Source organism: Gadus macrocephalus, chromosome 6 (genome assembly GCF_031168955.1).
Source record: "Gadus macrocephalus chromosome 6, ASM3116895v1".
In the NCBI taxonomy this organism is placed as follows: domain Eukaryota; kingdom Metazoa; phylum Chordata; class Actinopteri; order Gadiformes; family Gadidae; genus Gadus; species Gadus macrocephalus.
The window spans coordinates 6795354-6860209 of record NC_082387.1 but is presented as its reverse complement, the minus strand read 5'-3'; the positions used below and the strand labels follow the sequence as shown (position 1 = coordinate 6860209).

The 64856-nt window shown below is 46.0% G+C and overlaps 4 protein-coding genes and 2 long non-coding RNA genes across 15 annotated transcripts in view; 2 read left to right on the top strand and 4 right to left on the bottom strand.

The window, feature by feature from the left end:
• Nucleotides 1-11392: 11392 nt before the first annotated feature.
• On the top strand, nt 11393-12649 carry LOC132459308 (uncharacterized). Its single transcript, XR_009526193.1, has 2 exons — nt 11393-12388; nt 12423-12649. It is a non-coding gene; the product is annotated as an uncharacterized LOC132459308 (long non-coding RNA).
• On the bottom strand, nt 11717-21187 carry pbxip1b (pre-B-cell leukemia homeobox interacting protein 1b). Its single transcript, XM_060053723.1, has 11 exons — nt 20813-21187; nt 18705-18772; nt 18046-18103; nt 17545-17606; nt 17043-17451; nt 16602-16844; nt 16441-16464; nt 15749-15801; nt 15346-15456; nt 14984-15095; nt 11717-14714 (listed from the first exon to the last, which is right to left on the bottom strand). The coding sequence occupies exons 2-11, from the start codon at nt 18750-18752 to the stop codon at nt 13009-13011; spliced, it is 2826 nt and encodes a 941-aa protein (XP_059909706.1). The 5' UTR covers nt 18753-18772; nt 20813-21187; the 3' UTR covers nt 11717-13008.
• Nucleotides 21188-21330: 143 nt separating this feature from the next.
• lenep (lens epithelial protein) lies at nt 21331-22401 on the bottom strand. 2 transcript variants are annotated; one of them, XM_060053731.1, is made up of 3 exons: nt 22227-22401; nt 21638-22098; nt 21331-21528 (listed from the first exon to the last, which is right to left on the bottom strand). In XM_060053731.1, the coding sequence occupies exon 2, from the start codon at nt 21990-21992 to the stop codon at nt 21801-21803; it is 192 nt and encodes a 63-aa protein (XP_059909714.1). In that variant the 5' UTR covers nt 21993-22098; nt 22227-22401; the 3' UTR covers nt 21331-21528; nt 21638-21800. The 2 variants fall into 2 exon arrangements, with proteins under 2 accessions (XP_059909714.1, XP_059909715.1); XM_060053732.1 differs by having other exon boundaries at nt 21638-22034.
• Nucleotides 22402-22511: 110 nt separating this feature from the next.
• On the bottom strand, nt 22512-45609 carry shc1 (SHC (Src homology 2 domain containing) transforming protein 1). 6 transcript variants are annotated; one of them, XM_060053726.1, is made up of 14 exons: nt 45391-45609; nt 41975-42025; nt 34864-35028; nt 34199-34269; nt 33641-33704; nt 32252-32371; nt 31263-31316; nt 30595-30646; nt 30238-30364; nt 29755-29902; nt 28400-28457; nt 27798-27917; nt 27462-27712; nt 22512-25379 (listed from the first exon to the last, which is right to left on the bottom strand). In XM_060053726.1, the coding sequence occupies exons 2-14, from the start codon at nt 41984-41986 to the stop codon at nt 25251-25253; spliced, it is 1371 nt and encodes a 456-aa protein (XP_059909709.1). In that variant the 5' UTR covers nt 41987-42025; nt 45391-45609; the 3' UTR covers nt 22512-25250. The 6 variants fall into 6 exon arrangements, with proteins under 6 accessions (XP_059909709.1, XP_059909710.1, XP_059909712.1 ...); XM_060053727.1 differs by having other exon boundaries at nt 28400-28445; XM_060053729.1 differs by having other exon boundaries at nt 27798-27914; nt 28400-28445.
• A 1486-nt stretch (nt 45610-47095) lies between these two features.
• flad1 (flavin adenine dinucleotide synthetase 1) lies at nt 47096-58211 on the top strand. 4 transcript variants are annotated; one of them, XM_060053720.1, is made up of 10 exons: nt 47096-47239; nt 48037-48216; nt 49317-49694; nt 50013-50126; nt 53618-53885; nt 55437-55584; nt 56959-57057; nt 57213-57402; nt 57624-57697; nt 57815-58211. In XM_060053720.1, exons 2-10 carry the CDS (start codon nt 48037-48039, stop codon nt 57948-57950), a joined length of 1587 nt encoding a protein of 528 aa, XP_059909703.1. In that variant the 5' UTR covers nt 47096-47239; the 3' UTR covers nt 57951-58211. The 4 variants fall into 4 exon arrangements, with proteins under 4 accessions (XP_059909703.1, XP_059909705.1, XP_059909702.1 ...); XM_060053719.1 differs by having other exon boundaries at nt 47151-47261; XM_060053721.1 differs by lacking the exon at nt 47096-47239 and adding an exon at nt 47914-47938.
• A 3397-nt stretch (nt 58212-61608) lies between these two features.
• The window catches only part of LOC132459301 (uncharacterized), a 5742-nt gene continuing 2494 nt past the window's right edge, over nt 61609-64856 (bottom strand). The window contains exons 1-2 of the long non-coding RNA XR_009526191.1: nt 63660-64856; nt 61609-63486 (exon numbers count right to left, since the gene is read on the bottom strand). The exon at nt 63660-64856 is cut by the window's right edge and continues 2494 nt beyond it. This is a non-coding gene — a long non-coding RNA (uncharacterized LOC132459301). The remainder of the gene's footprint in view (nt 63487-63659) is intronic.

Genomic DNA, 64856 nt, shown 5'->3' with positions numbered 1-64856 from the left:
GTAAGCCTGGGGGAATGAGCCCAGAGCAGAACCCTGGACCGTACGGCGTCCGGAACGAACAAGCGATTCGGAGGACCGGTACCGGGGTCTGGCTGCTGACTCTGTGCCCGGCGCACCGCGGACTCAATCTCCCAGGTAAGTGTAGCGATCAGACAAGCGGGGGGTAGGATGTTCTCGGGGTCAGAATAGCGATCTTCGGGGGAGTGCAGGCGGGACAGGGCATCCGGCTTCCCATTCTGGGAACCGGGACGGTAGGTGAGGGAGAAATTGAATCGCCCAAAGAACAAGGCCCACCTGGCCTGCCGGGAATTCAGTCTCTTGGCCGACTGAATGTAAGCCAAGTTGTGGTGGTCGGTCCAAACAATAAAGGGCTGGTCTGCGCCCTCCAGCCAATGCCGCCACTCCTCCAACGCGAGCTTGACGGCCAGAAGCTCGCGGTTACCGACGTCATAGTTCCTCTCTGACGGAGACAGCCGGCGGGAGAAGAAGGCGCAGGGGTGGAGCTTGTGGTCAGAGGTAGAACGCTGGGAGAGGACCGCGCCCACTCCGGTGTCAGAAGCGTCGGCCTCCAGCACAAACTGAAGAGCGGGATCAGGCTGCACCAGGATGGGCGCAGAAACGAAGCGGTGCTTGAGGCTCCGAAATGCGGTCTCAGCTTCCGGAGACCACGAAAAGGGGATCTTTATGGAGGTCAAGGCCGTGAGTGGTGCCGCGACTTGACTATAGCCTCGTATGAACCGCCGATAAAAGTTGGCGAATCCCAAGAACTGCTGCAGTCTCTTGCGGGTTGGGGGGAGGGCCACTCGGCCACCGCAGAGACCTTGGAGGGGTCCATGCTGATTTGGCCCTGACCGATTATATATCCCAGGAAGGAGACGGATGGCACGTGGAAGACGCACTTCTCCGCCTTGACATACAGACGATTCTCCAGCAATCGCTGTAGGACCTGCCGGACGTGAACCCGGTGCTCCTCCACAGATCTCGAGAAAATCAAGATGTCGTCGATGTACACAAACACGGAGCGGTTCAGCATGTCCCGGAGGACATCGTTGACTAGGGACTGAAAAACAGCGGGGCCGTTGGAGAGACCGAAGGGCATGACCAGGTACTCGAAGTGACCCAAAGGAGTGTTGAACGCGGTCTTCCACTCATCTCCTTCCCGGATGCGAACCAAATGGTAAGCGTTGCGAAGGTCTAGCTTGGTGAAGACCACGGCTCCGTGGAGGGGGACGAAGGCGGAACTAATGAGGGGCAAGGGATACTTGTTCTTCACCGTGATGTTATTCAACCCCCGGTAGTCGATGCAGGGACGAAGTGTGCCATCCTTCTTCCCCACAAAGAAGAACCCTGCTCCAACCGGTGACGAGGATGGGCGGATGATCCCAGCAGAAAGAGATTCCCCAGTGTACTTCTCCATCGACTCACGCTCGGGCCGAGAGAGATTGAACAGACGACTCCCTGGGAGGGGAGCCCCGGAAAGGAGGTAGATCGAGCAGTCATAAGGGCGGTGGGGGGGGCAGGGACAAGGCGTGGGACTTGCTAAACACCTCCCCAAGGTCGTGGTATTCCTCCGGAACAGGGAATAGGTTAAGAGGCGTGGGGGCCGGCTCGAGCTCTGGTGCTTGAGGTGACTGAGCGGACCGTAAACATTGGGACAGGCAGTGGGTACTCCAGGACATCACGCGACCGGTTCCCCAATCGATCCGGGGGTTGTGAGTCTTCAGCCAGGGGTAACCCAAAACGACCGGGGAGAAGGGGCTGGTAATCACCAGAAAGGAAATGGACTCGTGGTGATTCCCGGAAACGAGTAGGTCTACCGGAACGGTACGGTGCTCCACCCGCGTGAGTGTCCTCCCGTCTAGCGCCTGGGTCTCGATGGGGGAATCAAGCGGGACCGTGTCGATCTTCCATCGCAGGACCAACTCCCGATCAATGAAACTCTCGTCAGCCCCGGAGTCCAGGAGGATAGAGAGCGGGAGGGCCTGATCCTGCCACAGGAGGACAGCTTCCAGGAGGGGACGGGAGACCGAGGGGTTACGGGAGCGGCTCGCCAGGATTCCTCGGCTTAATGGCAAGCCCGATCTTTTCCCGAAAGCGAGGGACAGCCAGACCGGAGGTGGCCCGAAAGACCACAGTAGAGGCAGGAACCAGAGCGCATACGGCGTTCCCTCTCCGCGGGGGAGAGATTTGTGCGTCCGATCTGCATGGGCTCGGGGGAGTGTCCCCGCTCGCGGCGGGGTGGAGCGGAGAACGAAGCGGATGGCCGAGATGTTGCAGGCGGCTCGGACCAGTGCGAGACCAGGCGTGACCCTCTCTCCCTGCGGCGTTCGCGCAACCGATTGTCGAACCGAATGGAGAGGGCGATCAGCTCATCCAGATCCGCGGATTCCTCCCGGGAAGTCAGCTGGTCCTTGATGTCGTCAGATAGAGCGTTTAGAAAAAACCCCTGCAGGGCCTCCCCGTTCCAGCCGCTCTCAGCCGCCAGGGTGCGGAACTCGACAGCGAAGGAGGCGACGCTGCGGGATCCCTGGCGGAGATGCAGAAGGCGCTGAGACGCCTCCTTTCCCCGGACCGGGTGATCGAAAACCATCCGCATCGCCGCTGTAAAGGCGGAATAGTCGCTGCAAACCGCGGAACCACTTTCCCACACGGCCGTAGCCCAAGCGAGCGCCTCGCCTCGCAGGGAACCGATGAGGTAGGCGACCCGTGACTTGCCGGTGGGGTAGGTCAGAGGCTGCAGTTCGAAGACCAACGAACACTGGAGAAGGAAGGACCGGCAGGATCCCAGGTCCCCCTCGTAGCGTTCTGGGGCAGGAATGTACGGCTCCCGGGACGAAGCCGATGGACCCGGAACAGCGACGGATGGATCAGGCGAGACGGTGCACTGTGCGTGTACAGCCCCGGCCAGCTCACGAAGGTTGGAGGTAATCTCCTGCAGGACTTGGTCGTGCTGACCCAGGAGAGTTCCTTGACGGGAGATCATCTGGCGGAGTGACTCTGCGTCCGCTGGGTCCATGTTTAGGCCAGTTCGTACTGTTAGGGGGTACGGAACGTGGAGACCCAAGCACAGACACAGGCAGAGACGAGGTAAAAGGGAACGGGGTTTATTGGAATGTAGAAGCGTCAGACAGGCGGGGAGTCAGGAACCAGAAGGAGCGTCAGAACAGGCGGGGAGTCAGGAACCAGAAGGAGCGTCAGAACAGGCGGGGAATCAGGAACCAGAAGGAGCGTCAGAACAGGCGGGGGATCAGGAACCAGGAGAGTCCGACAGGCAGGGGTTCGATAACGGGCAAGCAGGGCGAAGGCAGGCGGGTAGTCAGGCAGGCAGGGGTTCGGTAATGGGCAAGCAGGGCGATGGCAGGCGAGTAGTCAGGCAAGCAGGAGTTCGGCGACCGGAGAGTATGTGCAGGAGTAACGACGAACTGGCGCAGACTGGCAGGAGATCTCCGACTGAAGTAGGAACTGGTGATGAGCTGACAGCACACAGGTGTGGAAGGAGAAGAACCACCGGCGTCAAGTGGCCACTAGGTGGAGGTAGTGGACCGCGTAGCAGGACGCTGCGTGACACAGACAGGTTTCGGACATCCATCACAAGTACAGCTTTCAAGAGATAAAATTAGTTTTGATTAAATTGTGGCTTGGCATAAAAAAAAGACAAGAAACAAACACCAAAGTAAGAGTAACTTATTGCTATTGTTAAGTTCCCCCGTACACTCTACCCCTTCATGCTCCTCCCCTTCTCTTCAACATTTCTAAGACGCGTGTGAAAACAGTAATTACTTGGCATGTCAATACATGAAGTGCTCTCGAGGGGAATTTAAAGCATACCAAGGCACGGAGATTAATAAAACGCTTTAAATAGATGGAGAAAGCATGTGGCTCTAAGTGGTCCATGGTCCATATAAAATGTTCCCTTTATGATTACCCCTTGTTTAATATTCCCTTCCAAACCATTCCAACTTGCCGTTCTATCAACGACTCACCAGTCCAGTCTTCAGCCACGACCCCTTGCGTTCTCCTTCTTGGACTTCCCTGTCATACGCTGTGAGGTCTTCACTGAAGACCGCTCCACTGCAAACCACTTCATCACTTCTTTCCCAAACATCTCCATCTCATCCTCCAGGTCGCTGTCGCCCTCTTCCTGGTCCTCCTCGCTATCGTCTCCGTCCACCATATCTTCCAGAATATCAGCCAGGTCCTCCAGGTAATCTCTGAAGCTCATCTGGTCGTGCACAAACACCCCGTCCTTGAAGAACTCTGCGGCCAGAGTGCGGATCTCCTCTCCGGCTGAGGTGTCCACTCCAGCCCCCTGCTCTGCCTTGGCGAGGTACCCCTCCAGGAGGGCCTCAAACTCAGTCAGCTGGACCGGGAGGGTGCCGTCGAACCGGCCACAGTCCTCCACGCTGGCACAGTGGCGCGATGGGAGCCTGTTCTGCCGGAGCCGTTGCCTCTGGTGCACCCAGTAGTCCCAACCCGGTCTCACGAAAAGAAGTGACACTGTCACGTTATTTAATCTATTGAAACGTGTTCAGGATCACGTATTTTCAAATTTTTCGTGTTTACAAGCACAAATTCCAAACCCATGTATTTCAATTGGAAGTATTTGTCGTGTCACCAGCACGACTTCCAAACTAAGGTTCTGTGCGGGAGCGTTCTCCCTAATGTCCCTTAAGGAGTACATTTATTGTTAAAAATTGTGAACGATATGACAGCTTTAGGCCACCCGTTTCTACTTTCACCTTTGATTCTGAGAAATTGTGACAATTCACAGATATAGGCTATTAAATGCAGGTGCGCTGCTCAGGCAAACCGCGAAAGAAAAAAGGGTAGCTGCTTAATCTGATCTTTTTAGAATTGTATGTCTTGATGTTTTGATCTAACCATAGATCTATTGTCTTGTTTTTGGCTATGTGAATGGAAGTCCGCGTCGATGCCTCGCAAGTCCAGTGTCGCGAGCGGACGTGACATCTAGAAGTCATACCGTATAATAATGGGTTATCACTATCCTCGGGCCGGGCCTTTGATCGAGCGTTTTTACTTTTATTTTATCATTATCATAAATTAGCCTAATCTGAGGAGAAATCTATGCCATAAACAGAAATATTATGGGTCTTTATTACACGGGTCTTCTCAATGCCTTGGAACGCTCCGTTCACTTGCATGGGTCCGGGGATATCTCGGGATTGGTTTCTTTATTAATCGAATGAGAAATGCAATAGGCCTATTTTAGGACCGAATCACCGTTGAACTTGTTTCTAATAACATTTCTAGCGAGAAATATACTTTTTACTTGCATAATCTTTAGTCAGTGATTAGTATGATCTTTAGTTTTATAGTTATTAGGAAGATTTTATCGGCTCGCTCGCATGTTTCGATGACGTCAGGTTGCTAAGGACGCTGCTTTCGCTAAACTAGCACACACACACACACACACACACACACACACACACACACACACACACACACACACACACACACACACACACACACACACACACACACACACACACACACACACACACATACACATACACATACACACACACACACACACAATGCATTTCGCTGCAGATATTCCCTCAATTATTATTACTTTCAAAACGTTGGCCAAGGTTGAATATCCTTTTTATTTGGGCTGCTTCTAGGACATTTTGGGTGGATTTTGAACGGTATGTGGGCGGGACGTTTTTTGCAGGACCTGGCAACCCTGCGCTGTTGCCCGGGGTGCTGAAATGCTCCGGAACAGATCTGGATCCACTATGGCCAAAAGACTTGTATGCCCCCCCCCCCCTTAAATAAATTCTATGGCAGAATAAAGAATAAATTCATGCATTATCATTCAACTTGAACATGTGTTTTTACAGTAGGCCTATAGCGTGGTGGAGGGCTGACGTATGTTGCCCAACCCGGAAGTGAGCGTTGCCCTGGTTTCCCTTGACAAAAAGCCAACGGGTTTTTCCATTGGATTTTGGATTATTGCAGAAAAATTTGCATCTTTGAAGCACCTCCTCAAAAACTGAAAATAAATAAATAAATAAAAAATATCTGTGCTCCAAAGAACGAAATGTAAACCAATGCATTCTGAATAATAATAATAATAATAATACATTTAATTTAGAGGCGCCTTTCAAGACACCCAAGGTCACTTTACAGAGCATATAGTCATCATTCAAAACTATGTAAAACAGACTAGGAATAAAAGAAAAACAGAGGTTAAACATGAAGAATAATAATAATTAATAACACTCAAAGACGCCTACAGTGAAGGGGGGACCTCACTAACCACCACCAATGAGTAGTTGGGTGATGAATGGGAGTGTTTCTCCGATTTTTCCATGCTACACAGAACGAAATGTAAACCATGCAAATAAAGACTTCATGTTCATAATCATTTAAATATCATTAATCTCCTGAGTGCGTCGAGTGGTATTCTATTTTTTTCAACGGGGCTGCATCCAGTCACTTGACCGCCCCCTCTAATCCTTACATGGTTCTAAAAACCACGCGGCAAAGGAGCTGCCGTCCATTGTGTTGTTTTTGTCGTAAACTAGGGTCAGATGGTTAAAAAATAGACAGATATTCCAAGGTATCCTTAAAAGGCAGCTTGGATGTTTTTATTTTGTGCAGTTTAGACTTCTTCTATAACCTATTTTTTAAAGCAAAACACCAAGCTCATTGATTTAACGAGGCAGGGTTATTTGAAACAATTTATTGAATAAATATTTATGAGAGGTCATTCCTTCTCCTGAGTTTGCTTCCTATTTATGTCTAGTGTACACCCCTACTGTCAGCAAGCATCACCCCCCCCCCCCCCCCCCTCCCCATATGGATTTGGAGAATTGCTGCCACGTCCCGGTGGTGGAGGTATCATATATATGAAAGAGGGCATTCAATTATACTACAATGATCAATTAGGAGGCCGAAGCCCTAAAGGAAGTGATGCAATAGGTGACTGAGTCGACAACATTTAAGTAAGCCTTGGGGTCTCTTATATATCAAAGGGGGTCTCAAAGGACGCATATACGCTTCAACCTGTGGCTTACAGGAAATGACTCAGCAAGTGCTCCATCTTGTTGCACCCACCCAGCGGCTCGCTTGCAAGATTTAGGCCTGAAGTTCTTCCCAGACCTACACCGTAGCCATCCAACCTGCATATCGGAGAATCAGGCCTCTCTGTAATAATGACAAAAAGTTATGAGAGGAATACACATAAACTTTTGTTGTCTCATAAGCGGCGTGGTGTCGGCTGCTTTTGACCTTTTGACCCCAGACTTCTGAGGGAATAGCTGAATCAATTCATTAGTCAATCAGAAGTATGTAAATATCTTCCCGGTGTCGTAAGAGGGCGAACAAGGTGTCCTTCAACATCTACGCTTCCAGGCGATTGCAATGGTGCCACACATGAGCATATTCTAACATGTTTAATGGTAGTAATTAGCTGTCGAAATTGGAGGCCTTAATCAATAATGAGCCGCTATTGATTTACTTTCCGATAGAAATTTGTGACAAATGACATATTATTTAGCATCTACACGTTGAGCTGAGTCCAATGACACCAAGCATGACACTCTAGTAAATGTATTTTACATGGTACATATGGTCTAGGACATGATCTCGGTGTGGCAAGAGGGCAAGCTTGATCTCATTGGACTCAGCTTAACGTGTAGATGCTAAATAACATGTAATTTGTCAAGAATCTCCATCGGGAAGCAAATCTATAGCTGGTCATTATTGATAAAGGCCCCCAAAATCGACAGCTAATTACTACCCCGAAACATATTCAAATATGATCATGTGTGGCACTGTTGCAATCGCCTCGAAACGTAGATGTCAAAGGACACCTTGTTTGCCCCCTTACGCCTCCGGGAAGATATTTTCATACTTCTAATGGATTGATTCAAATTTTAAGGTTCGCGGAGTGAGAAGTGTTGAGACGAAAGATGATATCAAGACATTTATAGAATATTCCGATTCACATTATGATTCTTCGTCATAACTATCCGACCAAACATCCTTCACATTCACTGAGCGAAGATTATGAAAGTCCAGGCCCCCCCTTCCTGCATTCGGGTTCCGACTGGGCCAAGTTTCGGGCAGGAAGGGCCCTCTGGGTCCGACCGGGCCAAGTTTCGGTGCAGGGGTCCCAGTTAGGCCCTAGAATAAGGTATTCAAATTTCAGGGCGGTACGACCTTCCTATCTCAAAAACTGTTTTTCCACCACATTCTGGACCATTAGGTCTTGCAGGCAACACTTCTGAGGGGCTTTGTCCAAATGACAGTCCATTTGGGAAAACTTTTTTTCTCTAAGGGCTACAATTCCAAATCTCGGATATGTCGTTCTCTGGGCCCCGGGAAATGTGTGTAAACATTTCAGTATCCCTAGCTCTCTCGAAAAGGCCGGAAAAGGGGCGTGACCTCCAACAGTACAGTAAATGTACATAAGACAGAGGTTAGTTTCTAGTCCCCATTTTTTGTGGGATGGATGTGTACATTTGTGGCTTAAGGTGTGTAGACACAGCTGGCCTGTGGCCACGTTTTTGAAGTCTGGGGTCAAAAGGTCAAAAGGAGCCGGCACCACGCCGCTTATGAGGTAACAAAAAGTTCATGTGTATTTCTCTCATAACTTTTTGTCACTATTAAAGAGAGGCCTGATTCTAAGATATGCATGTTGGATGGCTAGGGTGTAGGTCTGGGAAGAACTTCAGGCCAAAATCATACAAGCGAGCCGCTGGGTGCAGGTGCAACGAGATGGAGGGGGGCCTGGACTTTCATAATCTTCGCTCAGTGAATGTGAAGGATGTTTGGTCGGATAGTTATGACGAAGAATCATAATGTGAATCGGAATATTCTATAAATGTCTTGATATCATCTTTCGTCTCAACACTTCTGCTGCAGCCGCCTAAAGTCTCACTCCGAGAACCTTAAAATATGAATCAATCCATTAGAAGTATGAAAATATCTTCCCGGAGGCGTAAGGGGGAAAACAAGGTGTCCTTTGACATCTACGTTTCGAGGCGATTGCAACAGTGTCACACATGATCATATTTGAATATGTTTCGGGGTAGTAATTAGCTGTGTACACTAGACATAAATAGGAAGCAAACTCAGGAGAAGGAATGACCTCTCATAAATATTTATTCAATAAATTGTTTCAAATAACCCTGCCTCGTTAAATCAATGAGCTTGGTGTTTTGCTTTAAAAAATAGGTTATAGAAGAAGTCTAAACTGCACAAAATAAAAACATCCAAGCTGCCTTTTAAGGATACCTTGGAATATCTTTCTATTTTTTAACCATCTGACCCTAGTTTACTACAAAAACAACACAATGGACGGCAGCTCCTTTGCCGCGTGGTTTTTAGAACCATGTAAGGATTAGAGGGGGCGGTCAAGTGACTGGATGCAGCCCCGTTGAAAAAAATAGAATACCACTCGACACACTCAGGAGATTAATGATATTTAAATGATTATGAACATGAAGTCTTTATTTGCATGGTTTACATTTCGTTCTGTGTAGCATGGAAAAATCGGAGAAACACTCCCATTCATCACCCAAGTGGGTGCTACTCATTGGTGGTGGTTAGTGAGGTCCCCCCTTCACTGTAGGCGTCTTTGAGTGTTATTAATTATTATTATTATTCATGTTTAACCTCTGTTTTTCTTTTATTCCTAGTCTGTTTTACATAGTTTTGAATGATGACTATATGCTCTGTAAAGTGACCTTGGGTGTCTTGAAAGGTGCCTCTAAATTAAATGTATTATTATTATTATTATTATTCAGAATGCATTGGTTTACATTTCGTTCTTTGGAGCACAGATATTTTTTATTTATTTATTTATTTTCAGTTTTTGAGGAGGTGCTTCAAAGATGCAAATTTTTCTGCAATAATCCAAAATCCAATGGAAAAACCCGTTGGCTTTTTGTCAAGGGAAACCAGGGCGACGCTCACTTCCGGGTTGGGCAACATACGTCAGCCCTCCACCACGCTATAGGCCTACTGTAAAAACACATGTTCAAGTTGAATGATAATGCATGAATTTATTCTTTATTCTGCCATAGAATTTATTTAAGGGGGGCATACAAGTCTTTTGGCCATAGTGGATCCAGATCTGCTCCGGAGCATTTCAGCACCCCGGGCAACAGCGCAGGGTTGCCAGGTCCTGCAAAAAACGTCCCGCCCACATACCGTTCAAAATCCACCCAAAATGTCCTAGAAGCAGCCCAAATAAAAAGGATATTCAACCTTGGCCAACGTTTTGAAAGTAATAATAATTGAGGGAATAACTGCAGCGAAATGCATTGTGTGTGTGTGTGTGTGTGTGTGTGTGTGTGTGTGTGTGTGTGTGTGTGTGTGTGTGTGTGTGTGTGTGTGTGTGTGTGTGTGTGTGTGTGTGTGTGTGTGTGTGTGTGTGTGTGTGTGTGCTAGTTTAGCGAAAGCAGCGTCCTTAGCAACCTGACGTCATTGAAACATGCGAGCGAGCCGATAAAATCTTCCTAATAACTATAAAACTAAAGATCATACGTAATCACTGACTAAAGATTATGCAAGTAAAAAGTATATTTCTCGCTAGAAATGTTATTAGAAACAAGTTCAACGGTGATTCGGTCCTAAAATAGGCCTATTGCATTTCCCATTCGATTAATAAAGAAACCAATCCCGAGATATCCCCGGACCCATGCAAGTGAACGGAGCGTTCCACGGCATTGAGAAGACCCGTGTAATAAAGACCCATAATATTTCTGTTTATGGCATAGATTTCTCCTCAGATTAGGCTAATTTATGATAATGATAAAATAAAAGTAAAAACGCTTGATCAAAGGCCCGGCCCGAGGATAGTGATAACCCATTATTATACGGTATGACTTCTAGATGTCACGTCCGCTCGCGACACTGGACTTGCGAGGCATCGACGCGGACTTCCATTCACATAGCCAAAAACAAGACAATAGATCTATGGTTAGATCAAAACATCAAGACATACAATTCTAAAAAGATCAGATTAAGCAGCTACCCTTTTTTCTTTCGCGGTTTGCCTGAGCAGCGCACCTGCATTTAATAGCCTATATCTGTGAATTGTCACAATTTCTCAGAATCAAAGGTGAAAGTAGAAACGGGTGGCTTAAAGCTGTCATATCGTTCACAATTTTTAACAATAAATGTACTCCTTAAGGGACATTAGGGAGAACGCTCCCGCACAGAACCTTAGTTTGGAAGTCGTGCTGGTGACACGATAAATACTTTCAATTGAAATACATGGGTTTGGAATTTGTGCTTGTAAACACGAAAAATTTGAAAATACGTGATCCTGAACACGTTTCAATAGATTAAATAACGTGACAGTGTCACGTCTTTTCGTGAGACCGGGTTGGTAGTCCGGCTGGCCGGAGGAGGGCCGGCGGCGGGTGTGGGTGGGCCTGCCATGTGCCATCCCCAGGGGCTTGCCAGAGGGACTCCTCATGGTGGACTAATGTTAGTATAGACAAGTCTGATTTTATTTTCCATAATTCTTCAAACGGAATAATCCAACTGAAAATGTAATCAAATGAAAAATATTGCATACATAGACATGGTTCTGTTCGAGTATTTAAAAATATAGTCGAAGCTAAGGATTTTAGGAAGTGTGCCATGTCAAATAGTTTGAAATTAGTATTTAAACTGCCGTGTTGTATGGCTAAATGCTGTGTATACCAAGCACAAAAAAGAGAATTTGACCAAATCAGTTTTCCATAACTGGGGGAAAACGGTTTATTTATTAATCATCTCCCCAAAAGAAACATTCAAACATCAAGAGTGATCCGTCATCTTGCCAAATACACACTGGTTCTTGCCTTGATGCAAAGATGAGAACATTTCTTGTGAACTATGGTCTTTAAATGACATGAAATGCAGTGTCAAGCAGCCTTGTAGACAGGAACAACGGAGGTGTGCTCGCTTTAAAACTAAAAGTGCACAGAAGACATACTCTTATAAATAATGGCACCATCTATCGCTACATTAAAGACATTTTAGTGTACAAATCCAGCATTGAAAAGATCTCATACATAATCCACAGGTTATTTTATACTGCACACATTTCTATTAACATCTTATGCTGATCTGAATTCAATAAGTTACCTATTTATATTACTATTATGGGCTAGTACCGCATTCTACACTTGTGTTGGTTTAGTGCAACATGTAAAATCACTGAAACATTACATTTACTTTTTACTTTCATGTAGTAGTCAAGGTTCCCTTCAGTAAAACTATTTGTGGGCATAAAGAACATCTCATAGACACCGTTAAGGGTGAATCCTCACGAGTGGACCTGCTGTACAGGAGCAGGTAACAAACGTCCCTTAGAACTATTGGTTGGTAGTGAAGAATACATTTAAAGAAAGTGACCAGGGTTAAACAGATTATCATGCAATCCATGGCGTTAGGTTACAAACAGGTTATCACACCAGTTCACACACTGTTCAGGCCTGAACATGACAAGTCAACCAACGGTCTTTTTGTAGCCTTTGTTTGTTTGTCTGACAATATGGAGCAACGCTTTCAGTGGGTTGAATTAAATCACAACAGACAGGTTTCGGACATCCATCACTAGTACAGCTTTCAAGAGATAAAATTAGTTTTGATTAAATTGTGGCTTGGCATAAAAAAAAGACAAGAAACAAACACCAAAGTAAGAGTAACTTATTGCTACTGTTAAGTTCCCCCGTACAACCTACCCCTTCATGCTCCTTCATGCTCCTTCATGCTCCTCCCCTTCTCTTCAACATTTCTAAGACGTGTGTGAAAACAGTAATTACTTGGCATGTCAATACATGAAGTGCTCTCGAGGGGAATTTAAAGCATACCAAGGCACGGAGATTAATAAAACGCTTTAAATAGATGGAGAAAGCATGTGGCTCTAAGTGGTCCATGGTCCATATAAAATGTTCCCTTGATGATTACCCCTTGTTTAATATTCCCTTCCAAACCATTCCAACTTGCCGTTCTATCAACGACTCACCAGTCCAGTCTTCAGCCACGGCCCCTTGCGTTCTCCTTATTGGACTTCCCTGTCATACGCTGTGAGGTCTTCACTGAAGACCGCTCCACTGCAAACTTTTTCATCACTTCTTTCCCAAACATCTCCATCTCATCCTCCAGGTCGCTGTCGTCCTCTTCCTGGTCCTCCTCGCTATCGTCTCCGTCCACCATATCTTCCAGAATATCAGCCAGGTCCTCCAGGTAATCTCTGAAGCTCATCTGGTCGTGCACAAACACCCCGTCCTTGAAGAACTCTGCGGCCAGAGTGCGGATCTCCTCTCCGGCTGAGGTGTCCACTCCAGCCCCCTGCTCTGCCTTGGCGAGGTACCCCTCCAGGAGGGCCTCAAACTCAGTCAGCTGGACCGGGAGGGTGCCCTCGAACCGGGCACAGTCCTCCACGCTGGCACAGTGGCGCGATGGGAGCCTGTTCTGCCGGAGCCGTTGCCTCTGGTGCACCCAGTAGTCCGGCTGGCCGAAGGAGGGCCGGCGGCGGGTGTGGGTGGGCCTGCCATCCCCAGGGGCTTGCCAGAGGGACTCCTCATGGTGCTGGTTGTGTCGATGCTGTTCTTGTTTCTTATGATCGACGTCTTCCTCCCGGCCAGAATTTATTTTCCTGTTCTGTTTTCCATCGACATCCTTCCTCTCCTCCTTCCATGCCTCTCTCTTGGTCTTGCCCTCATCATGCCGCTCCCTGTTCTCCCCATGCCTCCTTTCCTCTTTCCCCTTCAAAGGCCTCCTCGCTTCCTTCCCCTCCCCACGCCTCCACTCCTCCTTACCCTCCCAAGGTTTCCCACCCTCCCTCCCCTCCCCACTCCTCCTCTCCTCCCTCCCCTGCTTCTCCCTGCGCTGGTCTTTGTCATCTTTACTCCTACGGTTGGTGTCTTTCTTCCAGTCCTTCTGCTCTCCCTTCTCCCTCCCTTCTTTCTTCTCCTTCCATTCTTTGCTGCTCTCTTTATACGCATCCTTCCCCTTCTTCCACTCCTTCTCGCCCTTCCAGTCCTCCTTCTCCTGCATCCTCTTCCCATGCTCCTTGCTTCCTGTCCCGTACTTCTTCTCCTCCCGACCTCTTGACTCCTTCTCACGATCATTATCTAACTTCTCAGACTTTCCCTTCTTCCACTCTCTCTCCTCCTTGCGGTCCTTTCTCTCATCCTTTCCTTTTTTCCCCTCTTTCTCCTCCTTTCCTCTTTTCCACTGATTCTCCTCTTTCCGGTTGTTTCTCTCCTCATCCCTTCCTACCCACTCCTTCCCATCCCCTCGCTCCTTTTCTTTCTTCTTCTCCTTGTCATGACCTTTTCGTTCTTCGACTCGGTCACTATCGGACTTCTCATGCTTTCCATTCTTCCACTTTTTCTCCTCCTTCTGGGCGTTCCTCTCCGCCTTTTCTCTCAACTCCTTCCCATCTCCTCGCTCCCTCCAGGGCTCCCGTATGTCCCCTCTGTGGCCTTGCTCCTTTCCCTCTCTCCCCTCTTCATTCTTCTTCCTTCCCTTCACCTCCTTGCTCCTCTCCTGCTGGTCATGGTTGGGCTTCTTCCACTCCTCGTCTTTCCTTTCGGTTTTACCTCTCTCCCTCCCGACATGCGAGGGTTTCTTTGTTTGTCCCTCTGTGCTGCTTGTAGCAGGACTGCTCTCCCCTTCCTGGCCACTAAGGGGCGCTGTTGTGGCTTTCACAGGATGCAGCAACGCAGCTTCATGGACTGAGAAAATAAGGAAAGGGGGAAAATAGACAAAACATTATATATGGTTGAAATATTTAGAAGAAAATATATTTAAACAAACTCAAACCTTCTCTTCCTCTACCCCAGCGTCTCCACCTCAACAGTGCAGACCTTAAACTCTCCCTCTCCTCCTCATCTCCCATTTAGTGTTCCTATTTCTTTCTGTAGTGCTGGGACTGGAGAGTGCTGGAGAGCTCTCCATCCTCTCTGAAGCATAGGGAGAGTGGCAAGCTCTTTCTTAAGCGTACCATTTTCCTCCTCCACCACCTCCACCACCTCCACCTCCTCCTTCTGGCTCCCCCTCAACTGCTCCTGGGCTCCCTCGGCTGCCCGTCCTCTGGCTGCATTTAGCTCCTCTTCCTGTGCTTGGTTTAAACAAAGAGGATTTTTTAGAGAATAGTACACACTGGTTGACACACACACAAAAACACTGGATGACATACACACAAACACACACACACACACACACACACACACACTGGGTGACCCTAACAGACTGCCACAACACACTGACACTGGGTAACTCTCACACATTGCCACAAACAAACGGCAAACACAGACAGTCATCGTGTGCCAGTGTGAGATTGGTGCAGTGAGGAGGATCTTGTACCTGAGTCTTGGCTTGCAGTGCAGCGATCTGCTGGGTTTCTTTGACCAGCTTATTCAGGATATCCATCCCCTCGTCCACAGCTGCTTGTGGGGCCTCTGGTTTCGGCCATTCCTGTATACAAACACACACATGACATATTGTCATTACAATCTCAACAATCCTTCAAATCAAACTAATATGCTTTTTTGGTCCAACACAACAAACTCTACTATCTCCAGCTCTCTCATGTTTCCACCATTTCCAACTCCACTCTCTCTGGAGACTTCTCCATGATCAATTTGTGTATTTGCATCATGGACATGAATGAGAAGAGGAGTATAGCCTATGGACATTGATTACGCTAAGATGCATTCGCTAAAGCGACGGCTTCAGACTAGAAATAAATGAAAGACGGTGGACAAACCTGTTTGACCGGCTTCTCGGCTTCTCTCAGGTCCCTTGGAGCATAGTTACTGTCTGCAGATCATACAAAGGAAACATCTTTAATATGCATTGCAAGTGAAAACTTTAATTAATAAAGAAATGATACATGCAGTGTTCGAAAAGGAAGGATTGGGTCATCCAGATTCTGGAAATATTCCATAATGGATCCTCCCGATGATGCTCTACTATGAGCCATTCAAATGGGGGAAAGGCAAGAATGCTTTGTGATCATTATTCTATGTGATTATATCCTGTGTGTGATTTACACGTGATCAGACGGAGGCCAGGGGGAGACCTATCCTTTACCAGGGATGTTTGGATCAATGTTAAACCCTGTTTCTGACCCAACCCTAACCCCCAGCTCAGTCGCTTCAGATGACACGATGCACATGAGAAGGAAACATTGAAACGGAGAACAAAATACTTTATGAATTGATATAAATCATAGGCTAGGCAAGCATGCATACTCTGCAAAGTAGAAGCAGGTGGGAGATGCACAAATGTCTACATAAACATTGTGAAGATCATGCTACCACTCATTTGCTCACACGAATGCAGCGCTTGCATACACGGCTCCACACACTAGCGCGTGCACACACACACACACACACACACACACACACACACACACACACACACACACACACACACACACACACACACACAACCTACCCTCATCAAGGTCCATGAAGACACCTGTAGGCATAAATTCCTACTCAGTCTCAGAGCTAGATTCCACATTACTGGCAAACTAAAGTCACTCTTACCCAGGGAACAGTGGGCCAAAACGTCACTGTGCAATTTTTCTATTAGCCAGGCAAAGCAAAGCCTACCTGATAAGAAGATAGTACCAAGACCCAGCAGAATAACAGCTCCCAGGATGCACTTGTTCACAGAGAAGCCGCTGTCGTCGTTTCTCCGGGGCAACTGAAACTCCTCTTCGGGTTCCTCATCCTCCCTCCTCCCGATCTGCTCCAGAGAGGCCAGGAGGGTCCCCATCCTCCCCTCAGCGTCTCCCTTCACCCCCCTGTCCTCTGGTCCTCTCTCCTCCCCCACCTCGGGATCTACAGAATAACCTGAGGCCGGAGGTTATGGAAGAAGTTACGCTTTACGCAAGTGTGTTGGAACAACATTTGTGTTTGTGCATATGTAATGTTGATTGATTTAATTACACAGCACACATGTGAGTAATGCTTCTTTGTCACAGATACAGTATGTTTGCTATGGCCCTGCTACAGACTCGCCTGGCTGAGAGGGCCCTGCTACAGACTCACCTGGCTGAGAGGGCCCCTGCTCAGAGCCCTCCCCTTCGGACCCGGGCCGGTCTGCGTCCTCATCCTCCTCCGTAAGCTCCAGACCTCCCAGAAGCTCTGGGATGGGGGGCTCGTGGGAGGAGGAGGAGCTGATGTGGGTGTAGGAGTCGGAGAACGAATCGGGGTCGGGGCTGGATTCCACGGGGCCCTCCGGAAGCCCCTCTGATTGGCTGTGTGTGTCACTTCCGTGGAGAGAATGGGCAGGAATAACTAATGAGGGAGGAGGGGGCGGAATCTCAATGGTAGGGATAAGGGTGGAGCTGTGTTCGCTGGTAGGGGTCGTGGTTGGGGTGGCGGTGGGGCTTGGGCTTTGGGCGATGCTAGGGCTTGCCCCTCCTTCAAACTGCCCAGACATGTTTTCCTCCGAAGCCTGAGAATAGGAATAAGTTCATATTAAAATCCTGCAGTTTATAATAATGGCGTTAGGATGAGAAAAGTAGAACAGGATGCATTGTTGGCTGACCTGCTGATTCTCCGAAGGATGCTCCGTCTTGGCAGTTATAGCGACCTCTGTTGGCTGGCTCTCTGTATCGCAACAGTGCAGACACACATAACCCACAAGCAAGAGTAAGCCTGTGTATGTCTACATTGATGCATATTCATCTTTACCAAGGAGCAGACTCATCCGTTGGGCAGAACTGGAGGCTGTACTTTTTTTTGGGAGTAGAGCCAGCAGCTCTATGAACATCTGCGTTGTATATCTGTGGCTCAACATGAATCTTCACCTAAAACGCTGTACGTAGAAGCTTAACTCTTAAGACAAATGTAGGCCCTTCTCGATACTGCGGCATGGCAGTGTATGTGTATAGGTGTGTGTGTGTGTGTGTGTGTGTGTGTGTGTGTGTGTGTGTGTGTGTGTGTGTGTGTGTGTGTGTGTGTGTGTGTGTGTGTGTGTGTGTGTGTGTGTGTGTGTGTGTGTGTGTGTGTGTGTGTGTGTGTGTGTGTGGTGAAGCCATAGACGTACTGCCGTCTCCATGGAGCTCGGTTCCTTCTGCCAGAGGCCTCAGGGTTGCAACGTTCTCCTAAAGCAGACACACACACACACACACACACACACACACACACACACACACACACACACACACACACACACACACACACACACACACACACACACACACACACACACACACACACACACACAGTAACACAGAGCAATATGACTATGAGGAATATTATACAAAGATAATATGTCAAATATATTAATATTTGTCATGCTGTCATTTTCTTAACATGCCTTGTCAAATAAGGGTGGAGCTAGAAAATATCTAGTACAACAAAATGATTAAGTTGTACATCACCTATTTTTCACGGAAACCCATTTCTATTCAGAGTGACCTTAAAAAATTAATTAGCAAGAAAAAAGCCTTGCTTCTAAGCCTTCTTATATCAACGAAACTTCATTAGGGTCACCAACAGACACCAACGTTATTGAACACACACACACACACACACACACACACACACACACACACACACACACACACACACACACACACACACACACACACACACACACACACACACACACACACACACACACACACACACACACACACACACACACACACACACACACACACACACACACACACACACACACACACACACACACACACACACCTCTTGAGAGAGGAGGGTCCAGCTGTTGCCGGAGCCACTGTCAGACATTGCCCTCTAGTGGCGTTTTCCTGCAATGAGGAGGAGTAAAGCATTAGAGGCATGTTGCATATAATATATGATAGTGTATAGCATACTCTTTGTTAATAACCCCTTGTAAAATGAATATGTTAAAGTGTCTTTAATATTACATCCTCATGAGATAAATATATTGAGCTATCCCCTTCTGCATTTACGCGAACGGGAGAGCAGTATTGTTAGATGTCAATAAAACCTTTGACAGCCAAGTAATTCACGTAATCTATAAAAAGCAAGTTTTACATGTGTTTAACATTTTGTATAGCTCTTTCAAAGGTCATGCATAGAGGAGAGCACAATCCTTCACATCAGAATTCTGCTGCCTAGATAGATTTCCATACTGGTCTTACAGTATTTGAATAGATTTTACTTCCCTTACACTAAATATGAGACTGAGGGTCAGGGTGCGCTAACACACAGCTCTGGTGGTGTCCTCTGTGTTTTATGCACACAGGAACACAGGCTTTTCAGTGGCTCATTAGTAGTTTGCCTAAGTTGTTGGTCCCCTGTGTTCTGATGAGTTGGTGAATGCTTGTGCAGAAACAAGTGTAACTAAGGCAGGGGCTCCTATACAACCAGCAGATTCAAACTCCCTTTTCAAAGTCACCGAGCTGCAAGTGGCTTTATATATCAGTCTTTCTGATGTGTGAATATAAGCATACCGACGTGCTGTAGCTTAATTTAGGCTCCAATAAGTACAAACATTGATTAGGCTACATGTCGTTTGCCATCTCATAACATCATAACATGATCTACTTTCATGGTCCTTAGCATCTGTAGCCTTCTTTCACTTGCTTAACAGCACTTCTCATGAAACGACAGTGGAAACGGGATGTCTGTAATAAATAAGTAATTTGTGGCAAAAAATTCCATTTTTTTGTGCATGCAAAACTAGTTAGTTGTGTTAGTTTTACACCAGATTATTTTTGTATTGTGAAATTAAACACTCAATTCTCTCACAGAGACGCAATTTAGGTCCTCCAATCAGGTGCTCCCCTTGAGAACGTCTTGAGAATGGAGCCCTGGGCCAACAGAGCATTGTGCAGCATATAGTGAAATGGGCTTAAATAGATATCCGCTAAATATAGCCAGGGGAAGATTGACTGAAACGAAGACACACGCAGATCCTATCTTGTTCAAAGGAAGACAAAGCAGCAGCATGTTTTTGAAGGATGTTTAAGGTCAGATTATAAAAACAATCAATCATTTTTAAGAGGAAAATATAATTTGCAATAGCTGGTCCGCCACAGGTTTTGATAGTCAAGAGTGTTTCCCATTCCATGAGCTCTCTCGAATTCCTACCTCCATCGAGGCCATCTTGCCCTCTTTCAGTTTCCAGACAATTTCTGTACACTGGACATTGGTATTGTAATAAATTATGATAACAATTTTGAATCGTCCAACTTTATTGTAATAACTAATAATGAATTAATAATAATGCTCACAATGCATAATTTGTTCAATTTTCATTGGAAATAACTTATGACCACAAAGGCCCACAGTTGTCCTACCCACTTCCCGTTGTGGGTGCTTATCAGTTATATTAATAAGACAACCGAGTAATTACCAAAAATGGTAATGTTATGTACGTTTTGAACTCAGTGATGGCCTCTCCGAGAGTCAACACATAACTTTCCATCCTTCGGATCATGAATATTTGCTGCGCAACCTAGGCAATGTTGTTTCTTGCAGCGTCCTGCAGGATGTTACATTCTATAGTCTATACATCATCCAAAGCGAGAAGTGAAGCATCATTTTAAACTGTATCCACAGAAACATCTCGATAGTTTCTTTATCTAGCACTATCGGTCTAGTTAAAGAAATATCGGTCCATTGACTGTTAAAGCCTATAGGCCAAGGTTCAATCAATGTACACATCTATACTCCTATATAGCCTACCTGTGGATATAGTAGTCTCTTGAAAACACATGAGCAACCAGGAGCAACGCGATCAAAATATTTGCTCAAATTCTGTCAATCTGTCTTGAATTGAATCAAAAGGTAAACCAACTTTAAATGCATGCCGTCCTTACCTTCTTCCAGTAGACCAGCTCTAAACCTACACTATTAATATTGGTCCTTTCCACTATTTACTGAACTTATAACATGTCTTCTATGTTCTCCTACTGGCCTGTTGTCCGACTGTTCACATTGAGCCCGCCCACCATTGAGCAGCTCAGCCAATCACAACATGGGGCTAAATCGAACAAATGGAAGGGATCCAAAGATTGACGCGAGCAGATGAAAGTGACAAATGCTAATTCAATAATTGACTTTACGCTATGAATGAAAAACTTTATACCAGAATAGGCATGCAGGTTCGAGTAGAACTATGACTATTCATATTTTGGATTTGGTTGTATGTATCAGTTAGTGATACGAGTAACGTATGCTACAAATACTTGTCCTTATTATACAGAAATGTCTAAAATTAATAAATATAACAATTCTGTAAATACAAAATAAAATTGCAATCGGAAGTAGAAATTAAACACTGTCTTAAGGTAAGACGGTTAGAATAGAACATACACAATTATAAGTAACACAATAATTGTATCAAGGAAAACATTATTTAATCACAGTTCTTCAAATTAGTTCATATTGGTTCAGCCTTTAGTGTATTTATGTCTTCATCATTGTGGTTTTAGAGCCAGCTTCACAATGAAGTGACATATCTCCGCTGGCCTCATGAGTTACGTTGGGTTATGAACATGCAACCAGTTGTCCCGCGGAGCTTTTACTACAGCATCTAAAAAATACAAGATCAGCAATATATCAGAGCCATAACCTTAGAACAATGTGATAATGTTGATCAACTGTATTGAGTTTGGTATTAAATCAGGATGTCATACACTCACCATTACATTCAGTTTTGCTTACTCTATCCTTCCTGTCCGATAAAAAGTAAAATAAACAATCCAGAGTAGAGAAGGGTATGCTCAGGGAGGCTACAGAGTAACAAAATCAAAAAGTTTGAGAATAAATTGTTGAACAATATCATCTCCTATCTTCTGTGGTCACTCAGTCCAGGATCTCTTTGATGCACCAGCAGCAGAGAAGGAAGTACAGGCACTCCTTCATGGACCGGATGAACCCATAGGCGATGTTCCCACCCAGGAGGTTCTTGCCTCGGCCCAGGCCCATGGCCATGTCACGAAGGTTCTGCCCCAGGGAGGAGGGCATGGCCTGGGGGAGAGGACGCTCGGGATGCATGCTTCAGGCAGAGACCGATCAGGATGAGGATGAACAGCAGCACTGGCAGAGCAGAAGGAGAGCGTGGAAGACAGGGTGACCGGACCAGTGGAACTGCTGACTTGCTCTGTTGACACACAGCTTTCTATCACATCCAATACACAGAGAGCGAGAGGGGGAGAGAGAGGGAAAGAGAGAGATTTCTCCACTCTTCTTCAGAAACACCACAAACAGACTAATAAGGGCCTTGTTTACCTCCGCTCAACGTATCTCCTGTGTTCTGTGGCTGGGTTCAACTATAATCCTCCATGAATCAGTCCCCAGTACACAAGCTCCACTGCTACACAAAGGGAGGGTTCCAGCAGAGCTGAAGTAAGTCCACAACCTGCCCACGCTTCATATTCTAGAAGCAAGGTTTGTTCTGTTTTAATTCTAGAGTTGTTTGTATGTTATTAGCCAATTAGTCAGGGATCAATACGTATATATCAGCAGAAAACATGATTAAAGTGATACCACTACAATTAAAATGAAACCACCAAGGCAGATTAATCATATATGTATTTATATATGCAAGTTTTTTTTTCTTTACAGATACAGGTGTAAACAGACATGTTTAAAAAAAAAAGCAAGAAAGTAAAAATCAACGTTTGTGCAGGCTATAATTAAAAGTAACCTTTGGCTTCCATAAACAAATTAATACAATAAGGTACATCAACATCATACACAGTAACACCACCAACGACAACTAGAAATGTAAAAAGTATGATCATGCAACAAAAGGCAACTGTGATGAGTAATGAGAACACGAGATTGATTCACTGATTACAGACAAGGGTCCGTCCACAAACACCGACATTAACACACAAACCCTTTTTTTGTGACCTACATGACCCCCTGAACTAGATGGAGTCGTGACAGACCTGGCTGTCCCTTTGGTAAAACACAAAAGAGTCACCTCTAACGGTCAACAGTCACGGTGGAGGACTACAAATCCTAACAATAGTTTGCCATTAATCTGGTATATTTAAACTGAGTTTACTGGACTAATAAGAGCGATACCTGGAATCTCTCGATGTCTGGCTTCAGAAGTGTATACAAAACACACGTGTCTTTAATAACCACCCATCCCAGAGGGAGATCGTCAATATTAAGATATGGCCAGGGAAGAACCCCCCGCAAACAAAGTGACATCAGGTTACCATGACAACAAGCTATTAACCTTAGCAGGTGCATAAGGAGGAGAGAGAGATTGCCATCACAGACTCTGGCGATGTGTGTTTGATCTGGGAGTGTCCTTTTTTTTCTTGAGGTGTGTGTTAAAGTTCTCCTGTTGACGACTACTGTTGAACTAAGCACATCAGGTGACTGCATTGAAGCAACATGACCACATTAAACAAACAAGGCACAGAGTAATAGATAGAAAACACTCGGACAGACAGAGACAGAGAGAGAGAGAGAGAGAGAGAGAGAGAGAGAGAGAGAGAGAGAGAGAGAGAGAGAGAGAGAGAGAGAGAGAGAGAGAGAGAGAGAGAGAGAGAGAGAGGAAGAGAGAGAGAGAGAGATAGAGACTAAGAACAGTACTCTGACTTCTCCAAGCAAAAGTAAGGCTAAAACATTTGATTAATAACAGCAATGCAGCAAAAATGTTTTCTTTAAAAAAACAAGCCTCGATAAACCCTCCTCCCTGTATGAAAAGGTCCAAAAACAGCTAAATGCAAACATACAACCAAACAGAAGCGTCACATTTGCAGAGGAAAATTCATTGCTCAGACTGCTCAAGGGACCACGCGCATCGGGAGAGCCAACCATTAAATTGTTCTTCCAAAGCACAAAGAGACAGTGTCACAGATTGTCTATGCAAACTTTTAAAAAAAACCAGATGAAAACATTGACAAGCCAAATGTCAGCATGAACTTGCTCACAATCTCTTACAATGAATAAATTACGTCTTTAGATGACATCATAAGTAATTTGCGATGGGCTCTCCTTTCGATGGCGCTGAACTCAGACAGTGTCCGAGCGCGTTCCCTGTACAACAGAGTGGATTTGTTTGCTGAGCACCGCTCTTACGTACGCACAGCAAACAGATAAACATGCGGTTGGCTTTAGCGGTTAATGAAAAGCTCCATGGATTTTCTCCACCTTGGGCAACCAAACTCAACCCATTCTTTGGTGTTGGTTAGAACGTTGGAGTGCAGAGAAGGTGAACACATGTGTGTGCATCAGGGGCTGGGAGGAGGGCAGACAGCAGTATGGACGGTGCTTAACATGAGATCTGTGATATCAAAAGCAAGTCTGGGGCTGACAAATTGATATTGGCATAGGAATAGCAAAATACAACTTGTGTGTAGAACACGATGGTTACTGAGAAAGGGTGCATTGGCATATCAATCCCCCCTTTTTGCATACAGGCTGCCCAGGCTGCCCAGCGCCAAACGTCATTCGGAGGGGATTGGGGGTTCAACAGTTCAAAAGTCATTAAAAGGGTTGTGACAGTGTCGGAGACTGCATAGTAGTCCTGATTTGAGCGGAAACAAACTTTGCAATACATCCTCACTGAGCAGGGTTCATCTTGTTAGCCCCATTGCGTTCTAGAAGACGAGGTACAACCGATCCAATGGACCCAACCTAAGCATCTAGGGCATGCTCAGCCCCCCAAACGACTCCCCTCTCCTCGCCCCTTATAGGACTCTTCTGTATTTCAACAATTAAGTTATCTTTTTTTATCATTTTGAGTATTCACAAATGAGTGGCTGCCATTTTGAATAGTGACCAATACTTAGATACCAAGCTGGATTTAGCAGGTGGGGGGGGGGGGGGGGGTTGGTACCAGGTTCCCAGTAGGCTGTAAGACATTGCAGCAGCACTTTGACTTGCTAGATGAGGAATTTCAGAGAGGGGGTAGGAGGGAGAGACATGGCAGAGTTCACAGTCTTGCTGTCCAAAGACAGCAGCATGTTGCCTGCGACAGCAGTAAGCAACGGAATTTGGCAGAGGTCATTTTTTCTTGGTTTTTCTTTTGCGATTGCTTTGTCTATTGTAAGTTCAAAAGTCTGCACGTGTGGTTGTGTAGTGTTGCTTTTGTATATGGACCGACCACACTTTTGTTATACGTTTGCCTAGGGAGTTTCCTCAGGAGTGTATCATTTTGGGAGTGTTTATGTGCGGTAGGGTTCGGTTTGTAAATGCAGGGTTGTACATATCTCCACATCCAGGTGTGTGTATGGTTCTGTGTGTATGTATATATGTGTGCGTGTGTGTGTGTGTGTGTGTGTGCGATCAGGTCCTGCGCTCCACCGGCTGCTGCAGACACACCTCGCTGCCCGCGGACACGATGGGCAGCCTGTTGTCCATGTGGTAGCTGATGAGGTGACTCACACTCTCAAATCGGTGGTCCTTTGTACGCACCTGAGAAGACACAAACACATTAGGGCGGTGAGCTCCTCTGATTGCAAAGAATGAAACACCTTATTTGTGTGCTCTGACAGGCACGATAAAAACACAGGGCAGGGACGCTTCAACAAGAGGAGGAAAAAGGTGGAGGGAGAGCAGCCATCAATGAATACAGAAAACATACGATGCAACACAAATTAAATATGAGAGCAAATATCACAGAAGAATTCTTACAAAATAAACTAAACTCACAAATAAACACACTCAAATGACTAGAAATTATTAAAAGTAGACTTTCCGCCCGCGCGCTGCCTGCGCTCAACCTTTAGTTCTAATTGAACCAATAGCTATAATGTGGAAACCCCAGTCGATAATGTAACAAATTTCTGCGCACAATATAATAATATTTTGCCTATAATGTTACAACGTCTAACATTTTGGTTCACCTATTAGGTAATGAAGCAAGCATAATCATTTTCTCCTTCCGTTATGAGGCAAGCATAATAATTTTCTACTTATAAGCCGTTTACCCAAATTTTTGCTGCATTTGTATATGAGGAGATTCGACCCTCAGGGTGATTCACACTTGATGCTTTATATGCGGGCATCGATGTCCTTTAGACATCAGCAGAATCAACGGGGGGTTTAGGGGGGTCGGCTTGCAAGGGGTGGGATATGACGTAGGTAGGGTCTAAGTCCGCAAGAGGCTGGATAAGTGTGGCCGCTGTCACTGTAATTCGTTTTGATTTAACCATAGACAAAATGGAGGCAGAATGGGCAGAACACATCGCGATCATCTTAAATGTTGCGAAAATGATGCATCATATATTCTGTTGCATCGATAAAATATGAAGCATCGACGATGAAAGATTGGACTATGAGTTAGTAACAAATAGAAGAAACGATGCAGAAGAAAGGCGTCGCGAACGACTGCGTTACCGGAGAAAGAGTGTACTTTGTGCTTCATTTCACATATAACAAATACTTGGACAAATGTAGTTAATTTCTGTGTTTAACTGAGAAAACAGGGAGTGGAAGGACGGGAACCTATAATGTTCAGCTGACTGTTATCAGTATTAATAATAAAAAAAAAAATTCTATACATGTGCAGCTCTGACAGCAGCACCATAGTGAAATAAACTAAGTGTAACAACAGCTAAGGCAGCAACCTACCTAACTGTAGTGAAATAAAGCACAGGCGTGTGTGGGGGAGGGGGAGTGGGAGAAGGGGGGGTGTGAGGGCAAGATTGTGCATTGTACATTGGCTACCTGACATGAGGGTTTAAGTTTATTTATTTTTTTTACCAGAAGAATACGTCATTGAGATTAAACATCTCTTCAAGTGACCTGGCCAAGACAGGCAGCAGTACCCTACGGTCACACATAGCATACACACAAAAAATTAGAAAAATAAAACAACAGTCGGCAGTGGGGAGGGGGGATATCAATTTCGCAAAACATTTCGGGAGGCTCAAGGAGAAAAGTAATATTAAGTTTGAGCAACAACTGTAAAGACATTTTGGCAGGCTCAAGGAGGAGGGTAATTTACTCATTTTAGCAACAAAGTGTAGCCTTGTGTGTTGATATGCTGGTCGCCTGAATGTTTGAAACTAACGGTTTCTATATAATAAAATGAACGACCTGCCGTTGCGTTGTCGACGTGAGAAATTATCTCAAATTCTTTATCACAATTTCTACAGTCTATAGACAGAACGCCTTACCTGGGAGAGTTTGTCGAGGGCGGGGCCGTTAAAAGACATTGCAGGATGCGGGATCGATCTTGCCGTTGTCTTACAACGTGTGTGCAGTGTGTGACTGCTCGTGCATGTGTGTGCTTGCGTGTGTGCATGTTTGTGTGGTGTGTGTGTGTATGCGGTGTCCTATGCTGCCTTTGTTCAAACGTCAGCGCGTGTGCCTGCGTGGGTGTATTTGTGTGTGTGTGTGTGTGCTGCAGGCTGCTTGGCACATGCGCACTGGCCAACATGCCCGAGTATCTTGTCCGACAGGCCTGCTATTATATAGTAGTAAGATACGACAGCAAATAAATGCGTTATACTAATCCTCCAACAACAATGCTCCCCCCTCGCCTGGACTCACCACCCCCTCAGGGTCCACCAGCAGCAGGTGCTTGGGCTGCCCTCCCTGCTGGCCCGTCAGGACGTACTGCCCGGGCGTGGTCCCGGACTCCCGGACCAGGAAGTCCCCGTCCCGCGTCAGTAGCCTCTCCGCCGGCCTGCGGCTCAGGCTGCCGTGGAACCAGGTCTCGCACTGCAGCTGCTCCACCAGTGGGGGCGCCGCCGACACCGGGCCAAGACCCCCAGAGACCCCGAGGGCATCGTCGAAGGGCTCTGAGAGAGACGGGTCACTGAGGGTTACGTGTTGTGTTGGGGCATTTATAAACATTTAAACATTTATTGGAAGTAGTACTCTTACTCATGTCAAATGCATCTCTATGAGCGTTTCCATTGGCCGCAGATGCTAGAGGGCGGGGTTTATCCACATTGACGTACGATGGGTCGTCAAAGAGCTCCCGCCCACCTTCTTTGGCCCCTACTTACAAAAAGAAAGAAGAATTTTAGAACTAGAGAAATGAATCAACCTGACTACACACATTTTGTCATTACCAATTATTTGTCACCAAGTCACCAAGATTTTAAAAAGTATTGCAAAACAGAGCTTCTTATTTCAGGTCTTGGGTTTTCTTTCAACAAAGGAAACATCATCTTGCATGTGTGGGCGGGCATTCTCTCAGAGCCGCGGTCTACAGCAAATGACGTGCTCAGAGAGCCAGCGCTCACCACAAGCCTTTCGCGGCTGCATCCATTTGATTCCACGAATAGTGAGAAGTTAAGAGATTTGCTGACATTCAGAAGATGAAAGAAAACATGCTACACTTTATTTCGATTGTTTGTTTAACCCTGAGAGGAGGGTGTGTAAGTCGTGATATAATCCAATCAAGGGAAAAGAGTAAGAGACATATACATTTAGTATAATATTAACCAGAAAGTTTTCATTGACAGACAGTGCTACTATACCTGGCAGAGGAGGAAGGGGCTGTTTGTGGATGTCGTTCTGCCCCTGCTGGACATAGGGCTGCAATAAACAATAAAATCATAAAAGATATATACAGAACTACTGGTACAGATGTATAAATAAGTAATGCTTTTTGTGTGATTTAACAGTTTGGTTTTAGGAAGAGTGTGTGTGTGTGTGTGTGTGTGTGTGTGTGTGTGTGTGTGTGTGTGTGTGTGTGTGTGTGTGTGTGTGCGTGTGTGTGTGTGTGTGTGTTTCTCTCTGTCTTTGTGTGTCTCTGTGTGTATCTCTGTGTGTCTGTTTGTCTGTGTCTGTGTCTCTGTGTGTCTGTGTCTCTGTGTGTCTGTGTCTCTGTGTGTCTGTGTGTCTGTGTCTCTTTGTGTCTGTGTCTCTGTGTGTCTGTGTCTCTTTGTGTCTGTGTGTCTGTGTCTCTGTGTGTCTGTGTCTCTTTGTGTCTGTGTGTCTGTGTCTGTCTCTGTGTCTCTGTGTGTCTGTGTCTCTGTGTGTCTGTGTCTCTTTGTGTCTGTGTCTCTGTGTGTCTGTGTCTCTTTGTGTCTGTGTGTCTGTGTCTCTGTGTGTCTGTGTCTCTGTGTGTCTGTGTCTCTGTGTGTCTCTTTGTCTCTGTGTCTCTGTGTGTCTGTGTCTCTGTGTCTCTGTGTGTCTGTGTGTCTGTGTCTCTGTGTGTCTGTGTCTCTGTGTGTCTGTGTCTGTGTGTCTGTGTGTCTCTTTGTGTCTGTGTGTCTGTGTGTCTGTGTCTCTTTGTGTCTGTGTCTCTGTGTGTCTGTGTCTCTGTGTGTCTATGTGTCTCTGTGTGTCTGTGTCTCTTTGTGTCTGTGTCTCTGTGTGTCTGTGTCTCTGTGTGTCTGTGTCTGTGTGTGTCTGTGTCTCTGTGTGTGTCTGTGTCTCTGTGTGTCTGTGTCTCTGTGTGTCTGTGTCTCTGTGTGTCTGTGTGTGTCTGTGTCTCTGTGTCTCTGTGTCTCTGTGTGTCTGTGTCTCTGTGTCTGTATCTCTTTGTGTCTGTGTCTGTGTGTGTCTGTGTCTCTGTGTGTGTCTGTGTCTCTGTGTGTCTGTGTGTCTGTGTGTCTGTGTCTCTGTGTGTCTGTGTGTCTGTGTGTCTGTGTCTCTGTGTCTCTGTGTGTCTGTGTGTCTGTGTGTCTGTGTGTCTGTGTCTCTGTGTGTCTGTGTGTCTGTGTCTCTGTGTGTCTGTGTCTCTGTGTGTCTGTGTGTCTGTGTGTGTCTGTGTCTGTGTCTCTGTGTCTGTGTGTGTCTGTGTCTGTGTGTCTGTGTCTCTGTGTCTGTGTGTCTGTGTGTGTGTGTGTCTGTGTCTCTGTGTGTCTGTGTCTGTGTGTGTATGTACCAGCGTGGCCCCGGGCCGGGCCCTCATGTCGACCAGCCCCCCAGGCGGAGGCTGCTTCCCGGGGAAGTTGTTGTAGTACGGGACCTCGGGGGGGGCAGCGGCCTCGTCCTCCTCCTCCTCCCACGCAGAGCCGTCGAACGGAGCCATTCTGGAGATCACAAAGACTTCAGTAAGCGAGGAATGTTGAGAAATACCACGTTAGAAGGGGTATACCAGGTTCATCTATCAAAGGACTGGTTGTTTTCAAAGCTTATCATAATAATCATTTCATACAATCGACTAGGAAGTAAAAAACTTCCACAATACCATTTTTTTAAACAAATGAGTGATCCATTAACCTCATCTTTGGATTTCTTTATCTACAGTGCACCCTTTGCACCCGCTGCGGGCCCCTGTCAGTGGTTAGTGTCTGGCCCCGGAGGTTCTGCTCTGCCATAACAGGACAGCTGGATCCAAGAGGAGTGTGAAGGCACTCTGACTGACCTGTCGTGGGGTGTGACCAGCTTGGGGGGGTTCTTTAGGTACTGTTTGAAGCGCAGCTCAAACGCCTGGCCAATGGTGCTGATCACTTCCTGTGCAAGGCCCTCGGAGCACTCCAGGATGTGACACGCTGCATTCAGGAAATGCACCACAAAGACAGATAGAGATAGAGAGAGAGATTGAGAGATAGCAGCTGCTGTATCAACAGCACAGCAGACGAGTCTTGCTCGATACGGACGCAATGAGCGGATGGATTGATTAGCGGACTGTTCAAGTAGCGATCCATACGTTGGAAAGCTTGCTGATATGGTGAGGATACAATAAAAAGTCGGTGCTTTGTTAAGCAAGGGCTCCACCCACCTCTCTGGTTGACGGGGTCTTTGGCCACGTACGCTACATACTCTGCCGTATCCTGAGGGGGAAGAAACAAGGGAAGACCATGAGGAAGGGCAAAGAAGAACCATGATGGGGAAATGTCACTGGGGCGGTGAGGTAAATAATATTTAAAAGGGGGAAAAGGTTAAGGAAGAACCAAGGGGTAAAAAGACCAAAAGGGCAAGACCAGTTGAAGTTGTATACGTAACATTTCAATACGTAACATTTCTTCTAGCTCGTAGCTTGAATTACCTGCACACATCTGCAGTCTATACTGATCTAAAGTGACTTAAACATTTTTATCAGTAAAATAACATCCTATTATCGATAGTAAGTCTACAAATGAGAGATTCTGGCCACCCAGAGCCGGGTGGTTACAAAGCAAGTCAAGGTGGACACAACACTATTATTGAGTTTATTTTCATCCTGAACACTAACGGTATACTTATTGGGAGTGGCCCAACCTTACACATTGCAACTTTAAGCAAGGACGTTATTTTTTTGTGTAAATATAAAGAATGACGGAAAAGAAAAGGCTGAGGGCTTTGGGACTGTTGGTTGCCGGCCGACAGGAAGGATGAAGATGTAGGCAGAGGATGTGAGAGGGCCTAAGTGAGGGAGGAGAGTGGAGGGGAGAGGTTGGAGCGACTCACTGGGTCTCCTCCAGAGGCGAACGAGATGGACTGCATATGATGATTGGCGATTATCTGTTGGCGAGAGAGAGAGAGAGAGAGAGAGAGAGAGAGAGAGAGAGAGAGAGAGAGAGAGAGAGAGAGAGAGAGAGAGAGAGAACGAACACATGGGTGAATTGATGATCTGGCGAGTTTAAGGCATGGGTAGGAGAAAGGGACATGCAAAACAAAATAAAGAGGGGATCTGACGGACAGCCACAGCAGCACTCTGCAGTAGGAACCCACCATGGTCGATAACAACACGTGCTAATGCTCCACTGCATTGTGAGGTCTTCACCAAGGATTGGTTCGTGACTGGGTGTATGCAGCCCTCCATGTCTTTATGTGTTATGTGTCTGTTAATGCATGTGCACAGCACACTTAATATCTCACCACAGAAATGGGCATCATACAGTAGCCATTAGCTCATTAGAGGAGTCTAGGAGCAGCACATCCCGCCCCAAGGCATCATGATAACTGTGAGGATGTTGAAGTGCTATTTGTTCACCAGCCAAGGGAAATATACAAAATTGTACAATAAACAGTTGTTGTGGTTTTTCTGTGGATGAACACAGACATACTTTCGATCATCAATCAAATGGCACTGATGTGTGAAACAAGTGGAATGTTATTGTTGATCTGCTAATGATCCAGCATATGAATATGTTATTAATAATATACAACCATGTGTGTTACAACACAACAAGTAGCAGATCAGCTTGAGTTCAGAATGGCCTTTTGATCAATATCGGCTGATACAGGATGATAAGACAGATATTTTACCAACATCAGGCGTCTAAAATGAAGTTTAGGATTGAGGCTGCAGGATTGAGTCTTGGCTTGTTTGAATAGAAAAGCCCTCTGACCAACACCCACATCGTGGAGTAGAAAGACACACGCCTACGAAGGCAGATACTCCATGCTCAGCGAGTTAACACCAGCGGGACGGTGGTCCGCCCCTGCAGGCCCACCTGTTTGCAGTCGGCCGCCAGCAGGTTCAGGCTGCTGGTGGACACCGTCAGGCTGATTGTCATGCCGGCAAACTGCAGATTGCTCTTCCCCAGGATGGACGTCAGACAGCGGGAAGATGGCTGGGGGACAGGCAGACAAGGATGCAATTCCTTAGGGTTACAGAATTTATAAAAAGGGATATTATTGTAATAAATAGAATGCACATTTTATTTTAATGTTCCCTGTGTGTGTGTGTGTGTGTGTGTGTGTGTGTGTGTGTGTGTGTGTGTGTGTGTGTGTGTGTATGTGTATGTGTATGTGTATGTGTATGTGTGTGTGTGTGTGTGTGTGTGTGTGTGTGTGTATAACAGCTGCAAAGAGAAAGCGACCCTGTCTGACCAGACCAACTGTGGCCAAAGAGAGAGCAGGCTGACAATTGACAAACACTTGGCCCAGAGGGGTCCCTGGCTGTGCCAGGGCTGTTCGGCCAGACATCTTGTTGACGGCCCTATTCATGATCTTGTGGCTACATTTTAGCTGTAGCTTGTATGCTATATTTCAATTTATTTTTGTTTTAAGGCTGTTGCCACATGCTCTCAGCACTGTATCAAACAGTCAGATCTATTCTGGTCCAGTCCTAGAACTGGGGATTGTGTTTGCTGTTCAATTAGAAGACATTCCTTGGTCCAACCCAGCATGGTGGTTACAGTCGCCACCTGTTTTATAGCCTGTTTTTGGCTTGAGATCTTTAGGCTTACAGGAAGACTATGTTCAAGCCTTGCATAGGGGCAGGCTGGTGCTTTTACACACACACACACACACACACACACACACACACACACACACACACACGGACACACGGACACACACACACAGACAGCTGTATCCCAACACTGATGGAGCCAATCTGGGTTTCGGTCAGGCTACGGTAGTCTGACACTGTCTCTATAAATCAACATCTAGCAGACTTCTCTAGGCTCCCTGGTGACACGAGAGGGGAAGCGCGAGAGAGTGAGGGAAAGAGAGAGAGGGAGGGAAAGAATGAGAGCGGGAGGGAAAGAGAGAGAGGGAGGTAATGAATGAGAGAGGGAGGGAAAGAGAGTGATTAGTAATTACCTGCTAGTAGATCATTTACCACCAGGACTGTATAATCATCCTAAACTTGTGTGTGTGTGTGTGTGTGTGTGTGTATGTGCGCGCACATGTGTGTCTGTAAGACAAAAGAGTGAGTCTGAGTGACCACAGAGTGGACACTCAAGCTATATCCAGCTCTTATGTGGAGTACCCTTCCCAGTGCAGCCCACTTAAAACGTATAAATAAATAATGACCAGTAGGGGTAGTGTGTGTTCATGTGTGTGCATGCGTGTGCATGTGTTTGTGCATGCGTGTGTTTGTGTGCCCAGTATACCTTTCTCCTGCGCTGGGCTCCTTTAGCTCCGGGTACCGCCTCACAAACCACCGAGATGGCCTCTCTGAAACACGCACCACAACAAGCTTTGGTTTACCGGTAGCCTTTCCAGTGCTCGCAGAGTCACAACTTCCTGGAATCTGCAGCTGTGTGCAGCCTGAATGAGGTCTGGCGTTGAGCAATAGGGTTTAAATTCCCCGGCAACTGTGTGTTTTTTGTTGTTGTTACTTTTAATGCCACAGCGACAAACATCTCACTTGAAACATGTAAAAAAATAAAGACACCAGAGCCAAGCAAAGCGTAGGAGCAGGCCGCATACGGCAGACAATGGCAGCTAATACAAATCATGAGAATTGAACCACAGGCAAGAACTGAAACCGAGAGCATGAGTAGAATGAAGAGATGAGGGAGGTAGAAAAACAATGTTCTTTAGCCGCATCCACAGTGTCCAATTTTAACCACCATATTCTCTTACAAGCACGAGGCACGAGACATGACGCATGGGGTAGACAACAAGGGCACAAAGAGCTTGAAGGACACGATGGATCGCCTTCCTACCTGGTGACCTGAGTTCTGGTGTTGAAGTCTAGGGCTCTCATGGACTGCAGGACCTCCACGCAGCCCATGTACTGGAGAGGAAACAGGAAACAGATGCATTCACGGCCCAAACTTCCTACATCACATACTTGGAAAACAACTGAGCAGCACTTACTTTGACTTAATATATTTAAAATACTCAGGGAGAAAATAATACAGCAGACACGGACGCCAATTTATTAAAGGAAACTACACCCAAAAGCTACCAGTATCATAGGAGCGCATTAGCCGCATAGAGCAACACCCGGCTTACTAGTAACATAGTAGCGCATTAGCCTTATAGAGCAGCACCAGTGCTACTAGTAACATAGGAGAGCATTAACCTTATAGAGCGGCACCAGTCCTTCTAGTAACAAAGGAGAGCATTAGCCGCATAGAGCAGGCCCAGTCCTACTAGTAACATAGGAAAGCATTAGCCGCATAGAGCAGCAAAGGCCCTACTAGTAACATAGGAGCATTAGCCGCATAGAGCAGCAAAGGCCCTACTAGTAACATAGGAGAGCATTAGCCGCATAGAGCAGCAAAGGCCCTACTAGTAGTAACATAGGAGAGCATTAGCCGCATAGAGCAGCACAAGTCCTACTAATAATGGCTTCAGCACTGCTCATCTCAGGAGAGGTGTTTACCCTGACGCTGTAGGAGACCCCCGCCGTGCTGACCACGTTGTCCGAGTGCAGCCAGCCCCGGGTGGGCTTGTTGACGAACGAGCCGTGGCGGGTCCACTCGTCTCCGCCCAGCTGCCCGCCTTCCACCCGCGCCCGCCTGGACGCCCCGCCGAGCCGGTTCATGTCCTGCAGGGGGGGGCGAGGTGGGGGAGAGGGGGCCGTTAGGAGGGGGTGACACAGCCGGAGAGCGGGCGGCGGGGAGGAGCCCGTGCTGCTCCGCTCGTCCCCGGACAACCGCACGGCCGGCTGCCGGCCGGACGCCGACTGGGGCCTGCTGGATGCCCAGCGGCCAGGGAGCAGGGTGGCAGAGACCCCCAGGCGGAGGGAGCCCATCCTGGGGAAGAAGGAGCACAGCGTGGTGGGGCTGTTCTCGGCCGGGCGGGGGGACGACGGAGGCAGGATGGGGGTGAGAGAGGAGGAGGAGAAGGACGAGGGCAGGCCCGGTGAAGGGCTAAAGGGGGTGGCCGGAGTGGAGGGTGGGAGAGAGGAGGGATTGGAGTTTGTCTCATCAGTGGAGCTCAGAGATTCACTCCGAAAAAAGGTGTACTTGGTTTTTGGGACGAGCTCCATTGCACGATTTTCTGTGAATCTTCACAGGCGCTAGAATTGCAGTTTTTTTTTGTTTATGTCTGGTGGTGTTTAAAGCACTCCTTCACACCCAGCCATCTGGTTATCTTGCTCAGTGTATGAGCTGTGTCCATCTGTCCTCGTGTCTCAGCTCCCACTGCGGCCAACACAAAAGCCTTTCAAAACAAAACCTTTATCTGCGGATACAGAAGAGCCTAGTGAGGTCCAGGGTTGCTGCAGTGTTTTCCAGTGTGCGCCTGAAGTCTGATGAAGAAAGTGAGCGTTGGCGGGACCAGCGCAGATCATGTTGTCTTTAGGTCTTCAAACTGCATCAGGGTTTGTGTTCTCCGGGGAAAGGGTACGGGAAGTTCAGCGCTTATCATTGTTTTTTGCTATAATGTAAAAAGTAAACCTGTGGGTGTCTCAGGCCCGAGCCAGACAGCTCCCTGTGAGAGATCCAGCCGTAGCAAGCACCATGGAGAATCAGCATGAGTGACGTCTCACGGTAGGGCATCGGATACACAGCGTGTGTTTTGCTGTATTAAGAGATATTGTGTGCATATGTACATGCAGGAGTAATCCTATTTCCCCCCTTGCCAGTCAGTTTCAATGTGTGCTTGTCAGTGTTTGCATTATATGTGGACACATGTACAGTATGTGTGCAGCAGCTCCCTGTGGCAGTACTTTGCGGCCTGGCATGGGCCCATAAAATCCAATTAGCTGCCTAAGAGCATATCAGGTGGGGACACACGTACACTCACATACAGACACACACATTTACAACACACTCGCTCACATGCCCCCGCCCTGGTAAATATTTCACTGTGCACCTGCAGGCCGGGAGTAAAAATAGACTGACGTAGGAGGAGGAGACCTACGGACGTATGCCCAGTCTAGTTCACTTCCTTTAAAAACAGTTTTTTCATCCAACTCCTATTTTTTCTCTCTCACTCTCTCTCCCTCTTCCTCCACACGGTTTCGTGTGCTCTCTGACTGGCTTGGGCTCCCTTCCTCTCTGCCTGGCCTTCCTCCTCCCTCTTTCTCCAGATGATTTCCGGCACCGCCTCCTTCCCTACTTTCTCCGCGTCCCTCGCACCTCTCTCCCTGGCTCCAGCTCCTTCTCCTCCTGCGGCTGCTCTGCTCCTCTCCTGGAAGCCGTCTCTCTTCCTCCACACGATGTAGTCGGCCAGCTGCTGTCTCTCCAGCGCCTCCGCCCTCTCCCTGACCACCACCTCCTCCCTCCTCTTCCAGATGATCTCCCGCTCCCCGGCGCCCCCTCCCACGTTGGCCTGCCCGTTCTCCAGGCTGCCCCCCTGCGCTGACCCTCTCTCTCTACTGGGCGCGTCTACTGTACTCACCCCTCCTGCTCCACAACGCCAGGTATGGATTGGGCCCAACTATTGTTTTTTTTCTTTGTTTCCAGACACCAGTAGAAATCAACAGAAAAAGCACTGGGTTTGGATTAAGACTAGGAGCCTGTCACCTCACTGAGATTCCTGATATGGCTAACAGGAGGGAGGCTGCACCTGGTTTGAAGTTCTGTAAAACATAAACTGGCCACCTTGGTGTAAGTGTGTTAAGAGCACCATTGAGAGTTCGGTTGAAGTTGCATTAGCGAGTCTGAGATGTTGCCTAGGTCTGGTACAGCGCCGCGCCGTACTGCGGTAGCACGGTGGTGATGTAACACTAGAGAATATAGGTCATTGGCTGGCGATGACGGGGACCACCGCCGGGCTTTGATATGATGGCAATGAGCCCTGATTGGTCAGTTTCTTAACGTCTGACCCAAGATTCCCTGAATGCGGCTGAAGGATCATCTAAGCTCAGTGTGAAGCCGACGCCCCCAACTCTAATAATTAATGATGAACAATCCCCTGCCAAGCCTGCTTATGCTTTGTCTTGCTGCTGCCATGGAAACAGTCTTGTTCAAAGTAAAAAGAAAAAGGGTTGCAATAATACCTGAGAAAAGTGCATTGCCATTGCCCAAAAATATAGGACCAAGCACAATGAGATACCAGCAAGCCTAATGAGAAACCAACAAGCCCAATAAGATACCCGAACCCCAATGAGATACCACCAAGCCCAATGAGATACCACCAAGCCCAATGAGATACCCCCAAGCCCAATGACATATCACCATGCCCAATAAGATATCATCAATCCCAATGAGATATCACCAAGCCCAATATGATACCATCAAGCCCAATACTATATCACAAAGCCCAACGAGATATCCCCACGCCCAATAAGATACCTAATGAGGTACCACCAGGCCTAATGAGATACCACCAAGCCTAATGAGATACCACCAAGCCCAATGAGATACCACCAAGCCCAGTGAGATACCACCAAGCCCAATGAGATACCACCAGGCCCAATGTAATACCACCAAGCCCAGTGAGATATCACCAAGCCTAATGAGGTACCACCAAGCCCAGTGAGATACCACCAAGCCCAGTGAGATACCACCAAGCCCAGTGAGATATCACCAAGCACCACCACTACAACCCCGCCCGCCCATACTTCCTTTCTTATCTTGGCTTTCAGATCTGCTGAGCACAGAGTAATCTCTTAGATCTTCTACAGTCTAGTGCACATACTGACCAGCACACAATGCATAGCTCCAGCTAAAAGGCAAACAACAGTCTCTTGAGTCTCCGGGCCACACAGCAAGACCCTCTGAGCAGAAAAGGTATGTAATGCAACCGTTATAAAACCTGCCCCCTTTAACGACGCTGGTCAACCCCCATGAATGTTTGACGCTCACAGCAAACCAAATCCTTGAATCTAGCACATCAAGATGCTAGTGTGACCGAGAGCAACAGCTTGTTGTGGGTGCCCCGCATCGCCAGGGGACAGATGATGCTCGCCTACACCCGTCTAGCCCCGTGGAGGAACGTGGGCAGACACTAGCTAGACATCCGTCTGGCCCGCCATGTAGCACCCCAGGAGGGAGCACCCAGACCGTACAGAGTATGGCTGTAGAAGTTATAAAAAACACAGCAGAGGAACACTAAGCTCAAAGAGAGGAGGGGGGGACGGGAGTGGTTTGACCTTGAGACTCCCTAACTTGAAACAACCTTTGCAGTGGCCAAGGACAAATGTAGAGCAACGAAGAGGGAGAACAGGTCAGGTCAGATGAGAGGAGAAAAAGTGGACTCCTATACCTAAAAGGGACATCCTGAGTTTACCACACCAATAGAAAACAACTAGAGGAGCTTTACAAACATAAAGACATTAGAAGCAGCAGTATAGAGTATCGGCACCATCCAAGTAAAACTGCCAATCTAAATCAGATTCATGCAATCAAATCTCCCTAAAAAACTATATGAATTAATGTGTTCATTCTTTTCTTTTGAAAAAGGGGTGATGTGAGCAGCAGTGATTTAGGCAGCAGTGACAAAAGCCCGGTTTGACTCTGCCGTGCGACTACGACACTGTGCAGGGAGGGAGGGGAGTCCTTAAACAACCCTGACTCGCGGTCGGAAACCAGACAGCCTCCACACACAGCCTTGTGAATACCAAAGCAGTTCCAGCCAGGGCACGACAGTCCACTGTCCGCTCGCGCGCCACACAGACACGTACCCCGTTATATGAACAAGCACCAGCTCCTTTCTATTCGATTTTTATAAGAAGGAGGCAGAATAGACAATGAAAAACAAGAAACTTTACATCTTGTTCCGTCTGCTTGCGACTACAGTTGCCATGGCAACAGACATCAAAAGAAAGGCCTGCGTAAATAAATGTTCACCTAACAACAGCAGAATTCACCGGATAAAAAAAAGAAAAGAGAAGAGGCTAGACATCTGATAATCAAACAGGCATGCAGGGCGGCCACACGTCTCCATATGAGAGCTACTCCATCCAGCAGAGACCCAGCTACAGATGCTACACACACAGACACACACGCACAGCGATCAATAGGCTTCAGGAAATGATCAAAGTTGGGTCTGCGTTGCGCCAGCCAGCCCTACAGTCCCGATCAATGATGACAGCACTGGCTCCATGCACTCACCCCGACTGGGACATACCACACTCGAGTTGTTGTGTTGCTTCAACGGTACGTTACTGTAGCTAACAGAAGACAATAGAAAACAACTAGTCACTGAACATTAAAAGAGGTTTAAAAACTTGCATAAAAACAACCTGAATATTGAATATTAAAAACTATGGTTGGATCGTTGATAATAACTTAAGCAAGGCTTATCTCCACAAAGTCAAAAGTAAAAATCAGCCACAAACATTTGATCAACAACGCAACAATTCTTCTGCACTGCACTTTTTTTTTGTCCAATCCTCATGTTCTGTTGTTTCAAACCAAACACAAGCATAAATAGTTAGGCTTCCTTCATAAGAGCACCGTGTTGATAATCCATCCAGGCTAGAAGCCAACGCTCCAGGAGAGGAGTAATGTCAATGGTTCTTCTGCTCCAGCCGATCACTCCTCTTGGCTCCACTTCCTCCTCGTACCTCCACTCCAGGGAAGCGTGCGCCTCCGCTGATCTGCTCCTTAGACTCGGTTAATTCACAAAGTCTCAGCCGGCGAGCATGCTCTTCATCTCTCCTTCCCTCCTTCCTTTTGTAATGCTATTGCTCCTCCACTTCACTTCTCATCCCCCTTCTCTCCCTCCCTCTCTCGCTCTATCCCTCTCTCCTTCTCTGTCAGCGCATGTGGGAATGGCAGAGTTGGACGGTTGGGAAAAGATTGTCCTTCATTGTGCTCTTCTGCTCGCGCCTGTCTCTCATTTCCTCCTTCCTGCCTTCCTTCCTACCACCTCTCTCTGTGTGAAAGGAGCGTGCATTCTCCCCTCCCCCTGGTCGGGTTGGGTGATTTCCTCCTACCCCCCCCCCCCCCCCCGCTATCCCCACACACACACACACACACACACCTCCCTCTGCATCCTTTATGAAACACACACACACACACACATACACAAACCCTGCTGCCGCCTCCACCTCCTCTCTCCATCCTGTTTCCTCTCTCTCCCTTCCTCTCCTCTCTCCCACCTCACTTCTCCCGTTTGCAGCCTCAGTCAGTTGGCGTTCTATGCACCAGCACAGTAAAACACTGTCCAAACATTAAGTCACACACAGAAAGGACAGACCAGGGTGAGCCATGGAGGACACACAGAGAGAGAGAGAGAGAGAGAGAGAGAGAGAGAGAGAGAGAGAGAGAGAGAGAGAGAGAGAGAGAGAGAGAGAGAGAGAGAGAGAGAGAGAGAGAGAGAGAGAGAGAGAGAGAGAGAGAGAAAGGGAGAGAGACGGAGAGAGTGAAAGAGGGAGAGAGAACATGTGGGTTGTTAGGATGCTCCTCCCTTATGTATGTTAAGTAACGTGAGAAATGCAGAGGGAGAAAAGGGAGGGTTGGACAGAGGGGAGACAGAGGAGCGACTCCCCGGCTGTATGGATGGAGTCTGATTCGAGGTCATTGTGAAAAATATAAAACTATGCAACGGTTACTGCAGGGCTTAGAATTAGATGTTTGAGGGGAAAGCACAGGTTACAAACACAAAACAACTTAACCAGAGTTTAAAGTTTAAAACCAGACCAAGAATAATTCAACTTCCAACCAAAGCACCCGGAACAGAAAACCATTGGTCATCAAATGACACCGCACAGCGCGCCGCACACACCTGCAGTTCTGCTTTCCACAGCAATCCTTCAAAGTAATAATTATTTTTATTATAAATTATACTAAGGATATTTAAATCAATTTAATTCACGATTGACATGTAGAGGTATTATATCTCCATACATATGTATATTTTAGATAATATAATTACGTATAATTTATTTGACTTGTTTTATCAGTATCCTTCGCTATTTATCCAATTATTAATTGACTTAATGGTTTACAGTCAAAATAATTATTTGACTGTTAATGTTTTCTTTCAGACAAATATATCCTTTAATCCTCAACCGATCAACTAAATATGCTGTTCAGTGTACCTTAAGGAACCTTGGTGTCATTGGAGAGGTTAGTCATCAACATACTCTACCTATTATAACTAGTAGTGCCATGAGACAATTGTGAAAGCACCCCAGCACCCACCAGTAACCCAGGGGAGCCTACCCGAGGTAAACTCATGACACATTTAAGCATCGGATCAACATTTTCTATAGTCCTCTCTGCCAAACGGGTTGACACAGAGCACTTTCAAGTTGTTTCTGCAAGAGTTAAAAACATGCAATCCGTATAGTTGCCCAATTCATTATGTATAACAGAATTCATTATGTATAACAGATTGCCACAATCAAGTGTTCAATTATTCTCCATTGGGATCATACAGTGCAGCCAAATAAATCATGCTTAATAAATGTGATGATTTTTATAACTGATTCGTTTTTCATCTGTAAACTGAAGAAGATCAGTGGGATGAAATTGTGTGTGTTTTATCATTGAGAGGTCGGTATCTAAAAAGCAGAAGCCTCCTCTCCGTTACCACTGTGTCATTGTGGTTTTGATTTGGCAGGGGAACACATTATATGGTACACATCATCTTACCACATATTCCATTGGCCAACACTGATTCACTGTGTCTGTGAGTCTGTAGCCCTAAAAACACCAACACAGCGCACATCAACACACTGCAGACACATGGAACATGCACAAGGATATCAAGATGATCAAGCATCCAATCACAGTCCGCTTTACTGCCGCCCTGGCAGCCATTTGTTGCCCAGCATGCGTTGACCCAGGATCAGCTGTGGAGTCATGTGACCCCCCACCATACACTTAATATGACGGCCCGGTTGAGCGAGCACACACATGTTTATATACATCAACACAGACAGTAAAATGTGAAGACAAAGCCAGAGATAGACAACAAGGCTATAAAAAATAAATGAGGAAAGACTGAAAAAACAGAGTCAAAACAAGAGCGGGTGCAAGTACCGACAGGGAGCCACTGAGGAATGAGAGGAATTGTAGAAGGCGCTGCGTACGGAGGATATTTGTGTCTCGGCTTGCATCCTGCAGAGCACAGTTCTTGTTTGTCACCTGCCCTCGCAGGCAGAGCAACGCAACCTGACCACCAGCGCTCAGGCAGAGAGGCAGAGAGACCGCTCGCACACAGTGCTGCGTCAGACCTGCTCCCCTGTCCTCTGCTGCGTCCTCTGTGCATGCATCTCTGTGTGCATCTCTGTATGTGTGTGCACTCCATTCAACCTGCCTCCCTGAGACATAGCATCTGTGTACATAAGTAGATAAGTGATGGTCCGTACGAGTACCCTTTGCCCTACAGGCCCTGAGGGTTTGAAAATGATTGTCATGCTAATAAATTACTACAATGTGCTGAAAAACATATCATTTCCAACACACACACAGACACAGACACACACACACACACACACACACACACACATACACACACAGACACACACACACACACACACACACACACACACACACACACACACACACACACACACACACACACACACACACACACACACACACACACACACACACACACACACACACACACACACACAAATCAAATTAGCCAGTGCATCTCCAATGTGGTGAGACTGATCTAGAAATAGGCAGGGAATTGGATTTTTTGGGGAGGGAGGCAGAAATCGATGTGATTAGGAGTGATAGTGAACATTAGATTAGAGAGGCATTCAGCAGGCGCGTTCAGCTATTTAACTGTTCACCGATTACATGTGAGCTTACTAAAAACCCTTCTCTCTCGCTCTCTCACTGCGGGGAACAGAAAAAGACACAGCTAGCATCTTTTGTCGCAGAACACGCAACGAAAACATGCTGCTGAACTAGACTGCAGCCACGTTTATTAGTGTACAGCTCTACAAGTTGCTTCTAAGAAAAGTGCATTCAGTATTAATAATAAAACAATTAGAAAAACATCACATTTCTGTGATAGAACCACTTTGTGTTATGCATTCTCAATTTGTGACATAGCAGCTGCTCTTATTGTGGAGGTGAAAGTCACCCTGTGCCAAAACAACGTCAGAATGAAATGGGAGCCATTTGACACAGGCACCCAAAACTAGGGCTGCTTGATTCTACTCGGAAGTGCAGGCTTTATGTTTAACCATTCCGCCTCTCACTAGTCTAGAAACCCATTGTGTGCCCTGTTCCCTATTCCACCGCCGTCTCACTACCATCCAATGTCTGTGGTGGTGCAGCGCCTCATTAAACCCCTTTGATTTCACGGTTCTGGAGGTTGCTTCCTCTATCGAGATAAGGATTTCAAAAGTGAACTTATTGGTGAGAAAAATACCAATGCACACTTCAAACCAGGAAGTCAGAGAAATCAATGACCTATTTACCTGACCCCTGCATGACACCTCCGGTCACAGGTGGGTCCTGACCTAGAACAAAGCCTAGAGCGTGGAACAAGGCCTTTTCTTTGAAGTCAGAGTGTTGTGACATGTTTTAACACAACTAGCTTATTGCTATCTGTAGACAACAGAAGGTTTGAATGTGGTTTACTTATTATAATACAACAGAAACCTCGGCCTGGGATTCCAAAAGTTTAAAAGAGAACCATAAAGTGTAGATTTATCGGGGTATCACTGGGTATTGACAGGTAAGAGGTACACTAGCACCAACCCACACCTCAGAGTGAAACTGCTGTGTACGCAGAGTCTGACACTCGTTCGGCGTCACTCACTCCTTCAGAGGGCTTCCCATCGATTGATGGGGTTTCATTCAAAATGGACGCATCCAATTCTGCATGAGTGTGTATTTGTGATTTGGTAGAAAGTGTTATAAGCAATGCTGTGATGGATTTTTTTTTTTTCATCTCATGACCCATTTATTATGTCATGGATTTTATTGCCTGTGTTCTTTCCTGTGTGCATGTTTGAATCTACACGGATGTATAATGTAGAATGTATGTCTAGCATGTCCTGTTCTATGACATACTACAAAAACCTTCAGAAGCAGGAGACGATTAACACACACACACAGACGCAGACGCAGACGCAGACGCAGACGCAGACGCAGACGCAGACACAGACACAGACACAGACACAGACACACACACACACACACACACACACACACACACACACACACACACACACACACAGGTGTCAGCCTGGGCAGAGTGGCCAAGGCTGATAAGCTTACGTTTCTCTGTCCATTACTTTCAATCAGAACAAACATTAGAGTCGGTTTCAATATGTCTGTCTGTCTGTCTGTCTGTCTTGTCCCACAAGTCCTTAAATTGTACTTTTATTGTCAAAGTGTTTGACCCCGTTATTCTCAACCTTTTATTTCATTTATTTTTTTATATGCTATACTTTTCCAATAGCCGAGCTGTAATAGCAGTAGAAGAGCTATGAAGCTTTAGGCCTACTAGACTATTAATAGATTATTGACTATAATAATAAAACCATACTTTATTTTCTTCAAAGAACAACAAAGAGATCCGCGTTACTTTTACTACCTATAATATAATCTTCTGACACTAGATTTTTCTGACATAAGTATATTATTAAAACTAACGTTATAGCAACTTCCAATGGAGTTAACTTGTTGCTAAAAACGACTAAATCTAAATCTTAGCCTAACAGTGTGGACCTTCGAGTAGTAGTGGTCCATAGATTGTTTAAACTGTTTGACAGGGAGAATAAATGTCATTGGAACCCAGTTGTAGTGCGAAAACATCCCTTATTCTCCAGCAGCATGCATGCGTTAACATTTCAGTAACCCGATAGGCTCCATTGTATCCTACTGCCAGAATCAGAGGACTGTACACATACTGACAAATAATGAAGACATCACCAACCCTCAATGGTGATCACCGTTGACAAGTTGGTCAGTACACTTGAGTTAAGGTTTCAAAATGTATAACATGCATTTACCAAATCCACATCTAGCACATAGACAGTATCTGAAGTTCTTTTAACCATGTCTTAAAATGTGGTGAACGGGGACGAACAACTCACCAGCTTTTCTTCCACTCTCCTTATTTATACGTTCCTCCTTTCCAACGAGCGACGGCGCAAAACACGTCAACTTGATTTTATCCAACAGGACACCTACTGATTGTTGGTAGGCACTCGTTTTTACATGAGTGATTAACTTCCTAAGAAGCGAGTCTCAACTTTTCTTCTCTGCCTTCCGCTCCTGCTCCTCTCCCCCCCACCCGCGGTCACGGAGCAGACGCTTCCGCGAACAGACGGTGACGTCAACGGGCCGGTCTGCAGTCTGCAGGGCGAATTGGTTGGGCCCGCTCTGCTGCACCTGGGCGGGTGACGTCGCCGGTGTCGGTCTGCAGGGCGGGTCTGCAGGGTCGGTCTGCCGGCCGGGCTGCAGGGCGGGTTGGTTGGGCTGTTTTTTTGGGCCATTCTTTGGGCCGATCTGCAGGGCCGGTCTGCTGGGCCGGTCTGGAGGGCCGGTCTGTTGGGCCGGTCTGCTGGGCCGGTCTGTTGGGCGGGTCTGCCGGGCCGGTCTGTCGGGCCGGTCTGTCGGGCCGGTCTGCCGGGCCGGTCTGCCGGGCCGGTCTGCCGGGCGGGTCTGTTGGGCCGGTCTGCCGGGCCGGTCTGGAGGCCGGTCTGGAGGCCGGTCTGCTGGGCGGGTCTGTTGGGCTGGTCTGCTGTACCTGGCAGGGGGTGACTCCTCTCAGAATCAGAATCAGAACAGAATCAGAGTTGCTTTTATTACATCTTATTGTACAAATAGACAAGAGTAACATTCTTAGGCTTGGTTCCTGAAGAGCCACATAGCAGCAACAATACGATAAAGTAATTGAAGATAAGTAAAAAATAGGCCTATGTCAAAAAAAGTAGCAGCATAGATTACACTAATTAATAATAACAATAACATAAATAAAATAAAGTAAGTAATAATAAGTAGAGAAACTAAAACAGTGGTAATAAGTAATAATAAATAATGAGGTTTAGTAAAGTGTAAAGTGGTTCTTGTGCAAAAATGCTGTGCAAATTACAGAAAAATATGTATTTAAATAGTCTGTCTTTCCCTGGCGCAAGAGTGTAAATGACAGGCTCCTACGACACTACCGAGAACACATGGGCAATAGTATAGAGGGGTTGTTGAGAGTGGTATAGTGTGTGACAGAGGGTCTCAAGACGTTTTAGGGCTGATTATGGTTAAGGGTCAACAAGTGTTTCACATGGCAGGGGAAATTGTGTTGGCCCTGTGGAAATGATGGTTCTTACTGGTCCTATAGACATGCTTTATCCAGTAGCATACAAGAGTTGTGAGTGGACACCAATGGATCAGTTACCGGGAGACATACTGTACTCTGTTGCCAGTGTGTATTCGTTGAATGACACACATTACCTGCATCGAGTCAAGGACACACTTCTTCCCCGGCCATCAGTCATGTGACCAGCAGAGGCAGCCTTGTTACATTATGCCATTATTTTAGACTGAGAGAAGAAGAGCTGTCTGAGCATCCAGGAAGCGTCTGTTTCCGTTCGGGCGGTTTTACCTGGGTTTTACGAGCATGCCAACCATTGGCAGCAATACCGTTTAACAATATGTGCAGTCTCTTAGAAACGCATGAACACATGTTCATCACACATGATGTTCCCTGAAGGATGGAGCGGCTAGCGCGCTTCTGCGGAGCTCGGGGGCGGGACTACGTCCGGAACCGCCTCCATGGGGTAGTACGGCGTCTGTGATTGGGCAGTGCCGCTGGTCCTGATCGAGGCGGTGGTTACGTCCGGACCAGCCCCGATGGGGTAGTACGGCGTCTGTGATTGGGCGGTGCTGCTGCTGTTCCCTGATTGAGGCGGTGCTTACGCAAGGACGACAGATGCGGTCCAAGGGGTAAGCTGTGGAAAACATTTAGGTACTAAGCTTGAATTGATTGCGACAACAGTATTGTGGTCAATTGTATTCGTTATTGGGAGCGATGGCTTAACGTACAGTCATCCGTAGATTGTTGCATGGTCTGCTAAACACAGAAGTCGCAGTTACTTCACTTGTAAGGCAGCCGAACAGGTTAAACTGTGTCACTTTACTTGAAGAAGTAACTGCCGTCTACCTTTTGTTTCCTTTGCTAAATCAGATTCTCCGTAATAGGATTAAGTCGTGCCTTGCCTCTTTCAGAAGAAAACGAATGCAAGTAATTTGTTGATGTGCAATGTAGTCCATTTCCTTATCTTTTGGTGATAGTACCCAAGCCTTCCGCTTGCGATTCTGTCCCCCTCCCTCCTCCTTGCACGCAAACTATTCAACATAAGAGTTCACACGTCTTCCAGCTAATTCCCTTCTACAATCCTTTTGCCTTCCTCGCTGCCTCACGTTACAACAGTGAACATCCATCAGGCGACATAAGGGGATAACCTCTAATGTGAACCATTTCATACATAGTATAATGTAAACCAACATGACCTAGTTATCTATAGCCAGGCTGGATCAATAGTAACCAACACTAATCAAAGGTCGAGACCGGTTTGAACCTCTTTCACCAATAACGGGACCAATAAAGCAGGGAAATACAGAAAATACAAAATAAAGAAAAGTGTGAGTGTTTGAGTCACAAAAATGTATTAGAGGTTTGAGGTCTATTTGTTACTCCTTATTTTGGAGGCTGTATCATTCTTGTGCCTTCCTACCACTAGATGCTGGCATTTGCCAAGCTGAGCAGAGCAGCGGTTCGCACGAGGAGAGTAGCAGCTCAGCTCACCAAGGCAACCATGGCAGACAGTCCCAAGGAAACCCGTCCGTACTCTACAGCAAAGACCGACGAAGATGAATCCAACACTGCTGCCATCCTCATCATCGGGGACGAAATACTCAAGGTGAGAGAATGCACAAGCTATTAAGTACTTAGCAGACACTATTATGATACAATTCACATGTGAGCAGAGTGAGGTTAGAAAACTGCCATTTCTCCATTATTCTATAATGGAGAAATGGCATGACACGACAGACCCCCGGGTAAGGATCTGCGTTTCCATCACAACAGGGCACCCCGATTGAAAGTAGTTCTTTAACTAGTCAATGAAAGATATTTTTTAGCCTACTGTCAAATTTGATTGAATCTTTTAAAACATTAAGTATTTGGTTTGTTTCGGACAGAGAGAACACACAGAATTATATCCCCAATGATGAATTCAGTTTGACGTTCAATAGGCCTTCTCCTTTTTTTAAACTAATCTCATCTCCTTGAAAACGAGATGATTCATCTCAAGGGATTGTTCCTAATAAAGAATTTCCAACTCTCATAGTTTACTGAGAGCTGATTCATTTCAAATTAAACTAGATTACACATGGACAGTGTTCCACAAATATTTTCCTTAGTGCCAAATGACAAAATTACCTTGATATTGGGGAACTAACCATGTTGAATATCAATAACAGCGATCTAATAGTGTGACATATTGTCCAATGCCCAGTCTTTAGACCAAGACTTATCAGAAATAAATCTCTTGTTTTTCAACAGGCTATTTTGTTTGGCAAGCGAATATCGTCACACTTAAACCGCTGATGCGCTTCTATCTAAACCTTGATTACCCTTTTAATAAGGTTGGTTTATAAAGAATGTAAGATGCCTCAGACACAACAACGCACAACATTGTATTAAAGGTCTGTATTATTACAATTTGAGAGACAACTTCTCGCTCCAAACAGCAAGAAGGGCTGACATCACCTCTACCTGCTGGGAGGTGGGTCGGGCGCGATTCAACCAGTAATGAATACGCAAATCAATGTGTCATGGTTTGACTGACCAAAGTGGCCATGGAAAAGGGCCCATATTTTGCAATGATGGGAGATGGGCTAATGGATCTTGAACCAAAAACCTTTAGGCTGGGAGACCCTTATTTTTTATTTATGTAGTTGTCCATTGGTTATTATTGGCAGTACTGAGATGATCTGCATTTTACTCCCATCCTTCCAGGGCCACACAGTGGACACCAACAGCGCCTTCCTGACGCGAGCGCTGCGGAGGCTGGGGGTGTCGGTACGGCGCATCACCGTGGTTCCGGACGTCCAGGAGGTCATCGCCAAGGAGGTGGCCCTCCTCTCCCCCCAGTACACCCACCTGCTGACCTCGGGAGGCATAGGCCCCACCCATGACGACGTGACGTTTGAGAGCGTCGCCATGGCCTTCCAGGAAGAGGTCGTTCTCCACCCGGAGCTGGCGAGGCTGGTGGAGGAGTTCTTCGGTAAGGTGGACAAGGAGAGTGGTGCTACGAAGCTGGCAATGGTGCCTCACTCTGCCAAGCTCAACTACGGAGTGGACCCCCAAACCAGACAGCCTCTCCGCTATCCTCTCGTGAGTTCCCTGCTCTGACTCAACATACTTTGTGTGTGATCGCACAATAACAATCAATATTAACTAACCCCTGTTCTAGTAAAATACCCTGATGCCAATTCTTAAATTGATGATGTTCTGAAGCCTTTATTAATCCACTAATGTTTTGCTAGTTACATGGAAACATGTAATTGCCTGTAATTTTTAATGATTTAGTTACTTTTTTGAACTGTACATTTATGAAACAATAACTCTGATAAGTTGGAATTGTAGTGCATCACAACCCTCACAATGTTGTATAAGGAAGTAGGGATGATCTCACTGTGATGTCCTCCACAGGTCAGTGTGCGTAACGTGTACATCTTTCCTGGCATCCCCTCTCTGTTGGAAAGAGCCTTCAGCGGAGTGGAGCACCTGTTTGCCGGCTCAGGAACCAGATTTCACACCCGAGAGGTACCTCCATTGACCACTTAGTAGGGGTGGGAAAAATATCGATACGGGGATATATCGTCGCCCAAAATATCGATATTTTAATAAATAAAATAAGGCACTCTAAACTGATTTCCCTGCTCTTCGAGGTGGCGCTCAACACGTGAAGGAAGGAAACTTGAATGGAAGTTAAAGATTCCATGGCATGAAAATGTCACTTTATGAGGTTTTCTAACCTTAATATGAGTTCCCCTAGCCTGCCTATGGTCCCCCAGTAGCTATAAATGGCGTTAGGTGTAAAACGAGCACTAGCTATCGTGCTCTGCCTTTGAAAAAACAAAGCTCTGACGCGCCTGTTACCCCCCCCTTTTCTCTGCTTTGCCCAATGAGCTACGACCGTGCAAGCGCCACGTGTGTGTGTGTGAATACACACACTGTAACACAAGTGTACAGTAGGGCTTTGACTTTTGGCCAAAAATCATATTCGAAGTTTGTTTGTTTATTAATATTAGTATTCGAATATTTATTAATAATATTTTGACCATTAAATGCCTTCAGTAATACCTGGGCTGAATCCGAATACTTAGTACATACTATTTATGTTCAGTGTCTACTACTTGTCTACAGCTATGCGTAGAACGCCTAGAACGGTCTACAGCTATGCGTAGAACGCCTCTGAACTCTTCCGAACACCGCCGTAACTTCACCGGATGTTTGGAGATGACGTGTCTCCCCTCAGATGCTGGCAAAATTACCTTGATAAGTTACCTGTTTTCCGTCTTGTCATCGTTGCTATTAAATTAAAAATGTCTCTTTTTACTTAATTACTTACTTTACTTTTTTACTCTTTTTAATGTATTTTTTTCGCCGCTTTCTATGACGTCTTTCTAAGCCGCTGTTGGTAGTGTCGGGTCAGCCATCTCTTCTTCGTCCGTTACCAGACTCGTAGTCTGGTAACGTAGTGACCTACCGTTGTATACTGTGGCGGTAGTACGCATTCGGAAACGTTTTCCGTACTACACAATGCACACTGAGCATTCGGACGCGCTATATTTGTGGCGTACTACAAAATGCATACTATAAGTATGAGTATTCGGATTCAGCCCTGAATTGGGCTTTGCGAGGTTTGTTTACAGGCGTTGCTATGGTTACCGGTCTTGCGTGTTCCAACGGTTTATTATGTTTCTAATAAATCGCTGTCTAATCAATACTTCATTCACTGCCTCTTCTGTGGTCATTACAATATTATGAATAGACTGCATGGGTTCTCCGACGTCTCTCCCTCTTGGCCTGCCCATAACAGGTTCGAATATTAAGGGCTGCCTAATATTCGTTCGAATTTTGATTTATTTTTTTGATATTCGAATTATATTCGAATCACGAAGTTCGAAGTCAAAGCCCTAGTGTACAGTTCTTTGTTATTTAGATAACCGTTCTGCTGTTGGTGTTATGGCGCATAACACGTCGGGTTCTCTGACGTCTCTGGTATTTCCACAACGAGACTGTAGTCGGGGTTATCTCAGCCATGGTTGAGAAGGAATTGGGGGAAATGAACTTTGGCTTTGACTCCCCGAAGTACATGAACCGCGACATGGAGGAGAAAGAGATTGTTGCCGGCGATTGTCTCCCGCTGGAGCCCTGCTGCCCACTGCCGAGGGACCACCCCCACCGCTGCTGAGGCGGTGGTGTCAACAATCTCAGGCAACAATCCCTTTCTCCTCCATTTCGTGGTTCAGTCTACTTCAGATTGTTGAGGAAGTGGAAGAACCAGAGACATCAGAGAACCCGACGCAGTCATTCGAGATTCATAATATCGTCTGGAGGCGCACACAGCTTTTAGCTGTGATAATGTATTATATGATATAGATATTAGGGATTGGCACGAGCAGTAAATTCCAAACTCGAGCGATCTAATGAATTCCTCGAGGATCAATCGAGTACTCGTTTAAAACAAATCTATTTTTAGAATGCAACGCATCTGCAGCAGGAATAGGCCTAATGATGAACGGCAATGAACAAACCAATGAACAAACCAAACATGTAATGCTTATTCTCAATCAAAACAGTCAGAGTCATCAGAGTATTCATTATTTATTTTTGCAAACATTCAAAACACCTTTTCCTTTAAAAAATGTATCCACTGTAAACAGTGGATATATTTTGCATTAAAGCTACATTTGCATTAAAGCTAACATTTGCATTAAAGCTACAGACACCGAAACGGCTCGTAGTGGATATAATTCTGCACCATGGCTGAATTTCGGGAATGTCTTCAAATACTGTTGTAGGGGCCCACTAATATCTATATTAAAGGATCCATAAAGTAGCAAGCCATGGGACCTTTAACTAGCCAAAGACGAGTAACTGAAAACTCAGTTTGGACCATGAATAAAGACTAAGGCCCCGTCCACACAAAGCGGATTTCATGGCGAAACCGCAAAGGTCTTGTACGGTTCGGCCTTCCGTCCACACGAAGCCGGCGTATCCGCTGACCGAAACCGTAAACTTCTGAAACCACCCTCGGAGGTGGTTTCAAATCTATCCGGTTTCGTTTTGGATTCGTGTGGACGCCTGAAACCGTAAACCATGACGTCATCGCCCCACCCCTCGACCCTCTAGCCAATGACTGTTGAGTCCGCGGAGTCTCACCTTATGCGCATGCTCGCCTCCTCTTCTTATTTATTTTTCTTCTGGATTTCTGTAGCAGAAGCAGCGCCTCTTATGGGCCTGGAATGTGTACTACAGCGTTTCTACAGATCTACTCGGTTTTGCTTGACTCCGTCTTTACGGAGATACTCCGAAACCGGATAGATCGAAACCGTAAACGGTTTCGCCCGTTTCGGCTTCATGTGGACGGGGCCTAAAATCCAGCACTTTACCATTTTACAGTAATCTTGTATTCATCATTAGGCATATATCGTGATGGATCGTTGTAGGATTGTCGAATAATATATTGATTATTGCAGAATCGCTGTATCGTGATACTATTGGTATCGCGGGCCATGTATCGTGTATCGTATCGTGAGGTATCCTGTGAATCACTTAGTAGTACTTACAAGCATCCTCTAAGGGGAGCCACACCCCAATCCCACCTCTACATTGTACATGAGATGACCCCCTGTCTAAGTTAAACACATCATACCCTGTTCACCTAGTAATAGGGGTGGGAAAAATAATCGATACTTCGATGCATCGTAATGCAGATAAATTAATAATCGGAAAAAAAAAAAATATATATATATATATTCAAATATTCCCTTAACAATAAGCAATATTGAGTTAATAATGTATAAATTAATTCATATGCAATCCTTCTCTGCCTTAATGCCAGGTGTTAGTAAAGCTGACACATAACTCGTATAATGGACTACCGAACCCAAATACTGGCCGAGCCATTTATGTACCCACACCGGCAGCCCTGCCCCGGAAGGGTGGGTACGGGGGCTTGGTCCTCTTCCCAGCCTCTACTCCAGGCCCCGTGTGTGAGCCTCCAGGTAACCGTGTGTCTGTGTCAGGTGTTTGTGGACGCGGACGAGGTCGACATCGCCCCCGCGCTGAGCAGACTGCAGGCGGACTGGGGCCGCAGGGTGGCCCTGGGCTCCTACCCCGACTGGCTGAGCAACTACCATCGGGTCAGGCTGGTCCTGGACTCCAACAGCCAGGAGGGGGTGGACCAAGCCCGGGTGCAGCTGCTGGAGTCGCTGCCCAAGGGCAGTGTGGTGCCATTGGTGAGCGACCCAGTGTCCATCGCCACCGCCGAGGTCTACACGCTGGCCCATAGTGGTGAGAATGGCAACCAGTCCCAACACTGGAGACCAGTTTGAACAGCTGTTTGAACAAAGGAGAGAAGTAGCAGGGTTGACTGGATGATAGGGCTGTAATGATATCCGATTCGAAACCGAAATCGCGACACTCAGAGCCACAAACCTGTCTCGTGGTGTGAGAAGGCAGAAGCGTGACACGCCATTTCTAACTCCCATTATCCTTCCAGTCCAGATCCAGCCACAGGATATGAGCTGTTAGTGCCAGGGTTTCCGTTGTCCGGTAATAAAAATATTAAATGTCAGAAAAAATTGTATCTCGCCGGTCTAATTGTCGGGTTGAAATTTGCTAATAATCTGTCTAAATAATAGTCTGCTGACACCGCTCCTCTTATCGATGCCGTAAGTCTGCGACGAGATGCCCTCGCTGCCCATTGCATTTCTCCACAGCCTGTGAAGTCCTCATATGCAATATGAACAACATTTATCCAGAGTGGGCCAAGCGCGCAAAAATAGCCTGTGTGATCCCTGTCTCTAGTGTTTTGTGTGCTTCGACCGGCAGTTGGTCTGCTTATAGGTCGGAATGAAGCGGCCACCGATTATTGACAGGCTGAGTACTTTATTCGTATACACAACCGGACTCATTTGTTTCTTCACTAGACTGACACACGCTACCGCTCGCTCTCCTTACTCGTCAACTCACTCGTTGACGCGCTCACACACACTCACACACTGCCATTCTCGCACACACACATAAGCTACTCGTAACACTATGCCTCATTATTGCGAATCAGACGTTCATGTATTTTCCCATCTATTTGAAAGTGAGGCTATTCAACATGTTGCATTCTATAAGGCCTGATTATGTCATTAGTTAAGCTACATAGCCTAATAAGAAGAAGATATTTGACCGGCATATCATCACATTTTCTGGAAAACTAAACCTATGCAGGTCACTTTGACCGGCACAGTTTATTTCTAGCGGGAACGCTAGAAATTAGTTAGTGCTACCAACCGATTCAAATTACTACAATTTATTTGACATTAATATTTTTAAATACGTAAGCCTAAACCACAAAACTAGTTGAGGATTTTTTTGCCTGGCTGCAAGCATCCTCCAACTGTTTTTGGTTATTTATTTATTCATTTTGCTATACTTTAATATTATTCTTTCTGTTCAAATCTGTTCAGTGTTCCAAATTATTTGTTATTAAATGTTACATTAAGTTAATTGTTAATAGTGTTGTTTAAATAAACTGCTTTTTAAATTAAAAAAATCGTGGGATGTATCGAACCGTGGGTCAAACCGAATCGTGAGTTGGTGTATCGTTACGGCCTTACTGGATGACCTTACATTTCTACTTGGTATGTTAATTCAGTACAGAACAGAGTATTGGGAATTTTGATTAGGATTACTGAACAGTTTATTATCCAAATATATGTTCTTTTAAAATGTATACTCATGGATATTCAAAGAAGCATACTCCGTCATCACAACCTTTGTTGACACATTTAGTATTTGATGAAAAGAGCAATAACTTCCTGTGGTTATGTTCATGTTGTGCTCCTAAAGGAACGCCGCTCGGGGATAAAGTGTTGACTGCGTTGAAGACGATGGAGGCGGCGCTGGATCAGTACACCGCGGGGGAGATCTGCGTGGGCTTCAACGGAGGGAAGGACTGCACAGCCCTGCTGCACCTCTACTATGCTGCTCTGAGACGGTAACGCAGAGGGAGACCGGGGAGAATGGGTTCAATAAAGGCTATCACTAGTGAGGCAGACTGGAGAGGAGCGGTGTGTTTTAACAAAGGGGAGAGTTAGGGGCCTTAAGTACTTACTACCAGTCAGTCAGAGGCATGAATGCTGTGGGCACAGAGGGAAAGATCAAGTCTATTACTCGCCATTTCCTGAAACCAGTAATTGATATTAAGGCGTTGAAAGTGGGTCTTACAGACATGAACGGTAAATTTGTGGATCAGAAACAGATTCTCACTTCCATCGCCCCTTTAGGTGTCAAAATATATGGTTTATGTAAACTGTTATTGGTGAGAATTAGGCATTAGAATGCTGAACACATTGCAACAATTTTATTTCTCTGTACTTGGGGCCAGACGCGGTGAGGTTCAGTCGATTCATGTCAACATGCAGTGATAAATAATTGGCTTCAACTTAGTGTCTCTGAGCTTATAAGCTATATTCTAAAACCGGATCACCGACAAAGAGCACCTTGGCATGGAGTGATCTTCTACAAGCACTAAATGTATAAAGACGTAAGACGCGTTGACGTGGTTGGCCGGGAATACTGCAGGGATTCACTAGTTGATTATCCGCCTCTGAAACCCAGCCGTGTTTTAATAATAAGATTGCTGCTAGAGCAAGCGCCTCACTGTTGCTAATTAACAGGTGAGGAGAGGACACGGTGTTAATGGGTTGCACTTGTTTTTGCCTCGCTGCCGACAGCAGAGACGAGTCTACGTACATTAAATAAGGTTGTTAGCCTTTACTCTTTGTGAGTAGCGATGACTGCCGTGCAGCACAGGTACTTTACCGTCTCCATATCAGGCGGATACTTGGCTGGCGAGACAACATTAGCCAGCCCTTATTACATGAATGGTTGGCTTCCTAATCAGCTGCAATCCATCACACCCCACTTCCAGTGTTCTCAGACCGCCACAAGCATCAACGCTCACTGACACAGCTAGCCCCCGGTAGGGGGATGGCTAGCATTCTATGTTGACTGATGCTTCACATAAGTGTACCAGCCAAAAGATAGCGGGAGAGTCACTTGTTTTCAAACTTTACTAGTAATGAGGCTGTGTGTCTATGGTAGTTGCCCTTGGTAGTAGTAGTAGTAGGCTTATTCGGTGGTTGTGTGAATAACAATGATGCAAAAGTTGGCGCGACTGTAGGGTTTTTTATGGATTTGAGAAACCCAGCTACAAGGAAGTCCCAGAGTAAAAGACACCACCTCAAGTTAATACGGCTTTTTCCAACTTGTTTACATTTATTCAGTAGACACTGGAAGGAATCTTTTTTTAATATGTGTCTCCCTCTCTCCTCTGTTCTCCTGTGTTTGTCTCACCCTCCCCCCTCAGGAAGTTTCCGGATGGTAAAGACAAGCTGAATGCTCTGTACATACGCGTGGTGTCTCCGTTCCCAGAGATGGAGAGGTTCCTTCAGGACACAATCAAGAGGTCAGACTCTTCTCTTTAAAGAGGATTCATGAAGCGTCACCAATGATTACTCAAATATCGGTATAGCGGCCATGAGTATTGCTACATCGTTGGTGTGAGGGTAAAGTGGATCCTATATGGTCTTTGATGAATTGAACGGAAGCGATGTCCCCCAGGTACGACCTGGAGCTGTTCTCGGTGGAGGGCAGCATTCGCCAGGCACTCAGTGAGGTGCAGGAGAGGAGGCCAGCCCTCAAGGCGGTCCTCATGGGGACCAGGAGGACTGACCCCTACTCACACACCCTCTCTGCCATGTGTCCCACCGACCCGGGCTGGCCCGACTACATGAGGGTCAACCCGCTACTGGTGAGACGCCTGCACACACAACATACATAACTTACTGTTTGCTATTCTGATTATACTATTATGAACCGTACCTGGTATTAATGAGCAGGTGGGGGTTCAGAGACTGAAACGCCCTACGCCCTAGCCACTACATGGTCCTACCCCATACTTTAGTAATGTTAATGGTTCAGTGCTCATCCTATGTGGTCTTGTGACATGTGTTTCCTTGGTGCTCACCTCAGGACTGGACGTACCATGACATCTGGTCTTTCTTGAGGACACTGTATGTTCCCTACTGCGTCCTCTACGACAAAGGGTGAGAACCGGCCACAATGTCAACTTGTCCGGCAATGACATTTCGTCCCTCCCTCTTTATGTGGCCCTTGGTCTCACTCTCCTGATTGGCTGTGAACCCATGCCCGTCCCCCAACAGGTACACGTCATTGGGCAGCATGGATAACACCTCTCGGAACAAGTCCCTGCAGAGTGTGGACGCGAGGGGCGTGACGCGCTACAGGCCTGCCTACCTGCTGGAGAACGAGGAAGAGGAGCGCAACTCCAGGGCCTGATGCCTGGGCCTCAGACCTCTGGGGTCGGTCCTCACCGCACCTGCCGTCTGATGTAGGGCAGGGGGAGGGAGAGGGAGGAAATTACTGAAGGATTCAACTGTTCAAGATGCAACTACTGTCTGGCGTGTGCTTATGTGTGTGTGTGTGTGTGTGTGTGCGTGCGCCCTTGTTCAATTCCATGTGTATACCTTGTTGTATTTCAGTATAAACTAATGGCTCCATCCATGTGTTCAATAAAATATGACATGTTTCATCCTTCTGCTTCGAATGTATCGACCCATTTATTGCAAGTACTAAGATATATACGCGCCGTCAATGTTGTAAATAGGCTCCCCAACGCTTAATAATTGCAATACTATTCAAAATATGTAATGGTGCAATGAGCAGTGTTAACCTCCAGGGAGCGTTGTTCTCCCGTTTTCCATTAAGGACCGTGAGTACAATGAATTACGTTCTGTTTTCAAACATGATTCAATCCACAAGTGATCGATTTCCCCTCTTCCTACTAGCAGATTAGTCACTGGCCTGCTGCAGAGATCGATGAGGGCCGATATAATAAACCGGTGACTCGTGCATGGTGCGCTAGCAATACAATCACCCACACACAAGTGTCCAAGCTGGAGGCAGATACAAGACTGAATAATACCAGTACCACCGGTGTATTTAAATAAAACGGTATGCAAGAAAACATTTAGCGCTCCGATCAGTTTCATATTTTACTGTATTATAATTTTTTGTATTTATTTGCATTATGGGAGTGGTTTTGGGGAATCGTTTATTTTTCAGTCAGAAAACCAAACTGGCCACCTAATAGTAGCACTAACTTGAAACTGCTGACTTTATTGCCTACATTCTCTCTCACAAACATACAAACACACACACACACAAACATACACACCTTTTTACTGCGGTCTGCTGTCTTTAAGACCTTTCGCGGACAGACCACCTCGTGCAAACGGTAAAAAAAAAAGATATAGCCTAAGGCCTGCACGTGCAGTGACTTGGCAATGCTCCCCCTTGATACACAAGGATCACTACAGGAGGCCATGGCCGGTCATGGGGGAAAAAGTGGAAAGAGAAAGGCTTTCCACTCATGATTTTGTGGGCTTATTTAGCAAACATAATTGAACATAAAACATCATTGGACAAACTTACAATGGAAAACAGGACTGAATGCACAAGACCACTATTTTTTAAATAATAACCTCCCATAAGCCTATATTTACTGAACAACTTTCATGATAGACAATTATTTCAGATAAAATCCCATGCACCTGCAGTAGTCACGGGTAGAACAGGTTGAAGCCACTGGTCTATATGTCACGAACAGAGAGCGATGGTCCTTAATGTCACCTGGTCTTGCGGCAGACTCTTATTGACTAACCCATTGCTCATCCTGCTCATCCTTTTATGTATTCCTGATTTGAAGTAGACTAGTAGGCCTAATGTTGTGGAGACTTCAATAACCCATAGGGCTACTCATTCCATTGCACACGTTTTTTGCAATTCATGCAAGGTTTCTTTGTAATTTGAGAACAATCAATTCACAAGCCAGATAGATAATGTGGAGTCAGTGAGACACTTTTGAACCGCAACGTAATAAACACATACAAAAAACGTTTTGAACACGGAAAATATTCCCACTTGCCATTGCATTCCCAAACACGTCTTCTTTGGTGAATGTCGTTTTTCTTTCAAAAGCGATTGTCCGAGTTGGAGCGGTGTAACGCTGGGCCTGATGCGGCATGAGACAGCACTCTGCCGGTCCCGGGGGGCCGGGAGGGGCCCCAGCAGAGGGCAGAGCGGACGCCGGGGCGTCAGAGGTCATCTGGAGAGGAGGAAGAACAAGCATTGAGTCGATGCAAATTTCTAAGCAGCAAGCAGAACGCAGGAAATTAGATGTTCTGTATCAAATTGTTTTGCACCAGCAAGGAAATGAAAGCGAGAGAAGAAAGGAGCAGTTGGTCTGAGCCCGGCCCCTGGCCCCGGCCCCGGGTAATGCTGTGGGACTGGAGGTCATCCCTGTCTTCTTGCCATGAATAACTGTCTTAAATGACTGTCTTTTTTTTATCATCCGCTGGTCCTTGATATCAAAACATGGATATCAAAAGCGATTTATATTAATTTAGGTTAATAATGATTATGTATGGACGCTGTTGAAAATGGGAGGACATGATGAATACAAGTCAAATAAATAATACAAAATCTGACTTTGCTGTTGAAAGATGATCAGTGAAGATAACATCCACAGCGTGGATAGTGATGGTCAATTAATAGGTAATATTGTGGCAGGTAGGAAATCCCAGACTTCAAGTCAAAATTAGGACTTTATTCTGTGGGTTTCAATGATATAAATAAGTATTCAGTATTCAAATAAAACAGTATTCAAATAAAATGATATGATTCTTGAAAACTCTACAAGATAAAAGAGATATGCTAAACATATCATATTACTTTATGCATAGCAAGCTGCTAAGGTTGTAATGCTTTCAAAGAACACAGCCCCAGGTGAACAGCTAAATATAAACCTTGTTTTAATTGTTCGCAAAGAGAACAGATATGGATGTTCCTGCTGTTTGTGGTACAGGATATGAAGGGCACATATAAATGCCCTGAGTAGAACCATATGTCTTTATAAACCCAATGTACATGTTGGCTTTGGAAAATACTGAGAGACTTTCAAATGCTTAGAAAGTCCCGGCAAGCATATCATCTCAGTCCCATACTCTTCAAATACTTGGAATATAAGATAAACCAAAGCATCTGTCTTCCTGAGCTACATATTGAAAAGGGGAATGGATCAGGGGTAAAAAAGGATCAATGAAACCCCATAAATAATCACAAAGTTCTAATGAAGGTTTGGGGCGCTGCGCCTAATGGACAAAAGATAGACCATAGGGAACAAGTGAACATTGATTGCACTAACTATCGGGTAATCTCGGATCACATTTAATTGTTAATATATCATTATATACCATTCTATATTAGTTTTCTGATGTGCACTTAAAAAAAATCTAAATTCAATGTGTTTTTTATGTTTTATTTCTGTTTTATCAGGCAATAAAATAACTCAAAAATATATTTGTTTGATTAATTCATTTTGCAATTCTAAAATTATTATATTGGCAAATGTTTAGGTGCAATTTAAAAATATATATATCTTCAATTTTGTTTTATCAAGTTCCGTAGGTTAACGAATAACGCTATTAAGGTGGTGGGTTGGAAAGGCAGCCTCAGTGAATCCTACACAATGTAGGTTGTGTGGGATTAGTATTAGCTAAGTATTGCACAACTGTGAAGGATTTCCAATACAGTTAAACCTCAACAAACAACACACGTGTATTTGAGGTTGTGCAGTACTTGTCCATATTCAGGATGAATATGAAAGCATTTAATACTTCTTTATTACTGTCGGGTGAATGTTCTGGTTCTCTGGAGTCTTCTGGTAATCTGGGCAATGGCTTTCCATTGATTAAAACGCACATTGGTAATCGTAGTGAATCAAGTTCGATTTCATTCTATTTTCTTTAACTCCAAGGACATTGATGACAACCCTATTTTTGTCCACAGCTATGCTCGCATGGCTTTCACTTGATGTGTACACGACTGTGTTGACAGCTGCTCAGGATATCAACTTAATTAAAAAATGGTGACAGGCTTTGTTGCAATCATTTATTTTGCTTTGACAGGCCATGTATAAAACAATGGCTCAGATTGGCTTGAATCTTCATAGAAGAGGCATAATTTTTCACTACAATGTGAAACCAAACAAATGTAAATGACACAGAAGGAAGACATAGTGTCAGGTGAACTGGGAGAGTCATGTAAAATTAAAAAAAGCTGAACAAGGTTCTATAGTTTCTAACATTTAAATCCTATTTAGAATAATTCATACATCATTGAGTTAAATCATCACACTTTTTTAAACCAACTTGAATAACATTTCATGCCAATAAATGTGACATATCAAGTCAATATGTGTGCATTAAGGATTTCTCAAATGACATGTATTACAAATGTTATTGTGCCTATTTGCATATATAAGAAAAAGCTAAATTGTATGACCTTTCTTATTTGGAAAAGAACATTCTGGAATTTGAAACTTAAAAATAACAAAAAAACTAAATGATGTAGGATACTATATCAACCAAACTAAATCAGAAACACATCAACATGGACAATGTATCCAAAATATGTTAGCAAAAACACAAAAAAACCTTGTGATTTCTGCAATAATTCATGGTCATCCAATATCTACCACACAGGCCTACTAATTATACACCAGCAAAAAAATGTCCTCACAATTTTAAGATTCCAGATAGTTCTAAAGCAGGAAACCTTATATTAAAATATCTTGCATGTAAGAAAAAAATACATCCATCTCGCTTTATGGTTTAATTTAAAAAGTTATTGCGTGATTAAGTGCTCAGTAGACATTCTCAAATATGGTGCATAACACCTGGTTGGTTGGTAGGCACGTTAGCACGATGAAACTACAGCTGTCTGTACACAGTGAGCCTGGCCATGGCCCCCCGACCCGCCAAGACCCCTCATTAACCCCCAGAAGACGGAACGGATGGTGAAGCAGCACACTGGGCCCCCAGTCAAACTGCCCCCAGCCAGGCCCTGGGTCCAGGCTCTTAGCTCCCTGACCAACCACTAACAGGAGCAAGTCGTTGTAGTGTCCATTTTCTGCATGGGCCAACCCAGGCAACTCCCAGTGAGACCAGTTTAATCCCAGTAGGGGGCGCAACAGCCCTGCACCCCACGCTACATGTTTTGGTTTTTCCATAAATTACAGAATAATCATAATTTCGTATTTTCCACAGACTTCTCACCAGTCCCATCTTGGATGTGATTTCATCAGTTTATAGTCAGCTATAAACTTAGTGTGCGGCCAGACATCCGTACATCAGGTCCAGGGAGGGACGGAGGGCAGACAAATCATATCACTGAGTGTCTCGTGAGGGGCCTGGATGTGGGATGTGGTGTTCAGTAGGACGGGTCTGCTACAGGGCGGCACTCTGAGGGAACACTACTAAAGACTGGCTTAGGCAAGGAAAGGAATAGCACATTAAAGACTAATTATTAAACCCCTTTTTGGAAAAGAAAAGTCTTGTCTTCACACGAGTACAGGGACGTAAAAACCCATTCATGTTTTTGAGTCTGCTTGAACCTGTGAAGACCAGACTCATGGCAGGGGATAAGGGAACAGCTACATAACCTGCAGAGTTCCCCAAACGGTTGAGCACAGCTCCCTGAGTAGTCACCCCTCCACAGGGGGACACAAGCCCTCCCCAGCCCAGTTGTCCTGGTGTCCCGTAAGACGTGTGGGTTCACCATAGCTCAGCACGGACGGCATTGGGCCTGGTGTCTGTCTGTGCCGTAGCTCTACTTCCTCCACACAGACACGGGCAGAGGTGAGGAGGAGAGGGGAACCAGGGGGTTCAGACAGCCAGCAGGAGGGGGACGCAGAGGAGAAGCAACAGGGACACTCTCCCCAGTGGACCTGCATGGCCTTGCGTCCCCGGGGCTTCTGGGATGGAGACGCAGAGAGAGAGAGAGATAGGGGGAGACAGCGAGGGGGAGAGACAATTATTTGTTAATCAAATAGCAATTTGATTTTGTATTGTATTTGTACTGTATTTGCATTACAGGATTAAGACACATTAGCTTGAAATAAGTCACGTTGATTCGGTCAAATCTCACCTTGTAGCTGTTTGGATCCCTCTGACGCTAGAGAAAGAGGAGAGAGAGAGAGAGAGAGAGAGAGAGAGAGAGAGAGAGAGAGAGAGAGAGAGAGAGAGAGTATGAATTAACACGACATAACACGAGAGAGAGAGAGAGAGAGAGAGAGAGAGAGAGAGAGAGAGAGAGAGAGAGAGAGAGAGAGAGAGAGAGAGAGAGAGAGAGAGAGAGAGAGAGATGAATTAACACGACATAACACGAGAGAGAGAGAGAGAGAGAGAGAGAGAGAGAGAGAGAGAGAGAGGGACACACACACACACACACACACACACACACACACACACACACACACACACACACACACACACACACACACACACTGACAAATGGCCGGGGCATGGCATTTGCCGTTACTCAAAGCCCAACAGTATGAAAAATAACTTCTTGCTGTGGAACCTTAAAGATGTCCTCTATGCAAATTCTGGTAAAGGTCGGATAAGGAAGAAGGCCTGGAATCACACGGCTACAGGAAAGGATAGTGTTATCTAAATGAGGAAGAGCCGGGAATAGCAGAGATTATGTGTGTGTCTGTGTGCGTGGAGGAGGGCGGATCAAGATGACAGAGGGAAGCCGAGAAGTGGACTGAAGATGAAAGGCTGGGCGGTGGGGACTCAGGAAGAGAACGAAGAAGGAGAGACTGATGGAAGGTCAGGAAGATAAGTAAATAAGGGAGAGAGACACAGAGAAAAGAAGAACAGGAGAGACGCATTAGGGGGCTGCTTGTGTCTGGGCATCACACTCAGCAGGGGGTGGGCTAAATGGAGATCATGGAGCGGTGGTGTGATGGGGAGGTGGATGGGCTCACGAGAGCGGCGGGAGGCGGGACAAAGGCGGGCGGGGAAACAGAGGAGCTGACGCAGATGGTAACGGCTCCCAGGACGGTACAGTTGGAAAAAGGACACGGGTCAACTGTTTGATAAAAGGACCACATAAAGGTGTTTGTGTGTGTGTGCATCAGTATGCACAGTCCGCAGTGATAGATGCAGATCAACGTGATATTAGTGCACGCACACGGGTGTGTCTAGTCTACAACACTAGCTCTTATCCTCAGTGATTGACTGAGATCATCGGAGGGGAAATGGAGGACAGAGGAAATCGGTTGAAAAAAATGTGGCACAGGTGCAGAAGTTGATCAATTGAATGAGAAAGTATTTGTGG

Excerpts from the sequence above, each read along its gene's own strand:
- pbxip1b (XM_060053723.1), bottom strand. The coding sequence starts at position 18,752 with ATGTCTGACAGTGGCTCCGGCAACAGCTGGACCCTCCTCTCTCAAGAG. Across the intron at positions 16,845-17,042 it reads GCAGGGGCCCTCTCAGCCAG|GTTATTCTGTAGATCCCGAG; the intron begins GTGAGTCTGTAG and ends CTCCGGCCTCAG. Across the intron at positions 15,457-15,748 it reads CCGAGAAGCCGGTCAAACAG|GAATGGCCGAAACCAGAGGC; the intron begins GTTTGTCCACCG and ends GTTTGTATACAG.
- lenep (XM_060053731.1), bottom strand. The coding sequence starts at position 21,992 with ATGCATCCCGAGCGTCCTCTCCCCCAGGCCATGCCCTCCTCCCTGGGG.
- shc1 (XM_060053724.1), bottom strand. The coding sequence starts at position 35,472 with ATGGAGCTCGTCCCAAAAACCAAGTACACCTTTTTTCGGAGTGAATCT. Across the intron at positions 32,372-33,640 it reads GAGCCCAGCGCAGGAGAAAG|CCATCTTCCCGCTGTCTGAC; the intron begins GTATACTGGGCA and ends CCTGTCCCCCAG. Across the intron at positions 27,918-28,399 it reads GCCCCTTCCTCCTCTGCCAG|TAGGGGCCAAAGAAGGTGGG; the intron begins GTATAGTAGCAC and ends TCTTTTTGTAAG.
- flad1 (XM_060053720.1), top strand. The coding sequence starts at position 48,037 with ATGCTGGCATTTGCCAAGCTGAGCAGAGCAGCGGTTCGCACGAGGAGA. Across the intron at positions 57,403-57,623 it reads TGAGGGTCAACCCGCTACTG|GACTGGACGTACCATGACAT; the intron begins GTGAGACGCCTG and ends TGCTCACCTCAG. Across the intron at positions 57,698-57,814 it reads TGCGTCCTCTACGACAAAGG|GTACACGTCATTGGGCAGCA; the intron begins GTGAGAACCGGC and ends GTCCCCCAACAG.